The sequence below is a fragment of the Carassius gibelio genome, chromosome B3, assembly GCF_023724105.1.
Source record: "Carassius gibelio isolate Cgi1373 ecotype wild population from Czech Republic chromosome B3, carGib1.2-hapl.c, whole genome shotgun sequence".
Classification (NCBI taxonomy): domain Eukaryota; kingdom Metazoa; phylum Chordata; class Actinopteri; order Cypriniformes; family Cyprinidae; genus Carassius; species Carassius gibelio.
The window spans coordinates 39,398,497-39,470,585 of record NC_068398.1 but is presented as its reverse complement, the minus strand read 5'-3'; the positions used below and the strand labels follow the sequence as shown (position 1 = coordinate 39,470,585).

Below are 72,089 nucleotides of genomic sequence, written 5' to 3'. Positions count from 1 at the left end.
CCAACGACCAAACTGTCACGTTATGAGGACGTTCCTATAAAATACCATATTGGTCTCAGCGACGTACCACATAACGTTCCAGTGACGTAACTTTGTGATTCCCATATCCGTCGTGGCGACGTTATACTGGAACGTCACTGGAACGTGATGAGTATGTCCTGACGACCAAACTGGCACGTTATGAGGACGTGACATTACAGGATCATATTGGTAATTCATATTTTCACCTCACCATTACCTTGAAATACATAAAGAACTAATAAACTCAATCCATCTCTGGTGCAAAAAATAAACCTTATGAAATCTAATTGTAATCTAATTATAGGGGATTCATAGTTAATACATTAATTACATACATGCAATGCAAACAAATACAAAAACATTACATTCTAGTATAAAATGGACAAAAACACACTGCATTCATTCACAAATCAATATTTATTCTGCACTACTTTGTACAAATACGAAGCCAAAACATTTTGAACATCGCACCTGTTCTTTTAAACATGCAAAATGTTATGAGCACAGAAAACTAAACACATCAATTCATAGATTACACAATATAAACAATAGATCATTTTTGTCTTAAAGATGGGGAGATGGTTAATGACGTTATTAGTGAAAATTAAAAATAATTATCAGTAAACTTATTGATACAACATAATTTAGTGCAACAAAAAATACATGATAAATAGATATGAAACAATTCAGCAGATACTGCACAGAGATACTGCACAAAGTAAAACTGTGAGCGTCGTATATGAGGCTCCTGGTATAAATGTCTGGTGGTGATGTGCTTTATTTACACGACATGCAGAAAAAAATTTAGGCTAATTCATGCGCACGATTTTCTATTTCATTCCCTCGATTTGCTAAAACGTGTACACTATTTATACATCAAGAGAACGAATTAGTAAATTGTGCATACGATTTAGCAAATCAATGAAATGTAAAAGTAATCGTGCACGTTTTAGTACATAGAGGGAACGAATTAGTAAATCATGGACATGATTTCTTTCTTTTTCTTGCATGTCATGATCAGGGCTCTGTGCTCACTATCAGAGGATAAACCTAAACAATAAAGCAATTACCAAAGAACCATAATTTTTGAGCTTCTCAGAAGAAAAACATTCATAAAGCGTAAAGATATGAAAAATGAACAATATAGAGATTTCTAGCATCTCTCCTGCATTATTTGTCCCACCCGAAAAAACAAAGTTTTTTAAGAAAATGAGCATATCGACTTTCTCAGAAGAATCTGTGATCTGTGATTACTGACTGTGGAGAAGACTCTTTCAGACAGTGCTGAGGAGGCAGAGTTAGGTGCAGGACAGCTGATAGAGAAGAGGAAGAGTGAGTTTCTTACCCCAGCAGCAGAAGACAGGCTCTTCTGAGGGAAGGACAGGAGGCTTGATGCAGTGTTTTGCTGTAGAACAAGGCTTCTTCTCAGCACCTGATCTTCTTCAGAAAAGAGTTCCTCTAGTGTAGAGTCAGACACTCAGACTTCTTGCAAACTGGAATCTTTTAATAACATTTAGCATATTATTGTAGTCATGTTCATTGTTTTTATTATAACTAATGGCAAGCTTATAGAAAATTGTTAAACGTGTTCTTCCTCCTCTTCTTCATCCTGGACCTGCACTGTCAACATCCTCTGAGCTGAAAGGGAGGATCATCTTGTTAATGTTGCTCATGTATGTTCACAACCAGTCAAAAATCTGGAATCTTTTCTTTATGGTTTTCAAGAGAAGTCTCTTCTGCTCACAAAGGCTAGATTAATTTGATAAAAAAAAAAAATTAAATTGTAAAAAAAAAGAAAACAGAAAGAAAGAACAGTTTTCATACTCTTTTTTTGAATATACTTAAACATATTTATTGAAATAATTATGAGGCAAAGCTGAATTTTTCAGTAACTTTACTCCAGTCTGCAGTGTCACATGATCTTTTTCATATACTGATTTGCTGATCGGGAAACATTGCTCATTATCACAAATCAGTGCATTTACATGCACCCAATCGTATTATTCCCGCTAAGATCAAAGTGTACATCTGCTCATGACATACATGATGTAAATCACATCTGCAGTTAGCTTACTACGGTTGTTAGTTCTACTGAACTCTATTGGTAACGAAGGAACTTTGTGAACAAAGTTGGTTTTAGGGAAACGCACCCCATATTAGAAATGATGGGGAAGAAAACTTAGCATTTCTGGAAAGTTGAATTTTTTCTTCATTATTATTTTATAAAACACAAAGTTCAAAACATTGAAAAAAAGGTAATATTTTGTAAAATTACAAAAGTCTTCTCTACCACTGGTTTTCAATTTTATGCATTCTTGCTATTAGCCAACCCCCCCCCCCCCCCCAAATAAAATAAATAAATAAAATAAATAATAAATAAATATAACTGTAGTGTAGACAAAATGTTTGGGCAGCACAACTGTTTTCAACACTGATAATAATCAGAAAAATGTATTGAGCAGTAAATCATCATATTGGAATGATTTCTGAAGATCATGTGACACTGAAGACTGGAGTAATTAATGCTGAAAATATAGCTGTGCATTATAGAAATAAATTCAACTTTTAAAATATATTTAAAACTTTTGACCAGTTGTGTACATTGCCACATTTAAATGAAAACTCAACTTGTAATAATGCACACATTCTCAAAGAACTTACATTCTGGTGATTACTTCCTTCCCTCACTGCTGTCAGTTCCCTTCAGTCGTTCCCAGACCTCCTTGTTTTTAATCTTTCCCTCAAATCTACAGAAACAAACATCATTTTACAGACAATTTGGATAAGTCACGAATTGCAATAGTTATATAACTATAATCACAATGCTAAATTATATATATATATATATAATTATAAATATATTGAATCGGCACACAAGTATCGGGATAGTATTGAATTGGCAGATTAGCGTATCATCCCAGCCCTAGTTACTACAGTCAAAACAATGAAACTCTCTTCAAGAGCGCACAATAACTGATATTTAAAACTGTTAAAAGAAAAGGCTCAAAATATTGCACACATATAATACACAACAATATCTCTTCCTTTGGTGTTTTGAATATTTCTATGAGTAATGCTACACGCTGTGACTTTGTGTTGCTTCAAGTGCATCATTCTGCGCACTGGTTGTGTTTACGCGATGCACGCTGTATAGGAGCCATACCCTTTCGTATTATAATACATTAGCACAATGAAAGATTCTTGTTCTGTCCCATCTACCACATGTTGCTGCCTTCATTACTGTGCTATAAATTTAAAAGAAATGTATTTTACACACACATACATTATACACACACACACACACACACACACACACACATATATATATATATATAGACGGTTTCAACGGCAACAACATAAACAAACGTTACTGCGCATGCGCGCTTTTGTGGACCTAACCTAACCGGTAGACTTCCAAATAGAATCAATAACAACAGCCAAGTCCCTCTAGAGTAGATATTTTTTGATAACAAACAAAATATGTTTGCTGCGTGGATCAGGCGGACTTAATGAAAATGCAAATTCATTCTTTGCCAGCAGGAGATGTTTTAAAGCATAGACATAAAGCGCGAGAAATAGAGGTTTCCCCAGTAACAGCTGTAAACAAAGCAGAGCTACGCTCACACGCTGCTTTATCAGGCATATAACATGCAAGTCTTCCTTCAGAAATACAGCGATATAAAAACACCTGTGCCTCTTTTTGATATTTAAACATATAAATGTTAGGAATTATTAAACGTGCAGTACGTAACGTTACTCATGTTTATTCAACAAAGCCTTTTTGAAAATCGATCAGTTTTAAAATTGTGGCGAGTCTCCAAAAATAAATAAATGTATGGGAACACATCCCACAGCACAACCACCTGAGCCCAACTTCAGTTTACTCATCAGACTGATATACACAACACAGACTGGAAGTTAACTTAGGTCCAGGCGCATGCATTCGATGAAACTGTCTAATATATATATATATATATATATATATATATATATACATACATACATACATACATACATACATACATCAGTTTGAGACCAAAAGTTTGGACACACCTTCTCATTCAAAGAGTTTTCTTTATTTTCATGACTATGAAAATTGTAGATTCACACTGAAGGCATCAAAACTATGAATTAACACATGTGGAATTATATATGGAATTATATACATAACAAAAAAGTGTGAAACAACTGAAAATATGTCATATTCTAGGTTCTTCAAAGTAGCCACCTTTTGCTTTGATTACTGCTTTGCACACTCTTGGCATTCTCTTGATGAGCTTCAAGAGGTAGTCACCTGAAATGGTTTTCCAACAGTCTTGAAGGAGTTCCCCGAGAGATGCTTAGCACTTGTTGGACCTTTTGCCTTCTGTCCTGGTCCAGCTCACCACTAAACCATCTCGATTGGGTTCAGGTCCGGTGACTGTGGAGGCCAGGTCATCTGGCGCAGCACCCAATCACTCTCCTTCTTGCTCAAATAGCCCTTGATGCCTTCAGTGTGACTCTACAATTTTCATAATCATGAAAATAAAGAAAACTCTTTGAATGAGAAGGTGTCCAAACTTTTTGTCTTTACTGTAAAATATATATTTTACAGTTTTTTATATATATATATATATATATATATATATATATACAGTATTGTTCAAAATAATAGCAGTACAATGTGACTAACCAGAATAATCAAGGTTTTTCGTATATTTTTTTATTGCTACGTGGCATTCAATCACTGAGGTCATCAATTTTGTGAAGAAACAGGTGTGAATCAGGTGGCCCCTATTTAAGGATGAAGCCAACACTTGTTGAACATGCATTTGAAAGCTGAGGAAAATGGGTCGTTCAAGACATTGTTCAGAAGAACAGCGTACTTTGATTAAAAAGTTGATTAGAGAGGGGAAAACCTATAAAGAGGTGCAAAAAATGATAGGCTGTTCAGCTAAAATGATCTCCAATGCCTTAAAATGGAGAGCAAAACCAGAGAGACGTGGAAGAAAACGGAAGACAACCATCAAAATGGATAGAAGAATAACCAGAATGGCAAAGGCTCAGCCAATGATCACCTCCAGGATGATCAAAGACAGTCTGGAGTTACCTGTAAGTACTGTGACAGTTAGAAGACGTCTGTGTGAAGCTAATCTATTTTCAAGAATCCCCCGCAAAGTCCCTCTGTTAAAAAAAAGGCATGTGCAGAAGAGGTTACAATTTGCCAAAGAACACATCAACTGGCCTAAAGAGAAATGGAGGAACATTTTGTGGACTGATGAGAGTAAAATTGTTCTTTTTGGGTCCAAGGGCCACAGGCAGTTTGTGAGACGACCCCCAAACTCTGAATTCAAGCCACAGTACACAGTGAAGACAGTGAAGCATGGAGGTGCAAGCATCATGATATGGGCATGTTTCTCCTACTATGGTGTTGGGCCTATTTATCGCATACCAGGGATCATGGATCAGTTTGCATATGTTAAAATACTTGAAGAGGTCATGTTGCCCTATGCTGAAGAGGACATGCCCTTGAAATGGTTGTTTCAACAAGACAATGACCCAAAACACACTAGTAAACGGGCAAAGTCTTGGTTCCAAACCAACAAAATTAATGTTATGGAGTGGCCAGCCCAATCTCCAGACCTTAATCCAAATGAGAACTTGTGGGGTGATATCAAAAATGCTGTTTCTGAAGCAAAACCAAGAAATGTGAATGAATTGTGGAATGTTGTTAAAGAATCATGGAGTGGAATAACAGCTGAGAGGTGCCACAAGTTGGTTGACTCCATGCCACACAGATGTCAAGCAGTTTTAAAAAACTGTGGTCATACAACTAAATATTAGTTTAGTGATTCACAGGATTGCTAAATCCCAGAAAAAAAAAATGTTTGTACAAAATAGTTTTGAGTTTGTACAGTCAAAGGTAGACACTGCTATTTTTTTGAACACACCCCTTTCAACTAATTGCCCAATTGCACAGCCTTAAGAGCGTGCATATCATGAATGCTGGGTCTTGTTTGTTTTCTGACAATCTACTGAACCTACTGGTAACTTGTTTGCCACGTAGCAACAAAAAATATACTAAAAACCTTGATTATTCTGGTTAGTCACATTGTACTGCTATTATTTTGAACAATACTGTATATACACACACACACACACACACACACACACACTTTTGCACATCCTGTCATACCAGTGACTGGATGTTACTGCAATAGACTTTGCAGCATTAAGGTTAACAATTAATCGATTATTTGATTGTTAATTTAAACGACGATCGATCATGGAAATGATAGAAAATTGACATCCCTACACAGAAGTATAGAAAATTCTACATTGATTTAAAATTGTTTTTGCAAAAAAACGACACTGATATCGGATCAGAATTACTGTCTCTTCTCATAGTGACAGCCAATCACATTAGTTTTCTGGTATTGCATGCACTTGATTGGCTTGCGTCTGCGCTAGGGTATTTGCATAAGATGTTCTGACTGGAGGACGGCTGCATTGTCGCTTGAAAAGTCTTCAACTTCTATTTAGAATTAATTTCTAGAATTGATTTCACCATCCTTGACGTCACTTCATTTAAAAGTAAACGAGAGGCGTTGACGCCCCGTGTGATGGGGCGTTATATGTCTGGATACCGCTGCACAAATCTTTCAACAACGAGAAATGTAGTTCCTGCACGGACTTACATCCAGGACAGCAGAATGGTCAGGATGACCTGAAACACATAACCAACTGAAATCAATTTAAAAGTATTTAGTCTTGCCTGAGTGATGCTGAAACAACCAGGTTGAGTTTTTCACCCAGGAGAAACTGCTTCCTGTGGAAGTCTCCATGAAGAATGATCTCTTGATCCTGGATCCTTGCTGCCATCCACGCAGAGATGATTTGGAGGATATGTGGTTGTGTCTAAAGGGTAATGAATCAATGTTACAAGAATACTGATAGCAGCACTATTGATCCTGTAACTTATGTAAATGTTTTCAGTACCGAACAAGTCAGGAACCAAATTAGTACCAGTTCTTGAAACCCATCTCTACTTGTAATAGTTGTCTTGTTGCTGCTGCCCAGACTGTCTCTTCCCCTGATGATAAATATATGTGTTCATTTTAAAGCAATAAATAATACATTTAAATTACTAGGTGGTAACAAATATATTTCCTTATAAGGAACTCACTGAATCATGGACTCAACTGGTGGTTGTCAGGCCCTAAGAAAGTGAACAATTTGTTTACTTTTTGTGAAACGAAAGTATCAGATCAATTTGAGAATTAAACTAGCATTAAAAAGCATGCATGTGAAAAACACCATCAACACCAATAATGAACAGATGACAGAATTTACAAGCCTGCAACTTGAGGGAGAAAAGGGGAAATTATTAATCCCACATAACGCTACACTGAACATGATTTCGGCAGCCTCGGTCTAATTAACGTTAAACTTTATACAGCGGTTTATATTCAAGTTCACAGCATGGCTAGCATGAGCATCATCAAGCTCGAGCAGCAGTTATTCAAACAAACTAATTAACGTTACTACGGTTAAAAATTTAATTATTAGAAAGTTAACACTGTATAGTTTATAGTGATAAATTTCAAATAATGTAAAACAGGTAAGGTTAAATTCGATTTTAACAGTTACCGTTACCTTAGACCACCTCTGAGACTGCTTTTGAGCTAATTAAACAAACGGAGCATTTATTTATTAAATTGAAAGAGAAAACCTACAAAAATACAAAACACTACTCCTCTTTGATGGCATTTAACGTTATATCAAGTTAAAATCTATGAATAAAAGTAGATTTATAGGACTTACCTTTCCTCCGTGTCCGTCCGCTGGAAGTTGACCGTTACAAAATTACGGGCACGCGCACGTCGCGCACTTCACTCAGAAAGTGACGTGCGCTGCTAGTTTAAGGTTTAAATGTTAATTTGTTCCGTACTCTCTTTCATTAACAAACATTATCACCATTTGCTAAGTAAATTGTTTATTTTATTGTTCTTAAACTGATGGCATATATATATATATATATATATATATATATATATATAGTTATTTTAACATGCTTGATTAATTTTTTTGTATATTTCCCAAAGAATATGCTGTTCAAATGGTATCTTAATAATAATAATACATCTATTGCAATAATATTAAAAGTTATCCGAAGACCAGCTGACCACGTTGCTACAACGTCCCCAATGGGACTAACTAGCGACGTCTTTTGAGTACGTGCCCACGACGTTTCTGGGAAGTTAGCCAAGATTTTAAAAAATGGAACTTTACCACGACGTCCTCACAACGTTGCCATAAAGTAATGTCGCGCTGACCAAATGACGACTAACTGGCGACGTCCTCACAACGTTCTGTGTTTGCTGGGTTGCTGTCGGCTCGGCTGTTTAACGTTAATCGTCATTTTTTTTTTTTTTAAATGCTTCAAACATTTTTCTAAACTAACTTGATAAAGAAATGAAAAGAAACATAACACAAAACTTACCCCTTCTTTAATTGCTGCAAATAGGGCAGGCTTCCGCTGTGTAATAAAATAAATAAATAAATAAAAACACTGGTTCGTGTCGGACTCGGGCTGATAATTCTGATGAGCTGTCGGACACGGGTTGGGCTAGGTCCTGAGCGTCTCGGGCCAGGGCCGGGCTCGGGCCTAGATTTGAGGCCCGTGCAGGCAGTGTTGGGAAGTAACTAGTTACATGTAACGGCGTTACGTAATTTAATTACAAAATAAATGTAACAGTAATCAGTTACAGTTACTAAGAAAAAAGAGTAATTAAATTACAGTTACTTATGAAAATTGTAATGATTACAAAGAGGATTACATTAGAATATTTACACACATCCACATACAGCTTATTTCTTTCCCAAATTGCACTAAGACATGTGTCCCATAATCCGTAGAATTCAGTCATAAAAATGGAATTCAGCCTATAACGCGGACGAAATATGCCACATTTTGGATGAATGAATCAAAAGTAGGTCAGTACACTTGAATAAAAACGCGATATGGACTGGTGTCTGTGAATATTAAGCCGCAAAAAGACTGAATATGAATCCTGCACGTTCTGCGTTTCTGTGGAAATCAGGCGCTGACTGGACTTTGGGAGAACCGGGACTATTCCCGGTGGCCTGGCAGACGATTTGGCCCTCTACTTTGATATTGTTATTGTATAATTGCAGGCCGAATATACTAAAACGATTATTTCCGAATCCGCCATTCGATAATTAAATCTCTAATAAATCATGAATCGGTTAGTTGTGACTGGCCATGGTTGGTCTCGCGCGCTCTCTGCGCCTCCGCTGAACGGTTTGGATCAGACTCCGGAGTAATCAATGCGAGAGAGAGAGACCAGAGTGAACTGTGTAGCGCACAGCTGGAGCAGAGAAGCGACACTTCTGTTCAGGGTTTCAGGTGCAGGTCAGTTTCATCTGTAAATATGCTAATGTAGTTTTGTCTTTGTTTAATTAGTCAAGTAGCAGCAGCAGCACATTGCTCACACTCACTCAAAATACTGTATAAACGACGTCATTATTATCTATTGTAATGTTACAGTAGTAATATAGCAGACAAATCATCATATTTCCTAAGGAAAATTTATGTAGCCTATGGTATGGTACTAACCGTGGTTTAACATGGAATTTGTTGTAAAAATAAATACAAGTGGTAATTCATTTGCCAAAAAACAAAAAAAAATGCACCTACAACATGGTAAAAGTCAAATAAAAATCTTCAGTATTAAAGTCATGAGAGAGATGGATGGATAATGGAAGTGAAGGTGCAGTTCAGGAGAGAACTCTTAATTATGTTGCAAGTCCCCCAACCTAAGGATTCACATTTTTCATGTCAGGTCCATAAAAAAAAAAAAATAGGGTTGTCCATGGGTTGTGGGTGTATGAGTGTGAGATTTCCCAGCCTATTTTTTTAATTTTATTTTGAGAAACTATCATCATATCATATACAAAGAGACAGCAGTGTTTCAAAAAGACACCAATGTTTCAGGAGTTTAGTACACAAAATAGGACACATGCTTATTAGATAACCGTATTTAAGTTGATGTATATGCTTTTATTTTTTTTATTAAATATTTTTCCCCAAACCATTGTTAGATGCATTTAGATGCCTGTAGTTATGCAAAGATTTGGTTTCAAAAACAGTATCTATAAACTATTTCTTTTGATTTTAAATCTGCATTGAACTTCAGATCAATCTCATTAAAGTAAAAGGCAGTACTAAAGTCTGATTGTGTGGTGGATGTTCAAATGGGATCATCTTAATTCAAGTGATGAAGGATGGTGAAAGTCTGACAGTATTCAGCACTACTTTAAGGTTAAACCTGCATGATGTAAATGGTTGAAGATGATTAACAGTTGCAAATAAACATTCATTAGAAATTTATAAAAGTAATCAAAAAGTACTCAAAAGTAATTAGTTACATTACTTTTTTAAAGTAATTAAAAAAGTTACACTACTATTACATTTTAAACAGGGTAACTTGTAATCTGTAACCTATTACATTTCCAAAGTAACCTTCCCAACACTGCGTGCAGGGCTCTATTTACTCGTACAAATATAAAGTACTACGTTTTGTTTTTCTCACAGGACAGCAGCACTACAAAAATATGGTCTTTTACAACATGATGCATTGTTGTAGATTAAACTACCAAACAGTATATTTACTAGGCAACTTTATATTGAATAACATTGAACATATTTAGAAGTAAACTTCAACATACACAGTAGTGCAGAAGTAATATTAATGTAAAACCATCCTGACAAATTATTTTTCAGAATAAGACCGTACATACCTTTACTTTTACTCTCAATACCTTATGTATATTAGAGTATGCAAGATAATACTTTTACTTAAAGGATAGTTCAGCCAAAAATGACAATTCTGTGATCCTTTGCTCACCCTTAAATTGTTCCAGGTTTGTTATTTTCATTTTTGGGGTTTTAAACATATGGTATTTGTAGTTACTAAAATGGTTTACTTAAGTATCTCAATATTTCTTCTAATTACATTTTCGTAGCACTAAACAATTCCTCTTTTCCTTCTTCCTCTAAATCAGACTGGACCCCTGTATTGCAGGGGTCTCTGAGGAGGTGCTGGCCATTCACCAAGAGACTCACCTCCTGAAGACCCCAGAACACATGGAGGCAGCACGTGGCTCAAACTGATGTTGTTTTCCTGATGTTAATACTAAACTATGCTGTAAATGATTGTAAAAAGTACTTTCAATTATAGAGCGAATTGTTTTAATGTGTAAAAAATATATTTACAGGATGAGAAAAACAAAATGTTTTTTGAAAAAATTGACAAGCTGCATTAAACTTATTAACAACTAGTGTTGTCACGGTACCAAAATTTCAGTATTTGGTACCGATACCAGTGAAAATCCACGGTTCTAGGTGCCAATTTCGGTACCAAAGCAAAAGACAAAAATATGCTAATTAAAAAAAATATATTAAAATTACAACTTTTTAACACTAAAAATAAAACCAATGCCATTCTTTATACTTATTTACAATTGTGTTTAAAGTTTTTCTACAAGTTATATAATTATGAAAAAAGTAAACAAGTTTCACCTAAATTTTTAATTTATGAAATTTCAACATTTAATTTTTGGTAAATAAAGGGGATTTACTATTAAAATTAAAACATGGAAGAAATATTTTGTGATTTATTTCTTAAAAAAAAAATAAAGTTATGAATTTTTTCAACAGTAGTAGCAGTATCACATACATGTGACTAAATAATAGTAATATTTAGCAGCACAATGCCTTTATGTAAAAATGAACTTTTAATGAATGTATATTTGTCATTTTAACTGAACTTAAGACTGGTGGTGATGCTTAAGATATTTTTGGTCATTGAGGGTTTCTGTAAAAATAAAAAAATAGTAATAAATCATATGAATTATTATTAAAAGATAATACTGCTAATAATTCTACTAACAATATACAATGCACTATTAATTGATGAGCTGCTGGGTTCATGAATATTAATCATGTTGTATGCGTTTGGTCAAACTGATTTGCTGAAATCAAACCAGGGACGGTAATAGATAAATGCCAGCCAATGAAATTGCCATTTGTGCATTAGCTCCGCCCACTACTGGAAAAACAGCATATCTTCTTTTTGTTCGAAAAATATGAATAATTCTAAATGGACTCCATTATTTTGACAGGAGAAGACAACAAAGAATATAGTTTACATGTAGCGTGTTGATTCAGCATGGTAAGACTCTCGCTCTCTCTCTCTCTTTGCATGTGTGCGAAAGTGACGGTGAGTCATGCGCCTTCACACAGAGTTTACAGAGCGTCAAATACAGGTGCGCTGTGCGTACATTGACATGAATCGGAAAGTTCAGATCGCTTGATAGAGAGAGAACTCTGAAGCTCAGATGCTGAAATTAATGCAAGCGTCACGCGCTTCAGTCTATGTAGTAAACAAACCCGTACGTCTCTGCCATTCGATCATTCAAAGACACACAGAACATGCAGGATTCATATTTCAAACAACTTTTGCGACTTAAAAGGTTAGTTCACCCAGATAGCAATATTATGTAATTAATAACTTACCCTCATGTTGTTTCAAACCCGTAAGACCTGTACGGTATATTGTCCATGTACAGAAAGGTAAGAAAAACATTAATCAAAGCAGTCCATGTGACATCAGAGGGTCGGTTAGAATTTTTTGAAGCATCGAAAATACATTTTGGTCCAAATATAGCAAAAACGATGACTTTATTCAGCATTGTCTTCTCTTCCGTGTCTGTTGTGAGAGATAGTTCAAAACAAAGCAGCTGGATATCCGGTTCGCGAACGAATCATTCAGTTCACCAAATCGAGCTGTATCCTTTCAAATGGTTCGTATCTCTAATACGCATTAATCTACAAATGACTTAAACTTAACTTTTTTAATGTGGCTGACACTCCCTCTGAGTTAAAAAAAAACCAATATCCCGGAGTAATGCATGCACTCAAACAGTACACTGACTGAACTGCTGTGAAGAGAGAACTGAAGATGAACACCGAGCCGAGCCAGATAAGAAGAATCGAGGAGCTGATGAAAGAGCTGCAACTAACGATAATTTTTTCTGTCGACTAATCTAACGATAATTTTTTCGATTAGTCGACTAATCTAACGATTATTTGTATTACAATAAATAATCTAATGTTCTTTTTTTAATTAGCTAATGAATCCTTTGTATAACTTTACAAAAAAAATAAGTACAACTTCTAATATAATATTTCAACCTTTATTCATTTTCAACCAATGTGGTTGAAGTTTTTACAGTATAAAATAAGAAAGAGGCAAAGAAAATTATTTTTCTATGGTAAATATGAGTTTATGATTTTGTTTATAATTAAACCACAGTAGCCATAAATTTACAGTTGTCTGAGATGTCATGAAATGTTCTTTAGCATCACAAACCATAGAATGTAGTCAGGGTTCTGCTATGGTTTAGCATGGTTTCCAGAGAATTGGAGCTGATTCAGGGTAGCTGGGTGGTTTGTGACTGTCTTTTAAGGGGCCATTCACATTTCACGTCTTTTGCACGCTCAAGTTCGTTATTTCCAATGTAGGCGCGCGATAAGCGCATCTGCACCGCATCGAGTTAAAACATCTCAACTTTCCAGAATGCCGCAAGCGCAAGAATATCAGACCTGAACCAGGAAGTTGGTCACCAGATCACACGTTAACCAGTTAAACCGTAACACCGGAGAGCGCCAAGATGTTTTACTCCGAGGTGCTCGAGCATCGCAGTTGTGCTGCCGTGGTACACCATATCGGTTTTGTGAAGGGAACAAAGGGCCATTTTATTTGTACTCTGTTTAAAGTATTCCAATACTTTTGATAACAGTGGTCTCTGTTTTTGTAATAGAATGCAACTTTCTCCATTCCCAGTATGCCATTACGCGAGATGAAACAGCATAGGCGGAGTTTCACTTTTGTGAGTGGGGGGGCACCTACCAGCAGACCACGAGCTCAGATTTTTTTATGGGCTACCATATTTCATATATCATACCATCTAGATTTAAAATACGTTTACAATGAACAAGGACTGCAATACAAAGAAAAGCATTAAAAACATATCTTACCTAATGCAGAAGAAGCTGCCTATTTTTAGATGTCCACTATCTTCTCTTCTGATAAATTTGCAGTCAATTCGTTCTCTATATGCAGTAGGGAAAGATTTTAGAATCTGTCCTGAGCCATTGCAGATCCAGACCATCCAGTTTCTGATTCTTCTCATAACTGAAAAACTTCTTTTTGACGTAGCAGAGCCAACTGGCAGTGTTTATTTAGCATGTAGACTAAAGCGGGAACAGAACGAGAAGAGAGTCCACTCACGTAACTTAACCGCGATACTTTGAAGTCCGCCAAAATGAGCTTCTTTTTCAATATAGTAATAAAAAATTATTAATAATTAATCATTCTAAACTTACTCATTATATCCACAAAAATTATAAGATAGGACAAATAAAATGAGAAAATATGAATTTTGTATGTTTTTTTTTTTTTTTTTTTCAAAGCACAATACAGGCATTAATTGGCTCTGGTCTGGGGGGGCAGTGCCCCCCTTAGCCCCCCCCCCCCCAAACTCCGCCCATGAGAAACAGTGTGACGCGTCGACGCATTTCACTTACGTCGACGTATTTTTGTAGTCGAGCCGTTGCATACTGCGCATGTGTGATTCAGCGTGAACTAACACTTTAATATCTTTCTTTGCGGTGAACACAAAAGAAAAAAGATATTTTGAAGAATGTGGGTAACCAAACAGTAGCTGGTGCAGATTTGATAGTAGAAAAAATACTGTTCAACTGTCTGGTAATACAAATTATTCAAAATAACATTTATCATGAGATCGGAATATTATTATGTTTTGCGAACAAATGTGCTGTATGTGTATCATGGCTTTATTTCAGTGACTTAAAATACATTTTTCACTATCCACAAATAAACTGTTTTGTCAAAAACACAAACAAGTAGGCTACGTCCATGCAACACAGCATATTAAAGTGAAAGTGACATTCAGCAAAGTATGGTGACCCATACTCAGAATTTGTGCTCTGCATTTAACCCATTCGAAGTGCACACACACAGAGCAGTAAACACCAAGGGGCAAGGAACTCGACCGGAAGTTGAAGTCGGGTGGGGGCTGCCATCTTTTAGCAGAACTTCACTTGCGTTAGCATACCCATTGACTCCCATTCATTTTGGCGTCACTTTGACAGCGAACAACTTTACATCTGAGGCGTTTAAAGACTCTGTTTGTCCATTATTTATTTCTAAAGATACACGACAATGTATAAAGGGTTCCATTACCTTCTATGTTACATTATGGCCCCGTATAAACAGTTTTTGTAAAAAATAGGCTAACGATTGCGTCATAACCACTCGGCTCTCTGTCGCATTACCGTACAGACAGGAGGAGAAGCTCGCAGGCAATTAACTTAATATGGCGTACTGGCGTTACATTTTAAAATACTATACAAAATAATTAATCAGAATACTTACTCCTGCTCATTCACGCCAAAGAACTCCCCGCTCAAGCTCGCTGTCTCTGCAAGATTAACGATGGCAGTTTGCACGCACAGCTACTAGAACATTTGCATCTGGCAGACAGGTTGCTGACGCCGTCAAGCTTTGTTTGAGTCTGCGCGTCAGAAACGGAAGTGCTAAAAAACACTAAAACTGGGCTTCATTTGTCTCAATTGAGTTCCAATGGGGTCGCTGTGTCCATTTCTTTTACTGTCTATGGTAAACACACACACAAGAGCAATGGGCAGCCATTTATGCTCCAGCGCCCGGGGAGCAGTTGGGGGTTCGATGCCTTGATGGTCACGCGCTGTACTGGAGCGGAGGAAGTCACCATGGAAACGGGGCTCAGCTCAACCGTCAAGCAGCTGCAGACGCGGTCTCTCGTGATTGTTTTCACTAATTTCAGGTAAATTTAATATTAAATTACACAAATGTTACATAAAAGTGTCCCTGAAAGTTTCTTTCATCTATATGACACGCTTTCGTTGAAAATGTACTTTATAGAAATGGTCAGGGTCTTCAGAAAAAGTCCGTTAGCATCTCAACTGTAATGCTAACTACAAGAGGTAACTTTATGTGCATTTTTCACAATATATTTCGCCTACATCAGCATGAATCTGTAATTTTCTTATATATGTGTGTGTTTATATAATATTTTCATAATATATGTGTGTGTGTGTGTGTGTGTTTGCCTGTTAGTTATTTTGATGTCCACACTGTAAGAGTATTAATCGGTTAGTAAACCTAAAACTTTAAATTCTGTCATTATTCTTTTAAATTTTTTGTATAATCTGTAAAATTAATTTTCTTTTCTGCATTTCACCTCTGCTATAGTTTATTTATAATAAACATGGCATTGTATAATAAATATTGTTGGCTTAGACAGATTGACAGAATGACAGATTGTTTATGTTCTAGATTCTTCCATGCTGATGGCCCTGCGTTTATCCAGCTGAAGAACATTTTTAGACATTATGACACATATAACTAGTAAGTAATACCTCAAACATACACTACCATTCAAACGTTTAAGGGTAAGATTTATCATGTATTTACATTTACATTTATTCATTTAGCAGACGCTTTTATCCAAAGTGACTTACAGATGAAGACAGTGGAAGCAAACAAAAACAACAAAAAGAGCAATGAAATATAAGTGCTATAACAAGTCTTAGTTAGGTTAACACAGTACACGTAGCATGGGATTTTAAATAATATAATAAATAAAAAGAAAACAGATAGAATTAAAAAAAGAATAGAACAAGCTAGTTAGAGGTCTTTACACATACACATACACACACACACACACACACACACACACACACATATATATATATATATATATATATATATATACACACACACACACACATACACACACAATTGCATAATAAATGAAAAGAAAATATAATACAAAAAGATTAGAAAGGTAGTTAGATTTTTTTTAAGAATAGAATTAGAATAGTGAGTGTTAAAGTTAGAGGGTCAAATAAAGGTGGAAGAGAAATAGAAAATATTATTAAAAAATGTATTTAAAATACATATTTTATGCTCACCACTGCTGCATTTATCTGATTAAAATACAGTAAAATAGTAATATTTGAAATTACTAGGGGTGTCCTTGACTAAGGTTTTTCACTGTCGAATCAGAATTTTCGAATCTTGGTGATATTAGACTGATAGGCTAATCATATGTTTGGGGCAGAATACATTGAGTCAAGTCTGACATTCGACAGTTATAATTAGTAATTACTGATCTTAACACACTGGTAAAATGTGTTATGAACACCTCGCAGATATAAACGGGGTAAATAATAGTTCATCATTGATGGATCTTTTCTATTTCAGAGACTAAAAATCATTGATACACCACAAGGTAATTGTGAATAAACTTATTGCAAGAGGAATAATAAGAAAAGAAAATGCATGTGCGATTTAATATTGCTTCTTATTTTTCAGTGTTGAAAGTTCTTTCTTCTCATCTTTGTGCATTTTCAGATGTTATGCATATTTATGGATCAAATTATTTAACCTTGTTTAACTTTTTAACATTATAATATTGGTTGTCTTCTCTTTTTTCAGAGTTTAGCTCCAACCCCAGTTAAGCAGAGCTGAGCAGCTGATCAAGAATCAGCAGAAACTCTGCAGAACGGTGGTCCTCCAGCCCAGGACTGGACACCAGTGTTGTAAGTCATTCTGCCTCTTTATAGTTCATGTTCAGAACATATTGCAGGAGATCTCAACATTGTCTCTCAAGGTCCACTTACATGCAGCGTTTTGCACCAACCTAGTGCAGTGCACCTGAACACATCAATCAAGGTCTTAAGTTTTACTAACTATAAGTCACAAACAGGTGAGTGTGATCAGGTGTGGACGTAAACACTGGGTGTGTTTCAATCACTATTTTCTTTTTACGGTACACTGATAATTCGCTATAAGATTACACATAATAGATTTTAAAACACAAACCAATAATATATTTCAGCATAAAAATATCACTAAACAGGTAATGTCTAATCTAGTAAACATTTCCAATTAATTTATTAATTAAATCTTGCACATTATCATAATGTGCTATAAATAGTATTAAAAGAAAGATATACGTTTTATTGTTGTGCATTAATGTCAGTAGTGATGTTGTACAATGAGGACAGAAATAGCCACCAGTGTATAGTGAGCCACAGAGCTTACCAGTACCTACATTTGTGTACACAATATATTCACAACTTGGCAAACTGTGAAGCTGATTGAGATGTAAACTCTGCATGACAGTGGACCTTAAGCCAAGCATAGGTCTCTGCAGGAAAGTAATGGGAGTTACCAGGTCAGGGTGTTTTTAGACCATGATACCTGATTGGCTGATGTCATAGTGAAGGTAGGTTTAGGGTGGGGGTTAGGTAAGGGGGATCATTTTCATTGCATGATTTAGAAAACACCCAGCAGTTTGAATACACACACTAAGTCATAAACATCCACTTTTACTCTGCAGAGACCTAAGTCTCACCTTAAGGGCCAGAGCTGACAACCCGACATACTGATTAGTTAATAATCCCTCATGAAGAATGATTAATACACTTTAATTTGTACATTTTGGACAACCATTGTTTTTGTATTATTCATTTACATTTTAGTTTACTGTTGTCTTTCTCACTTTAGATGCTGGAGAAAAAACAGCCAGGCTAAAGCATTCAAAGTGGAAACATCTGCTGTGGCTCATTAATCCAGAATTGGGATGGAGGAAGGAGCAGAAGAACAGAGATCAGAGATCAGGCAGAGATGGTGTCCCTGTGGGAAACCATTTACCAAACGTGTCAGTTAAACCAAAGATTTTCATCACTCACCTTTATGTTGTTCCAAGCCAGACTTTTGTTCATCTTTGAAACATAAATGCAGAACTTTTTAATGAAATCTGAGAATTTTTTTTTAATATAAAATAACGCATTCACACAAGCACCATGATGCATCATTGTTGCATTGGCGTGAGAGCTGGCGCTTTTTGGTGCTTTTGTGAAAATCTTGCTTTTATATTATAAAAATATATATATTTTTTTTTATATATATCATTGGGGAATCATAATTTCTGAATAAATTATTTTTGCTGTTGTTGTTTTTTGCGTACACAAGGCATCTGTTAAAAACATATCTTCATTTGTGTTCTGCAACATGGTTTGCTGCAACATGAGGGTAAGGAAATAATGACAGAATTTACATTTTTGGTTGTTCTAATGTGGTTACAATTGGTCATAGTTTATTGTCTTGAAAAATTATATTAAAACAGAAAGATGGATTAATTTGATAAGTTTATAGTAAAGACTTTTAAATCTAAATAAATACTACTCTTTTGCAAGGTCAATTAAAAAATACTGACAAATGTAATGGTTCCCACAAAATATTGGGCTGCACAACTGTTTTAAACATTGATAATAATCAGAAATGTTTCTTGAGCAGCAAATGATTTAATCAAAGGAGGCTAAAGATGTGATCAAGAATTTACATGAAAGATGTAATGCGTCAATAAATGTGTCAATATACTGTGAATTGTCTTTATTTTCACTAATTAGGAATATGAAAAATAATTCACGGTTGTAATTAGGTCTGGAAAAGACGTCTTTTCACCTTTCACTTTTCAACCACATTTAAACGTAATTTGGACGTCTGTTTATAGACGTTTTTCGACGACCTGAAAAAGACGTCTTTTCACCTTTCAACTAAATTTTTACGTTGTTTAGACGTCTGCCAATGACGTCTTTTTAACGAGTTTTTAGATCAGTTAAGATCAGCCAGCTGTTTTTTTTTTCCCGTCGTTTTTGTTTTCCGTTCATATATGTTCAGAGTGGAAAAAGTAAGTGGATCAGTTACTAAATTTTAACGTTGTTTAGACGTCTGCCAATGACGTCTTTTCAACGAGTTTTTAGATCAGTTAAGATCAGCCAGCTGTTTTTTTTTCCCGTCGTTTTTGTTTTCCGTTCATATAACTGTCACTTCTGCTAGAGATGCTTTGACCTTTTGTGATAGGTTTTGATTGTACTTAGTTTATTAAAAATTTACTGAATTAGATTTTATTTGTTTTACTACACTGTATTACTAGTGTTTTGATTAAAACAGTGTAACTGGGGGCTCTGAAAACACTGCTTGTGAATAATTTTTTAATATTGTAAATTTTCATCTGAATACATTAAATAAGTGTTTAATGAATAGTGTTGTCCACTTTGTTTCCAACCTCACTGTTACTGAACTGTAAAGTGAAAATATTGTGTGATTTATTTTGCATTCAGATTTCAGTTAAATATATTTCACAATATCAAAGTTATTGTGAAACATTGTGGACATACCTAAACTCACTGGTTAAATCTTATGTTCCCTCCAGAAGTTTGCCCTCTGCAAGTGAACGACGCCTTGTGGTGCCATCCCAAAGAGGTTCAAAATCACTCTCACGGACCTTTTCCTGGACTGTGCCCAGCTGGTGGAATCACCTCCCAATCTCAATCCGAACTGCTGAGTCTTTACTCATTTTCAAGAAACATTTTAAGACTCATCTTTTTCACCGGAACTTAACCAACTAATGCTAGCACTTTTCCTTCTTTTCTTGTCTTTCATATTAAAAAAAAAAAACCTGTCTATGCGTTCTGTACTAGACTAACTGAGACTTGTCATGGCACTTGTATCCTGTTGTTGTTCGCTTGTACACCTGACTGCTTCTGTTCTTCTCATTTGTAAGTCGCTTTGGATAAAATCGTCTGTTAAATGATTAAATGTAAATGTTTATACAGGACGGTACAGAAAGTGCACAAGTGGGAGAGAGTGGAGGGGATGGCATCAGAAAGGACCTAGCGCTGGGACACTTTCAAGGATCACCCGAAGCACAACCACACTGTATACACTAAGGCTGCTGGTTCTAACATTTTAGAGTGCCCTGCGATAGAAATCTCATTCTGCATTCCCCACGGTAAAGAAGACACAGTCCGGGGGGGTTCCCATTAGAAATAAACTGGTTGAAGGTGCCCTGCTCGTACTGTGCAACACATTTTCACGGCACAAATGTACACAACTCTTGTAATGAGACACATTACTAAAACATGTTTGTGACAGAAACTGTAGTTTTCCACCAAAATAAAAGATCCACTGGTTTCAGTCATAAAGGTACAAGGGTTTGTCTTGTAAGTGCTGAAAAAAAATATGCATTTATGTGCCAAATTATTTTACAAAAACCTTTAAATATTATTGTATTTGGATTGTTCTACTACATGCATGTTTTTAGCATTACCTCCATGCATACTCTGCATAATAAAGTGTGGTATTATTTTCATCTGTTTTATACAGTATGTTTCCAAAATTTAACTGCTGTTTGACAATTTTGAGCATGTGGTAGTTTATTGAAGTTGTTTGTAAAGCCATTGCTGCCAGTCATTAGATTTTTAGCCTTGCATGTACCATGTTGATCTAAATGAAAACTAGGATCTAGGTGTATTTACACACGGTGCAAGGTACGACGGGGAAACAACGTCGTGTTATCAATGCTGATTAACTTTTCAAAATCAACACCTCATTCAGCTTTCATCCCAGGGCTGCAGCACGACCCTAATTCACCCATAATGCAGGTAAGACGGTGAAACAGCGTCGCGATTTCAACGGTGAATCCACGTCGTGATTTCAACGTTGATCCAATTTGCAAAATCGCAAGGTTATGCAACGTTGATTCAACGTCGGGATTTCAACAGTGAATCAGCGTTGTGATTTCAACCATACATCAACGTCACGATTTCAACGGTGAATCAACGTCGTGATTTCAACGTTGATCCAATTTGCAAAATCGAAAGGTTTTTCAACATTGATTCAACCATGGTACCTGACGTTGTTTCAACGTTGAATCAACGTTGAAATGCCGGCTGGGTTGTAACAGTTAGAATCCTGACAGCTAGCTTGACAACCACACATTCCAGAACTAATGTCGTTCTAGTAACAGAATCATGGGGATTGGTCAATTAAGCACACTCTGAACAAAATCAAAAAGAACATTGGCTAATATAATTCAAAATGTTTTAATTAACATTCAAATAACAGATAGAACCAGTTAGATTAGAACACAGTCTGGGGGTCAGAACACAGGACCCTTAGAGCCAGCTAGTGTCTGGGGGGTCAGAGCAAAGGACAATCAGACCCAGCTAGAACAGCCTGGGACTCAGAACACAGGACTAGACCCACCTGGATTAGAACATCAGCCTACTGTCATACTTTACAACTAGGCTTACGCTACATTCCAGCCCTGAAGGTTACAGGGAAAGATGAGGAGTTGCTCTCTCCGTGTGGTTCCTCCCGGCCTTTTAGGTTGAGGCAGCTTCTTCACCACATCACTTTTAGGAACATGTGCCACATCATTTTCCTTTATAGTAAATGTGGGTCTCTCCCACTCTTTTGTGTTTCCCTGGATTCTTCTGAGAAATTGTGCAAGTATTTCGTCATCCTCAACTTTCTCAACCATCCCAATGTAACGGACGCTCCTAAGTTTGGTTGCAAAGTTAACTATGACAAAGTCACCCACGGACAGATCTGTGTTTCCTGGATCACTTCTCTCATCCTCAGAGCTTTCTTCATCAGACACATTATCAATTGGGACAGGGACATCACTCTCCTCAGAGCTGCTAACTATGATTTTCTTTTTGGTTGCTTTCTTTTTCGGTTTTCTCTTTTCTATACTAATGTGCTTTTTCCCTGCCAGTTTCTTTTGTCTTTCTTTATAAGCCTGATTTTACTTTCCCTTTCTCTTTTTTCTTTATGAATCTTAGGAGGCTTGACTTGTCAATATTTCTATCCCTTGCAGCTGCTCTTATAGACTTCTTTCCTTCCTTGACCTCAGTGGCTGCACTCTCCCTCTCCTCTAGGGGTGTTTTGCCCCAGGTTGTCTTCCTGGTGTATTGCCTTGGCATGATGGCTTTTCTACAATGTTTAGAACATTAAAAATAAAACATATGTAATGTAATATTACATTCAAATATGTTTAATACTAAACTTAACATATTTCTCATGTCTCACTTTACCCCACAGCATTTGTCTCACTTTACCCCACTGCCACATTTTAGAAAAAAATGATCTCTCTTAGCAATTCAGGCTAATCTCCAGCTAGCATCATCGCATGGTTTTATATGTTGGTAGTTCATCAACATGTATGATATAAGTTTTTCTACCTGAATCAATTTGCTTTGGCACAACAGTTGATTAAGTTGACATCAAGAAAATTTACTTTTACATGCAAAAAACATATTTTTGTGAACAAAAAACATGTTTACCACAGCACCATGAGGTCCTCTCCTTCATGGCCAAGGGGAAATGGGAGAGACTTGAAAACATAATGATCACATGACCACAAATGTATTCCGTTGCCTAGATACAGGGGGTGTCTCACATTACCCAATGTCTCACATTACCCCGTTCTCCCCTATATATGTATATACAGAATCTGAATTAAAATGTGTTTGATTTAAGCCTATTTTAAAATTTGTGTCATAAAATTATATTGCGCATAACGCGATCGTTATAAAGGTGTTTAAACAACAATACACTTTCACTTGCATGTATTTGTCAATCGGAATATCAGATATTTCATTCCATAGCTAACACATTTGTGAATATGGGCCTAATCTAGGCTATCCAGGGTTGTTGTTTTTTTTTTACTTTGTGCAGCTCATTTACATGCGCGCTCTGGCACAGATCCACTTCTCGCGATGCTCAGCTGTGAAGGATTAATAAATGGGTGCGTTCGACTTGAAGCACAACCTCAGACGGTGGTATGATTCGCTCTTTTGTAGTTATGTTTTCTTTCAGGATCAAAAATACAACAAATGAAAGCGTTTATCTGTATTTCCGACTGATGAGAACTATGCATATACATTCATAAATCAGTCAATTTTGTATTTTATTATGAGATATTTTATTCTAATGTGATCAGTGACTGATGGACCAAAGACATTTGCAGTAAAAAAGTGAAATATAAATTCTCAGAAAATGCTTTAATACCAGTATAACGTCTGTTTATATAGCCTACTCCATTAATATAGGAGTCCAGACATATCAGTCCACATGCGTTTTATATTTAATATGAGGGAAATAGACATGCATGCATGCGTAAAACAAAAAATATTAAAATTTTAGGTAGCAAAATATTTTTTAGTAATTCTGTCAATTACACTAAGGTTATTTCATTTTCTGCTATATATTTGCTTCTTATTTATTAAAATATGGGCAATTGATAGATAAAACATTGATCAAAATTAAGATAAAAAACTCTTTTAAAAATAGTTTTCCATAAATAACTTCGGTATGATCTGGCAATAAAATTTGAAAAAAGTGTGTCTAATGTGATTTGCTTAATAAATACCAATTTATCAAATCCATGTTTCAGTTTAGGAAAGGAGTGCAGAGAGAGTCTCTCAAAGTAGACGAGACAAGAGACAGGCGAAGCAGGCAAGGCAGGGGAGGAAATAAATTCGACGGCCTCCGTTGAGAGCTGAAGAAGAGAAGTAAAACTGAACAGAGATGACATCACTGAATTCAATGATGAACTGCCTTTAACTGTCATTTTGCATTATTGACACACTGTTTTCCTAATGAATGTTGCTCAGTTGCTGAGCCAATGTATTTTGTTTAAAGCGCTATATAAATAAAGATGACTTGACTTTATTGTGACATAAGCAATAAAATAGTACAATGGTACAAAGTCCCATAGGCATTTAAAGATCTTACTTTTATTAAAAATAACGAATAAGATGGATATTGTAACCAAAATAAATGAAGTATTTTCTCCCTTTTCAAAACAAATACTTAATTTGTGGTTCAATGTTTTATTTATTTTAAATGAAAACAGCAACAATGACAAATTGCTTAGCGTACATTAAAGGAAGAAATTAAACAAACAAGAAAGTAACAAAAGGTGTGCTTTTGGATCAGTATCTCGCATCAATCCCTGTTATACCGCTGCGAACTCGCGCCGCCATCTTGCCTGCGAAGAGTGATGGTGTGCCCTCTAATAACATTTGAATGAAAGCAGATCCTGCTCATTAAAGAAAAGACTTAAGACCCACTGATTTTCTTTACTCTTCAAATAACTAATACAAATGCAATAAAATGTAAATAAAATAAATAAAATGTGAGACACACGCAATTGACGCTTTTCACACGCTCTCATGCCACACATCCATTCTCATGCACAGAAAAATCGAGGACAGGGAGACTGACAGAATAGACATAGCAGGCTACAGCCGCCTACAGGACACGCTACTTCTGCTACTTCCTTAGCAGCAAGGCTCGCAGTAATGGCGGCGCTGCTTTACTTCTGTGTTTCGCCGGATTTGTGTATAGCCTAAATAGAAGCTCTGCATACACTTGCACATGTTAATCGTTTATATTTTATATAAGTTCATTTTTATTTTGTGCAATAGATGTCCTGCACACACACTTGTCCCGCGCTGCTCTCTGTTGCGTTAGATCTCGCGGGAGCAAGTCTGTAATCCACTGGCACTTGACTTGACAGTGCGTGTGCTACATCCTCTTTACAATCTCTAGATTATAAACACTGCATTCTGTCAGCAATGTAACGCAGCAGTAACGTATTAGACTTAACTGTAACAGTTAACAGTTTGACTTACCTGAAGAATATAAAGCACTTTTTTATTTAATTTGTATCATTTATAAATTATAAATATCTGTTATCTATGATTTATTCACCTATAAAATCACCCCAATATTTTTTTCCCCAAATAGAGCTGTTCAAGTCATAGTGATTTTATTTTTCCCTATCGCAATATACATCGCCGATGCATTATCACAATGTGATTTTTTTCCCCAATATCGTGCTGCTCTACTAGTAAGTTTAGTCAAGCTTACAGGCTCCGTAGCTTCTACAGCATGAGCACAAACATGTAGTCCTCCATTGTTGTTGGTGTTACATCACATAGCGGTGTCTGACTATGGTTGAGACGTGGGGTAATGACATCATTGTTTCACAAAACATACAGATTGGCAGAACACAAAACCCCAAAGGTGTCATTTTCAGATTTATCCACTCTGGGACCTGGTTTTAAAAAAAATTGCGTTTTCACTGCCCTGAATGCTGGATCCGTCTGGACAAAACGCATATACCATACAAAATATTTACATATACAACTAAATGTGTCTCCGCATATATGGGGCCTTACTGTGGTTGGTTTTTGTGTATAACAGATGACTCAATGAAACGATTCCCAGGTATGTTGCGGTGATGTACTTTCTCTCCACTGTGAATCCTCTCGTGTGTTTTCAGATTTGATGAACCACTGAATTTCTTTTCACAGTGTGAACACTTGTAAGGTTTCTCTCCAGTGTGGATCCTCTCATGTGTTTTCAGATCTACTAACTGACTGAATCTCTTGTCACAGTATGAACACTTGTAAGGTTTCTCTCCAGTGTGAATCCTCTCATGTGTTTTCAGATTTGCTGATTGATTGAATCTCTTGTCACAGTGTGAACACTTGTAAGGTTGCTCTCCAGTGTGAATCCTCTCATGTGTTTTCAGATTTATTGGCTGACTGAATCTCTTGTCACAGTGTGAACACTTGTAAGGTTTCTCTCCAGTGTGAATCCTCTCATGTTTTTTCAGATGTGATAAATTATTGAATCCCTTGTCGCAGTTTGAACACTTGTAAGGTTGCTCTCCAGTGTGAATCGTCTCGTGTGTTTTCAGATTTACTGGCTGACTGAATCTCTTGTCACAGTGTGAACACTTGTAAGGTTTCTCTCCAGTGTGAATCCTCTCATGTGTTTTCAGACGTGATAAATTATTGAATCTCTTGTCACAGTGTGAACACTTGTGAGGTTTCTCTCCAGTGTGAATCCTCTCATGTGTTTTCAGATTTGATGATTGACTGAATCTCTTGTCACAGTGTGAACACTTGTAAGGTTTCTCTCCAGTGTGGAACCTCTCATGTGTTTTCAGACTTGATGACACAATGAATCTCATGTCACAGTGTGAACACTTGTAAGGTTTCTCACCAGTGTGAATCCTCTCGTGCAGTTTTAAACTGCTCACTGAACTAAAAGTTTTTTCACACCCAAAGCACACGTACTCTCTCACATCAGTATGTATTTTCTGATGTACTTTCAAACTTTGTAGATGCAAAAAACTCTTACCACACAAATGACATGAATGTGGCTTCTTCTTTGCATGAACTTTTAAGTGTTTCTTCAGAATTGAAGCCCATAAAAACATTTTACCGCATTGATCACATGCGTGCTGCTTCTCTCCAGTGTGGATGTTCTTGTGATCCTCAAGGTTTGATGATTGTGTGAAACTCTTACCACACTTGGAAAGTTTTCCGCCAGTTTTGACATGATTCTTCTCCTCAACTTCACTTGATTCTTCATTTTCCTCTTTTTCTTCAATGAATTCTGAAATAAAAGTAAAATTTATTTATTTTTGGTATAATGTTAAAATCTGAGAGAACATCTGCAAATACACAATTTACTTTTCTTTCTTTAGATTTACTGTCTTGTCTACTGTAATGTTACTATAATGTGTTTTACTAATTTAATAGGGAGACCCGTAAAACATTTTTAAGCATCATTTTTCTATTCGGTCAGTTTGACCCCAGGGTCTTTAAAGGTGCCATATGCAAAAATTGAGGTAAAATTGCCAACACGCAAGAATGAGAAGAAATAAGGGCGATGATGTCATTAAAAAAAGTCAAGTTATAGTTCTGCAGAGATATCAACCTTAATTAGCATTAGCATTACTAGCCCCGGACCAACAGGTGTCGTAATGCCAGTTTCGGCCATGGGCGGCGCTATGCGGGCAACATAACCACCAGCCAACCTGTAATACACAAATAACTCGCACGGCTTGTGGGCGTGTACTTGAAGCTGATGTCAATCATGTGGAGAGTAGAAGCCCAGTACTTCATTTCAGTTCAGGGAAGAGAGAGGAAGGATGGCTCAAGCCCTTGGCAAGAGACCACCACCCGCTACAGGGAAACAACCGCGCTCGGAATCACAAATCAAATCCGATAAGAAAAGGAGCTGAACCAGAGTAAACATCGGCACTGCTTTCAATCGCTGGAGACAACTGATGGACCTGACAGGAATGATGTTCGACTCCGAACTTGCAACATTTCTTTTGGATTGGTAAGTTAGATGCTGTTAGTATTTCGCTAGAACTTTGATTTAAATGTTTGTGTATTTTTTTGGGGGGAACTTATAACATAGAAATGTATCGAAGACTGTTCGATAAACGTGCTAATGTTAGCAATGGCTAACCGTAGCTGCGTTTGATAATTAGCTAGCTATAAGTTACCCATTTTTTTTATATCATAACTAACCTGGCTCTGTCTAGTCTGTTGGTCTCCGTGTCCTCTTTGCTTCGTGATTTTTCTGGGCGTGAGAAAATTGATGTGTGGTGTGAAAGCGTGAGAAAAGAGTCAATTGCGTGTGTCTCATGGTGAATGCTTGAGAGTTGGCAGCTCTGGTTACGTTGGTTTGCGCTAGCTTGGTCAACATCAGCTGTCTGATGTTTACCAATGATGTTGACAGAATGCTGTCTGTCAAATTAATTTAATTCAAATAATGTGTATATACAACTTAAAATGTAATATGAACAAAACGAATAGGAACATATTCACTGGTAAAGGTGAAGGGGAGTAGCTTGAAGATGTCATGTTTCAAAATCACTTGACATCACCCAACGTTCCTCTGGAGGCAAAACGTCCTCTTAGACTTCGGCTATGGCTGTAGGGTTGTTGTGAAGGTAGGGGCAAAGCATAGAGGCTCTGCCGTTTCTCGTTTGTTACTCTAGAGTAGACCAATTCACTTTATTGAGGCATACTGCTCCCATCTGGTATGGAATGTGGAGTATGACTTGATTTTTTTTGCCAGACATGACAGATGGCACCTTCCAGGAATTGAGTTCAGATCCTTGCAACATGGGGCCGTGCATTATCATGCTGCAACATGAGGTGATGGTCGTGGATGAATGGCACAACAACGGGTCCCAGAATATAGTCAAGGTATCTCGTTGCATTCAGTATTCTATCAATAAAATGCATCCGTGTTCGTTGTCCTTAACATAGGCCTGCCCATACCATAACCCCACCACCACCACTGACATCAACAAACCGCTCAACCCCACAATGTCATACACTGTCTGCCATCTGCCCTGTAAAGTGAAAACCTGGATTTATGTGTAAAGAAAACACCTCTCCAAAGTGCTAGATGCCATCGAATGTGAGCATTTGTCCACTTAAGTCAGTTTCGACGATGAACTGCAGTCAGGTTGAGACCCCGAGGACGATGAGCATGCAGATGAGCTTCCCTGAGATGGTTTCTGACAGTTTGTGCAGAAGTTATTTGGTTGTGCAACGCCATTTGTTGCAGCAGCTGTCTGGGTGGCTGGCCTCAGACGATCTTGGAGGTGAAGATTCTGGATATGGAGGTCCTGGGCTGGTGTGGTTACATGTGGTCTGCAGTTGTGAGGCCGGCTGGATGTACTGCCAAATTCTCTGAAACACCTTTGGAGACAGCTTATGGTAGAGAAATGAACATTCAATTCATGGGCAACAGCTCTGGTGGACATTCCTGCAGTCAGCATGCCAATGCATGCTCCCTTAAAACTTCCAACATCTGTGGCATTGTGCTATGTGATAAAACTGCACATTTTAGAGTGGCCTTTTATTGTGGCCAGCCTACGGTCTGTGCAGTAATCATGCTGTCTAATCAGCATCTTGATATTCAACACCTGTGAGGTGGATCGATTATCTCGGCAGAGTAGATGGGCTCACTAACACAGATTTTGAGAGATTTGTGAACAATATTTGAGAGAAATAGGAAAAAGTATTAGATCTTTGAGATCAGCTCAAGAAAAACTGGGGCATTGTATACAGTAGGTGGACAACATAAATGGGACAACAGGGCCGCGGCATTAACCCAAGTCAGTCGCGTGTTAAAATAATTCGCGAAACTACCGCCAGTTGGTGCAAAGGGATGGATTTCTAAATGGATGTAATTGTAAAATGAGATAAGAGGAGGAAGTAAAACAACAATAACATTATGACATAACATTGTAACATCTTTAAAAAAAAAAAAATTTACAGTGAGTTAATTTCAAAACGTAGGATAGACTTAGGCTACAGTCGACTCATCAAAAATTAAAAGAAGACCTTTACACAAAGGATCATATGCATGATATTGTTATTAAACAGTAATTAAATATACATATATATAGTACAGACCAAAAGTTTGGACACACCTTCTCATTCAAAGAATTTTCTTTATTTTCATGACTATGAAAATTGTAGTCACACTGAAGGCATCAAGGGCTATTTGACCAAGAAGGAGAGTGATTGGGTGCTGCGACAGATGACCTGGCCTCCACAGTCACCAGACTTGAACCCAGTCTAGATGGTTTAGTGGTGAGCTGGACCAGGACAGGAGGCAAAAGGGCCAACAAGTGCTAAGCATCTCTCGGGGAACTCCTTCAAGACTGTTGGAAGACCATTGGACTACCTCTTGAAGCTCATCAAGAGAATGCCAATAGTGTGCAAAGCAGTAATCAAAGCAAAAGGTGGCTACTTTTGAAGAACCTAGAATATGACATTTTCAGTTGTTTCACACTTTTTTGTTATGTATATAATTCCACATGTGTTAATTCATAGTTTTGATGCCTTCAGTGTGAATCTACAATTTTCATAGTCATGCCTATAATGGCCCACAACTAATTTATATATATATATATATATATATATATATATATATATATATATATATATATATATATATATATATATATATATATATATACATACACAGTACAGTACAGACCAAAAGTTTGGACACACCTTCTCATTCAAAGAGTTTTCTTTATTTTCATGACTATGAAAATTGTAGATTCACTGTCTTTGGTACTTTTAATTGTGATGATTTTGGCTCACATTGAACAAAAACCCACCAATTCAACATTCATTCATAAACAAATTTGAATACTTCATAAAAAACATTTTTAGTGACTTGTTTGCCTTCTGGAAAGTACGTTAATTTATGTACATGTACTCAATACTTGGTAGGGGCACCTTTTGCTTTAATTACTGGCTCAATTCGGCATGGCATGAAAGTGATCAGTTTGTGGCACTGCTGAGGTGGTATGGAAGCCCAGGTTTCTTTGACAGTGGCCTTCAGCTCGTCTGCATTATTTGTTCTCGTTTCTTATTTTCCTCTTGACTATACCTCACAGATTCTCAAGCACCGAAGGTGCGAGGCACCTATTGTTTCCGTTCCCATTCTTATTATTAGGGTCCAAGCACGGAAGGTACGAGACACCTATTGTTTTCTTTCCCGTTCTTCTTATAATTATTAGGGCCAAGCACCGAAGGTATTTTTTCTGAGGCTGTGGCCTTCTTGTTTTTTCAATTTGTCACTGTGCATTCAATGTTAAATAAATTAATTATACAATATGGTTACGACTGTAATTTTCTCACGAGCCGTTGTAGCTTTACGGTACTTCGTTTGTTTTGAATAGGCTGGCTGAAACGATGGGAGGCACTCGATCTCATCCCAAAACCTAATGTCACGTCGCCAGTTTGGGAACATTTTGGCTTTCAACCCAATATATAAGGAACTCCCGCACACTATCTTAACTTGCAAAATTAATTTTTAATAGCACAACGTTTCGGTCACACGACCTTGATCAGGAGTATACAAATGTTCAAATTCATCTCTTTTATAATAAACACATGACCAATTAACAGAGCTCCATCTGCAAATAATTAAGCTCATTAGGAATACATAATTAGCACCACATCATAAACAGTTACAAATTATTCTAGTTACTACAATCAAGATCCCTCTATAGGTTAACAAAATCATCCAAAAAACAACACATCGTCATCAAACAGCATCAAATTGTAATTCTAAACAGTTATAACAATCAGTCGGGATCCATAGTCAACTAAGTTCAAATTTTTTACTTTGTTTTTTATTTTATTGTATTAGAATTTAAAATGCATAATTTCAGTTAGGGTGAAGAAAAGCATTTTGCTTCTCTTCTGAGGCCTCAAGATAGCGCATGGTGCAAAATATTACTGCACGTTTATTCAAAACATTAGAATACATCGCTGTGAAAAAACAACATAATAATTGGTTCATAAAAATTATTTTAAATATTAAGTTGCTTAAAGAACTATAAAACAAAACAGCGTCATGCATGCATGCATTGTTAAATAAATAAAAAGTGCGGAAACCCAGTCACACAGAATTTTTTTTAAAATTTAAAAACATGAGATGCAGAGGGATGGGGAACAAAAACCCAACATAAAGTCTCGAGATATTTTTAGAAAATTAAATTAATACATAAATTTTACATGTCTTTCTAAACATACGGCTCTCTTGTGCGAGACACGAGTCCAAACGGTGTCCCTCTAGAAAATGTGCGAAATATGCTTTCTGTGTGAACGACTTGGTTTCGGTTTTGATGTAAACAAGATCTTCTCCATATTGATGTTCTCGCTTTTTTTTTATACATAACCTTATAATGCAATGCCACATACTTCGTCATCGCATCTCGTCCTCCACTGATAAAGATCAAGTATACTTCAGCCGTCCGCACACTGTCTGCATTATGTCCTTTTCATCATCCGCGTGTGGGCATTTTTTGAGACTGCGCAGACAGTGTGCGTACACGAGGTGAAAGATAAGACGGCAGCTATTGCGTGTCGAGCTCGTCCGCCTTTGAAAGTTTGAAAGTAAACACGGCTGTGCACGCAGCGAGATGGCATGGAACACGGACTGTGAAGTACCGGGGCTCATAAGGCAGCTTCCTTAATGCACACCTAAAATTCGAATGCAAAATTTTTGCATTCGAATATGGATTTTTATTTTAAATTCAACAAATTTTTTTTTTGACAGCCCTAGAATCGCCTATGCGATTTTTTATTGTCGTTGACATTTCTAATTGTAAACACATCTATGTTGAAGCCTGCAGTAAATGTTTTGCATTATGGCGGTCCACCCTGCTTATTGTTTTTCGAAAATGTTGCATTCCTGTTTGTCATTGTGCACGTAACTACACGCCAGTAAATAATCAGAAATATTGGTCTTTACATTCGACCTGCCTGTTGTCCGTGGATTTACCTATATTTGGTGTTATTTGCCGTATGAAACTTATTTAGACATGCAAAATCGATTTTACAATCGGTTCAATGAACACTTGTCACTCAAATCAAACAGGATTTTTTTCACAAAAGTGACAACCCAAGAAAGCAAAGTAAACTGTCTCTCATTTGTAGGTTGCACTGATACTTAGTGGTGGATGCAAGTAAAATAGTACCTCATTTTTTTTCTTCTCACCTGAAATTCATGGACAGCTTGAACGAGAAGAAACTGGAGGAAAAAGGAAAGCATGTCAGAGCTTTCCCCATGATTCAAGTGGCTGGGCTGAATAGAACGGTGATGGTCTCTCAACCATGGAGCGAGAAAGACTTGAAAGAAACACAACGAAGCATATCATCAAGCAGTGGAAAAACTGTCAACGGATCAGTCAGAGTGAACACAACCAGAATCACGCAGAGCAGAGAACAAAGACTGTCTCAGACTGATCCAGATGTTTGCTTTTACACTGGTGGAGAGGGGACATTCACTGTGCACATTTGATACACCAAACGGCGGCTGGACCAGAGAAAGCTGAGGCAGACTGACAACAGAGACTTTCACAGCAGAAGTTGGAGAAGAAAGGGGGAGTCGGGAGCAAAGTCCACCAAGACCACGCAGCACAAACAGATAAGTCTGAAACACACACATTTTCTCTAAAGCTCACTGCAAATGAAGAAAATATGCTTGCTCATATTTCCGCTCTTAGCAATGAAGAAAAATGCTTGCATTAATACATGATCGCATTGGAAGTTGGAAGGGCTGGCAACTCAGTAATTAGAATGGATTAAATAGATCCAATTCCAAAATTAAGTGGAAATTTAGTTTGGTCTACTAATGCATCTGGTTATACAGTCAGAGAAAATTTCACTGTACTACAGAGATGTGAGGATATGAATGGCATGAACTTTAAGCATTGTAAGCATCACCCGAAACGCGATTGAACTAGTTTTGAGAAGCAATTGGGCAGGTTTTGTTTTGAAAACCTGCCAACCCTGATCTGAACGCACATGCTGGAGATATACTACTAATCACATGAGTGCCCTTACAGAGGAGATGCGCATATAAATCGCCTTCGATTTTTTGCACAGCCCCATGTAATATCCGTTCTGGAAGTGGACGTAAGATGTAGGCATCGAGCACATGCCTCTGAGATATGAGAGTCTCACAAATATTGTTTACAAGAAAAAAGTTTCCATACTTTAGCAAAGGAAAACCAGTCTCTTCTTGGCTTAGATTGAAATCCTCCTAATTAGGCTAATGCTTCTTATTTGTGACCAGCGATTTGTTTTGGTGTCTCTCATCCACGCCTCATGTTCGTCACTATTCACAAGTAGTCTAGATGGAAATAGGGGTCCACGCGCACCCCCCGGCTTTTTTTATGCCACCTGATTTTTTTAAATCCTTAAAGTGTCTATTTTCACAATCTGCCAGGTGCCAAGCTGAAATAATGTACCAAAGGGTTCTTTTATTAACCCTTTGCTGCACCCGACCGGAACCCGAAAAATCTAAAAGTGAAATAGAAAGTGGCATATCATTAGAAGTAAACAACATACAGAGACAAATGAACACATTTTCCCATACAATTCTGACCCCAGGAATTTAATGGAATGGTTATTTTTGACATTTGACAACATATTGACCTTATTTCTGGACAAAAATAGCAAAAAATGGCCAAAGATGTGTAGAGGATCAACTATTTTTTCGTTTTCTCAAGCGCATAGGGTGATTTTTTTTCCACAACATATTATTTCTTTATCATTCGAGTGTCTATTTTAACATTAAATTGGGTACCAAGCTGAAATAATGTCCAAAATGCTTAATTTTTAACCCTTTGAGCCAAACCCGAAAAATCTAAATATGATTTAAAGTGGCATAACTTTTGATGTAAACAACTCGCAGAGAAAATGGACACATTTTTCAATACAATTCTGACCCCAGAAATTGTTATTTGTCATGTTTTATAACATCTTGACCATCTGTGATCAAAAAGAGCAAAAAAAGTTCATTTGACAGCGTTTTTATTATACTTAACAGCCTGACATAGGGTTTATTTGAACCTTTTACTTCACCTATCCTGAACCTGGATATATTTAAAATAGTTTTACTTTTGAAGTTAACAAAACAAAGCAAATTAGCTTAAATAAAATAAATAAATAAAAAACTACAGAAAAAATCCAAAATGGTCCAAAAAGTTGACTGAGCATAAACTGCAAGTTTTAGATTTTTGGGGCTTTGCAGTTGTTGGTCCTCTGTTCGTACCTGCAGATCACACAGCAGATCTCCCACTGCTCTCTCTTTTGGAAAAATTTCAGTAAGTATTTGAAACTATAATTAAGTTGGCTTGAGAAAGCCAACTTACTAAAATCCTATTTAAACTTATGTTGGCTTGGCACGCAATCCACACGTTAGAACACACCAAGAGCTAAATTCAGATGTTTCTGAACTTTTTAAAGTAATAACATGATATATTCGCGGCAGCCAAATGTCCGCGAGCTCGCGATGTATTTCTCTGAACACTTGAAGTCCACATGACAGCCACGTTTCTGGGCGAGATCGGACAAATAAATAGGCTACACATTTCATTCACACTGACAAGCTAAACCAACATATGTTATTATTACCGGGTCAGATCTCATTTATAAATTATGTCTCTTGCCAAAGAACAGAGAGAAAGACGAGAGAGAAATGAGCGCTTCATCAGCATTTTTTAAGAGCTTCCAAAAATAATATCACAGCAAATGCACAGATAAGAGCAATACATCAATCGAATCTGTAAAGGGTCTACTTTTTTTTGGATACAAACATAATGACAACAAAACTTTGTGCACTTATAAAATAAAGATAACAAACAAGGTGTGCTGTCTGCAGCCTTTGTCTGCGCTGATCTTCATTTACAAACACGTCATTAAAATGAACTGTAACTCCATGAATACTCAACGAAGAGACATGAGAGATATATCTATAGAAAGCTTGACATGTCTACAAATATTCTGTGATAAATTAATCCATATCAAAACAACGCGATGTCCTTTTTTCACGTCTCCCTTCATTATATCTAATGTGTATGGAAGGCCAAGAGGGTCAAATACATGTGAATTTTTTTTTTTTTTTAATATGTTTATTGTGCAAACTTCCAAACATGTTACAGACGGTAAACAGGTCAACTGTAAATAAGAAGTCTGGCATTTTTCCATTTTCTTTTCCCTGGAGGTAAATCTTTTATGTAAAAGAACATAGATGAAAAAAAAAAAAAAATAAATAAAAAATAAATAAATAAATAAATAATAATAAAAAAATAAAAAAAAATAAAGATAAAAAGCAATAATAATAAAACGCTCAAAAACAAAAACGGAAAAGGTATTCGATCAAATTTAAGAGTCTAGCGAAGTTAGGGAGTTAACATAAGAGAGAAATGGGTCCCATGTATTATGAAATCGTTTCACAGATCCTCTAACTGTATGTTTGATTTTTTCTAAATGAAGAAAAGACATTAAATCTTTTAACCAAGAGGTTGAGCCAGGGGGATTAGGACTCTTCCAATGTAGCAATATACGTCGTTTGGCTATGAGGGCAGAAAACGCAACAAGGTCAGCTTGATATTTATTAAACCTGTTCTCAGGGGACACACCAAAAATTGCAATTAGAGGGCATGGGGTTAGGGGGATGCCCAGAATAACAGAAAGGGAGTTGAAGAAAGACGACCAGAAGGAGTCGAGCTTAGGGCAGGAGAAAAACGTATGTGTATGATCTGCAGGGGAAAGGGAAATACACGTGAATTTTAACGCGTCAACAACACGTTAAATACGTGTATTTCACGCATAGACAACACATATTTAACGCGTTAAATACATGTTGTTTACTCGTGAAAAATCAACGCGCTTCTTATTTAGTCTTTTTTCTTTTCTGTTTTGTATAGCCAATAGAAATAATATATTTAAGTTTCAGTTTTATGAAATATTATTTTTTTAATAAATATTAATTACAATTTTGTGGTGATAGTATAAAGTTTATAAAAGTTACAGTATTTTGTAATGAAACAGGACTTTTTGTTTAGCTCTTGACTTGCCGAAGTATACTATATATAGTGTCCCTTCTTTAATTTTTCAGTAATGTGTGATAATTTAAATATGTTGTCAGTACTGTTAAAATAAGATCAAATTAAATGGTATTTAGGAGATTATTGTTTTTGCATGACTTATTTAGCATTCAGCTAGACAACTCTGTCGTAGCTGTTCTCATAGCCTAGGCTTTTTATTAAAAAAGAAAACAGCAAGGGACCATGGAAAAAGACTGTTGCAGGTGTGTTTTTTATGGTATTATTATTTTTATTTTTTTGCAGCAGGGCAACTCAAGAATGTTGGGCACACAAGTACTGTGGCTCTTTTGCCCCATGGCCAAGATGGCCAAGCCAACATCAAAGTTAGTTCACTAACTTTTAATTCTAGTTATTCTTATTATTTTTCTGGCCGGAAAAATTTTGGACACCTACTCCTCCTAGACCGTTCAAGCTACATACTCCAAACTCGGGTCAGACCTTCATACTGTTCTGACTCTGTGTGCTATATCTTTTCAGACTGGTTTGAGTTACGGTTTTCTTAAAATTTAATATTAAAAATCATAAAATTGCCCATAGACTTTCATTGAAATGATGTTCAGATGTTCCAAGCTCCAAATCCCATTAGACTCAATCATGCTTTGTTGCTAATCAATTTAAACTCATTCAAACTCATCTTATCTATCTATCTATCTATCTATCTATCTGACTATTTCTATCTATCTATCTATCTATCTATCTATCTATCTATCTATCTATCAGACTATTTCTATCTATCTATCTATCTGACTATTTCTATCTATCCATCCATCTATCTGACTATTTCTATCTATCCATCTATCTGACTATTTCTATCTATCTATCTATCTATCTATCTATCTATCAGACTATTTCTATGTATCTATCTATCTATCTATCTATCTGACTAGTTCTATCTATCTATCTATCTATCTATCTATCAGAATATTTCTATCTATCTATCTATCTATCTGACTATTTCTATCTATTTCTATCTATCCACCTATCCTAATAATATGCTAATCATGCTAAAATCATGCTAGCAACATGCTAGTCGCATGCTAGTCATGCTAGAAACATGCTAACAACATGCTAATCGCAACATGCTAGTCGCATGCTACAAACATGCTAGCAACATGCTAATCATGTTAAAATCATGCTAGCAACATGGTAGTCACATGCTAGTCATGGTAGAAACATGATAGCGAACATGCTAATCATGCTAGAAACATGCGTCGCGTGCTAGTCATCCTACAAACATGCTAGCGACATGCTAATAATGCAAGAAACATGCCATCGACATGCTAATCATGTTATAGACATGTTAGTGACATGCTAGCAACATGTTAATCATGCTAAAATCATGCTAGCAAAATGCTAGTCACATGCTAGTCATGCTAGAAACAAGCTAGCAACATGCTAATCATGCTAGCAACATGCTAGTGGAATGCTAATCATGCTAGAAACATGCTAGCCGAATGCTAGTCATGTTAGAAAAATGCTAGTCGCATGCTATTCATGCTAGAAACATGCTAGTCGAATGGCAGTCATGCTAGAAACATGCTAACAACATGCTATTCGCAACATGCTAGTCGCATGCTACAAACATGCTAGCAACATGCTAATCATGTTAAAATCATGCTAGCAACATGGTAGTCACATGCTAGTCATGGTAGAAACATGATAGCGAACATGCTAATCATGCTAGAAACATGCTAGTCGCGTGCTAGTCATCCTACAAACATGCTAGCAACATGCTAATCATGCAACAAACATGCCATCGACATGCTAATCATGTTATAGACATGTTAGTGACATGTTAGCAACATGTTAATAATGCTAAAATCATGCTAGCAAAATGCTAGTCACATGCTAGTCATGCTAGAAACAAGCTAGCAACATGCTAGTCATGCTAGAAACAAGCTAGCAACATGCTAATCATGCTAGCAACATGCTAGTCGAATGCTAATCATGCTAGAAACATGCTAGTTGAATGCTAGTCATGCTAGAAACATGTTAGCAACATGCTAATCATGTTAGAAAAATGCTAGTCGCATGCTATTCATGCTAGAAACATGCTAGTAGAATGCTAATCATGCTAGAAACATGCTAGTCGCATGCTAGTCATGCTAGAAACATGTTAACAACATGCTAATCATGTTAGAAACATGCTGGTCGCATGCTAATCATGTTAAAATCATGCTAGCAACATGGTAGTTACATGCTAGTCGCATGCTAGTCATCCTACAAAAATGCTAGCGACATGCTAATCTAGCAAGAAACATGCTAGCAACATGCTAATCGTGCTAAAATCATGCTAGCAACATGCTAGTCGCATGCTAATCATGCTAGAAACATGCTAGCAACATGCTAGTCGCATGCTAGTCGCATGCTAGTCATCCTACAAAAATGCTAGCGACATGCTAATCTAGCAAGAAACATGCTAGCAACATGTTAATCATGCTAAAATCATGCTAGCAAAATGCTAGTCACATGCTAGTCATGCTAGAAACAAGCTAGCAACATGCTAATCATGCTAGCAACATGCTAGTGGAATGCTAATCATGCTAGAAACATGCTAGCCGAATGCTAGTCATGTTAGAAAAATGCTAGTCGCATGCTATTCATGCTAGAAACATGATAGTCGAATGGCAGTCATGCTAGAAACATGCTAACAACATGCTATTCGCAACATGCTAGTCGCATGCTACAAACATGCTAGCAACATGCTAATCATGTTAAAATCATGCTAGCAACATGGTAGTCACATGCTAGTCATGGTAGAAACATGATAGCGAACATGCTAATCATGCTAGAAACATGCTAGTCGCGTGCTAGTCATCCTACAAACATGCTAGCAACATGCTAATCATGCAACAAACATGCCATCGACATGCTAATCATGTTATAGACATGTTAGTGACATGTTAGCAACATGTTAATAATGCTAAAATCATGCTAGCAAAATGCTAGTCACATGCTAGTCATGCTAGAAACAAGCTAGCAACATGCTAGTCATGCTAGAAACAAGCTAGCAACATGCTAATCATGCTAGCAACATGCTAGTCGAATGCTAATCATGCTAGAAACATGCTAGTTGAATGCTAGTCATGCTAGAAACATGTTAGCAACATGCTAATCATGTTAGAAAAATGCTAGTCGCATGCTATTCATGCTAGAAACATGCTAGTAGAATGCTAATCATGCTAGAAACATGCTAGTCGAATGCTAGTCATGCTAGAAACATGTTAACAACATGCTAATCATGTTAGAAACATGCTGGTCGCATGCTAATCATGTTAAAATCATGCTAGCAACATGGTAGTTACATGCTAGTCGCATGCTAGTCATCCTACAAAAATGCTAGCGACATGCTAATCTAGCAAGAAACATGCTAGCAACATGCTAATCGTGCTAAAATCATGCTAGCAACATGCTAGTCGCATGCTAATCATGCTAGAAACATGCTAGCAACATGCTAGTCGCATGCTAGTCGCATGCTAGTCATCCTACAAAAATGCTAGCGACATGCTAATCTAGCAAGAAACATACTAGCAACATGCTAATCGTGCTAAAATCATGCTAGCAACATGCTAGTCGCATGCTAATCATGCTAGAAACATGCTAGCAACATGTTAAAACATGTTAGTCGCATGCTAGTCGCATGCTAGTCATCCTACAAAAATGCTAGCGACATGCTAATCATGCAAGAAACATGCTAGCAACATGTTAAAACATGTTAGTCGCATGCTAGTCATCCTACAAAAATGCTAGCGACATGCTAATCATGCAAGAAACATGCTAATCATGCAAGAAACATGCTAGCAACATGCTAATCGTGCTAAAATCATGTTAGAAACATGCTAGTCGCATGCTAGAGACATGCTAGCGAAATGCTAATCATGCTAAAATCATGCTAGCAACATGCTAGTTGAATGCTAATCATGCTACAAACATGCTAGCAACATGCTAGTCAAGCTAACCACATGCTAATAACTTGCTTATCATACTGTAAACATGCTAGCAACATGCTAGCAACATGTTAAGCATGCTAGAAACATGCTAGAAACATGGTAGCGACATGCTAGTCATGCTAAAAACATGCTATTCGCATGCTAATCATGGTAGAAACATGGTAGTAACATGCTAGTCATGCTAAAAACATGGTAGCGACATGCTAGTCATGTTAACAACAGGCTAGTAACTTGCTAATCATGCTAGAAACATGTTAGTCGCATGCATTTTTTCGGTCAAGCTAATCTATCTATCATTCTTTCATTTGAGCTAATCTATATCATTCTAACTAATCTATCTGTCATTGTTTCTAACTAATATATATTTCGTTCTTTCAACTAATCTATCAATCTAACTTTAAACTATAAACTTCTAACTTCTTTAAACTTTCTGGTCAGGCTTTCTCAAGCCAACTTAAAGTTCGTCTCAACAAACTTTTTTTTCTAGTTATTAAGTTGGCTTGAGAAAGCCAACTTCTGAAATCCTATTTAAACTTATTATTATGTTGGCTTGGCAACAAGCCAACATACTGTTATGCTATTTAAACTTCTTTTTTTTCTTATTATTATTTTTCTGACAGAAATTCTAAACGCTACTCCTCCTAGGGCTTTAAAGCCACAAGCCCCAAACTTGGCAGACACCTGCTGGATAGAGAGGTGGTGTGTGCTATATCTTTTCAGACTGATCAGACTTCATTTTTTTTTTAATTAATTTTTAAATGTCAAAACACATTACCCATAGACTTACATTATCTGAGAAAAATTGCGCCCCTAGTTGCAATACCCGAAGGTTTACTTTCACTTTTAAATCGGTCAGAAATTCTGTAAATAATACAATTTCCTTCAAACTGACAAGCTTAACCAACATATCTGATTATTACAGGGATCAGGGCTCATTAATCATTTATTTCTGGGCAGAAGAGCAGTCAGAAAGACGAGAGAAGAATCAGCTGCTGGTCAGCTGCTGGAGGCATTGTCTCCACGGAGCTCACAACGAGCAAATTTATTCTTATTTAAGACCTTATCTTCTTACCTTTAAGACCCAATCTACTCGTTAGAACACACCAAGGGCTAAATTCAGATGTTTCTGAACTGTTTAAAGTAATAACATGATATATTCGCGGCAGCCAACTGCCCGCGAGCTCGCAATGTATTTCCCTGAACACTTGGAAGTCCACAGAGAAATTACAGCCTTTCACATTAAAACACTGCAGCGAAACGGCACAAAACAATTAGAATAATATATTACACACATGAAAATGAGTGTTTATATGTGCTTATGAGATGTTCTCTGTCAGACTGAACGTCACAGTGATTGCTCAGCGTTGCATGACATGGTAAAGCAGGGAGCTACACTGCGACAAAAATGATCGCATATGCATCACTGATTATTTTTGTACCTGCTTATGTGTTATGCTATGATTTAATATGAGCATTTATTAAAATAGAAATGTGTATTTTAAGAATACGTTTTATAACGTGCTCCGAGCATTCAACACATCAAGTTGGCTTCAACCCCACGCTGCAGGGAAAGCTGAACTGCGAGAGAGAACTGAGATGAACTAAGAGAGAAAGCCGCGTCTCGTGGACAGGGACAGCAAGACTGAACCGAGCTCTCGTTCAGGACGTTCACGTCCTCCTGCACCTGAACGAACAAATACAAATCGCAGTTTAAATAAACAGAAAAAAAGAGCGAAAAGCGAAAGAGCTCAATTCAGCAGCGCGGTGTTCTGGTGTTCAGGGAGCAAGCAGAGACGCGTCTCAAAGTCTTCTTGCTTTTGTACCGACAACAAGTACATACAAAATATGTCGAAATACCCGTGTAGGAAAGTGTGTTCGAAAGATTATGTGGTTATGTCTTAAGTAAAAGAGTTGCAAAAAAATCGGATGTGTATCATTATAATGGATGTGTTTGTCTCTTAAAGGGACCGCGCCTAATTTACTAGCTCTGCTGTCAGTGTCTTTAATGTATGAAAATGAAAGTAAATCAATCACTGCTCTTGATTGAATTACCTTGTAGTACAAGAATTTATCCAAAGTCAATCCAAAAATCTGATAGAATTGTTATACTAGTGGGTGGAGGCCAGTGAAATTGATTTAAAAAAATAATAATTAAGGACCTGCCCATGTTTTGCTTAAGTGTTTCTTTCTTTAATTGCTAATGCAACCTTTACACACCACAGACTGAACCAAATTAAGCATTGCTTGCTTATTAACTGTTCAACAGTTCAACAAGTATTGATAGTTGTGTAAATATTGTCATACTGACAGCTGTCTGAAGTTTTGGTTGACTCCATTACATATGTTTTTATCAAAGTTATCCGAAATTACCAAGATTAATTTGTTCTGAGTTATTGTCATATTTTATTACCAGTTTCTAAACTACAGCAAATAAACTGTGATTATGTGAGAAATGTTGAAGGTGTCTGAATACATTTTGGTTTGATTGTGTATTTAATTTTACAGTGAAGACTATGCAGTGCTATTTTAAATGAACAAAAACAAACTTAAAAAATGTAAACATTATTTAAGTAGCACAAATAAATAAATATAATGAACATACAGTACAAATTAAACAATTTTAATCAGGGTCCACTGTACAACCTGCACCGTGGCCCCTCTAACCCCAGCTATAAGACAGAGCAATGCACTGTGTGTACTGTAAGAAATAGAACAAGGCATGTGGTTTAAAAGATGGCAAGTAAAACAAAAAGCACATCTGTATGCAATACAGTTTCATTATTGTTCATTATTATTCAGTAATTACTATAAATAATTTGGGCGACCAAATTATGTTTTGTGCCAGTAACTGAAAAAGTTAGTAGCACAAGTGCCACTAGTGGAAAAAGTTAGTGTAGTTCCCTGTTGTAAAGTCATTTATATATATTTTTAAGAGCTTCTTAAAATAAAATATATATACTCCGAATGCACACAATCCACCCTTTAGAACACAACAAGAGCAAAATCCAGGGGTTTTTGAGCCGTGTATGTGTGCAAAATGCAATATTTGACATTGTGAAGGGAAAAAAGTCACATGACAGCCGCGTTTCGGGGCGAGATCGGACAAATAAATACACATTTCATTCACACTGACAAGCTAAACCAACATATGTTATTATTATCGGGTCAGATCTCATTAATAAATTATGCCTCACAATCCACCCATTAGAACACAACAAGAGCAGAATTCAGGTGTTTTTGAGCAGTGTATGTGTGCAAAATGAAATATCAGAGCGATACAGCTTATGAATACTGGAAGGAAAAAAGTCCATCTCTCCAGCTTCAGAGGACAGTGATTCTGGCTTTTCATCGGTAGATCGGACAAATCAAGTACACGATTATTTCAAAATTCATAATAGCTTGGCGAATATAAACGAAAACAGCCACGTGAACATAAACTGTTGAAAAATAAATCGAAAATAGGTATTGATGCTGGATTGAATATTAAAAGAGATTGCATTCACCAGGTGCTTTCAGTATGTTGTCCACACGATGGCGCCACAGGATAAATACTAAATACTTCAAGAAATATTCAGAGACAAAGCAGTTCATACAAGTGAATACATAAATATCCTATTTTCAAGTAAATTATGATTCCTTCTGTGAGTACTATTATATGCACAACGTGAAAATAGAGTCAAATTGAATGGTATTTAGGAGATTATAGTTTTAGCATTATTACTATATTGGGCCTTATTGAAGTTTATAAAAAAATATAATAAATATTTATAAATGTTTTATTTATTCACATAAATCAATCTGAAATTTTGAATGAGTTTAAATTGATTAGAAATAGTTCATAGAAGCAAAGTTTGATTGAGTCTAATGGGATTTGGAGCTTGGCTCATCTGAACATCCTGTCAATTAAAGTCTATGGGATTTTTATGATTTTTTATATTTATTTTTATGAAAACCATAAGTCCAATAAGTTAGAAAAGATATAGCACACCTCATCTGTTCAAAGACTTTAACATCATCTCCTAGATATCATTAAATTTGAAAATATTTTAATAGTATTGCCAATATTTTTATCACGTTATCACACATTACTGAAAAAGTGAAGAAGGGACACTATGATAATTATCTATTTTCATGTTGTGCATATAATAGTACTCACAAAAGGACTCATAATTTACTTGAAAAGATACATGTCCATTGTGTAACTGCATCATCTATACAAGCCATTGTGCTTGGACCCCTTATGATCTCCTTGATTTAAAATGCATTGTTTCAGTTATCTTGTGTGTCGTTGCCCACAACGTGACGGTGACAGGACTATGAAATACATACACGAGAAAAATAGGTATGACTTATTTCACATCCAGCTAGACAACCCTGTCATAGCTGTTATCATAGCCCAGGCTTTTTATTAAAAAAGGGACCATGGAAAAAGACTGTTGCAGGTGTATTTTTTTATGGCATTATTACTTGTATTTTTTTTTGCAGCGGGGCAACTCAAGAATGTTGGGCACACAAGTACTGTGGCTCTTTTGCTCCATGGCCAAGATGGCCAAGCCAACATCAAAGTTAGTTCACTAACTTTTAATTCTAGTTCAATCAATTTAATCAAAAGTAATCAATTTAAACTCATTCAAACTCTATCTATCTATCTATCTATCTATCTGACTATTTCTATCTATCTGGAATATTCAAGATGGCGCCGCCGTGTCCGGTCGCTCCGCTTAGATTATGTTTTTATTTACTTTTTTACCTACTTTTGCTTTCTCTTTTTACACACATTACCTCTGCACTGATCATATATGAAAAGGAAACACTTTTGGACATTGGACACCGCTTCACTGACCTGTTTCAGGACACTTTATCCTCCAACCCATCGTGGCCATCTGAGATTCTCCGGAACAACGAGATGAACAATGGCCACCTGAATAACCACCCGAGGCGACGGAACAAGAAACACCGCGGGAAACGTGCTGGGATTCGCAACAGACTGAGGAAAAGAGCACACAGCCCTCCTTTACCGAGCATTTTGATCGCCAATGTCCAGTCTCTGGAGAATAAGATGGACGATCTTAGAGCCAGGATAAGTTTCCAACGGGACATTAGGGACTGTAACATCCTTTGTTTGTCTGAAACGTGGCTCACGCCCTTGGTCCCGGACGCTGCTGTAACGCCGTCTGAAAACTTCTCTGTTTTACGGATGGACAGGACAGCCGAGGCCGGCAAATCCAAAGGCGGAGGAGTTTGTTTCATGATTAACAAGAAATGGTGTGACCCCAGGAATATCTCCACTCTGTCGCGCTCCTGCTCGCCTCATCTGGAACATTTATCCATTATTTGCCGCCCATTCTATCTGCCTCGGGAGTTTTCATCGATCATCATAACTGCTGTTTACATCCCTCCACAATCAGACACTGGCTTGGCTTTGTCTGAGCTTCACGACGCGTTCAGCGACAACATCAACAAACATCCTGACGCTGCTATTATCATTGCTGGGGACTTTAACAAAGCCAAATTCAGGCAAGTAATGCCTAATTTTTATCAACATGTATCCTGTCCAACCAGAGGACCGAATAGACTGGATCATTGCTACACTCAGTTTAAGAATGCCTACAAAGCACGCTCACTACCGGCTTTCGGCAAATCAGACCATGCCGCCATTTTCCTCACACCGGAATATAAACAACGGCTCGTTCAAGATCCCCCAGTGGTGGTGCAGAGGGTGGTGACGCGATGGTCCGACCAATCAGAAGCAACGTTACAGGCGGCTCTTGATGACGTAGACTGGGACATGTTTCGCGCAAGTTCATCTGACGTCAGCGAGTTCACGGATGTAGCATTAAACTTCGTAAACACGCTAGCCGAACAAGCTACAGATACAATAACTATAAGGACATTCTCAAATCAGAAACCATGGGTGGACAGATCAATCCGTGCAGCAGTAAACAAACGCACTGCTGCTTACAACGCCGGTCTTCTATCAGGAAACATGAGCGAGTACAAAGCATCGTGCTATGCTCTCCGGCGCGCAGTAAGAGCTGCCAAACACAGATACAGAGAACGCATAGAGTCCCATTTCCAGCTAAATGACTCCCGACGCATGTGGCAAGGACTAAGGACCATCTGTGATTTGGAAATAAATCCTCTGCAGAGGTGAGAGCAGATCCGTCGCTGGCTGACGAGCTAAACACTTTCTACGGCCGCTTTGAAAGCAATCTAAGCAGTGCGAGTCTGCCGATCAGCGCGTCAGGAAGCAGCAGTCAGAGCAGCGATCATCATGTAATCACCATGTCGGAGGACGAGGTTCGGAGGGCACTAAAGCGAGTGAATGTAAGGAAAGCAGCTGGACCTGATGGGATTTCTGGCCGTGTTCTGCGGTCCTGCGCTGATCAGCTCGCTGGTTTGTTTACATCCATTTTTAACGAGTCTCTTGCTACATCGGTGGTTCCTGCCTCATTCAAAAAAATCGGTCATCATCCCTGTGCCTAAAAACAATAAACCCTCTTGTCTGAATGACTATCGTCCAGTTGCCCTCACATCAATAGTCATGAAGGTCTTTGAGGGACTGGTTAAAACTGTCATCTGCTCCTCCATCCCGGATACTTTGGAACCTCTTCAGTTTGCTTATCGCCCAGACAGATCCACAGATGATGCCATCTCTCACATCCTGCACTCTTCTCTCACACACATCGACAGCAATAACAGGAACTATGTAAGGCTGCTATTTATTGACTATAGCTCAGCTTTTAATACTATAGTCCCCATAAAGCTAGCTTCCAAACTCATAGACCTCGGACTGAATTCTTCACTCTGCGACTGGATCCTTGATTTCCTCACCGGCAGACCTCAAGTGGTGAAACTAGGCCAGTACACCTCCAGCTCCATCACCCTGAACGTAGGAGCCCCACAGGGCTGTGTCCTGAGTCCCCTGCTCTACTCTCTCTACACACATGACTGCGTATCTTCGCACAGCTCCACATCCATTATCAAATTTGCTGATGACACTGTGGTTCTGGGCCTCATTCACAACAATAATGAGACTGCATACTTGGATGAGGTAGAGAAATTGACATCATGGTGCCAGGACAACTGTCTCTCTCTGAATGTGAGCAAAACTAAAGAACTGATTGTGGACTTCCGGAAGAGACAGCAGCAGCCCTATACTCCTCTTATGATCAGCGGGACCCCTGTGGAGAGGGTGAGCAGCACGTACAAGTACCTTGGTGTAAACATCTCGGAGGACCTGACTTGGACTACTCACATTCAAACACAGGTTAATAAAGCCAGACAAAGACTGTACCATCTGCGACAGCTGAGGAAATTCAGGGTCTCACCAGCAATCCTGAAAACTTTCTATTCTGGGGCTATAGAAAGTGTATTGACTCAGTGTATCTCAGTGTGGTTTGGGAACAGCTCCAGTCAAGACTGCAAAGCCCTGCAGAGAGTTGTGCGCTTAGCTGAGCGCATCTCAGGGTCTGCTCTCCGCTCTCTGCAGGACATCTACCTCAAACGCTGCAGAAGTAGAGCTGCAAAAATCATCAAAGACTCCATCCACCCCAGTAATCATATTTTCACTTTGCTGCCATCTGGTAAGCGCTTCCGTAGCCTGATGGCAAAAACTGAGAGACTCAGGAGGAGTTTCTTCCCCCAGGCCATCAGGTTCTTAAACTCTAAACCAGCTTCTTAACATCCTCATGCCTCCACTTAATGTTCACTTTATCATTTTCACTTTATTCACTACCTCACATTGACACACTGACAGTGTCAACCTGTTTTGCACATTTGCTTCTTGTACATTCTGGGTATCTTAATATTTAAGACTACAGTAAAATGCATATATGTCCATTGTACATCTGTGTACATCTAAATATTTAAGACTACAGTTTACATTCATGCACATTATTTTGCACTCTATATTTAATTCTACAATATAAATTTTTTATATTTTATTCCTATATTTTTATTGTTTACTTTTATTTCATTCTTACAAAGCTTTATTTATGTATATTTTCATCTGTGTTGTTTTCTTTAATAATTGCACTGTCCATGGAGCGGACCTGACTCACATTTCACTGCTGGTTATATATGCTATATATAATTTTGTATGTGACGAATAAAAATCTTGAATCTTGAATCTATCTATCTATTTCTATCTATCTATCTATCTGACTATTTCTATCTATCTATCTATCTATCATAGATCATAAATCATGGTTAACTATGATAAATCATGCTAGAATCAGTAAATCATACTTGAACATGGTAAATCGTGGTTTACTATAGTGAATCATGGTAAACTATGGTAAATCGTGGTAAATCATGGTAAACTATGGTAAATCATGCTAAACTATGGTAAATCATGCTAGAATCAGTAAATCATACTTGAACATGGTAAATCGTGGTATACTATAGTAAATCATGGTAAACTATGGTAAATCGTGGTAAATAATGGTAAATCATGGTAAATAATGGTAAACTATGGTAAATCATGGTAAACTATGGTAAATCATGCTAGAATCATAGTAAATCATACTTGAACATGGTAAATCATGGTATACTATAGTAAATAATGGTAAACTATGGTAAATCATGGTAAACTATGGTAAATCGTGGTAAACGATGGTAAATCATGCTAGAATCATAATAAATCATACTTGAACATGGTAAATCATGGTATACTATAGTAAATAATGGTAAATCATGGTAAATCATGCTAGAATCAGTAAATTATACTTGAACATGGCAAATTGTGGTATACTATAGTAAATCATGGTAAACTATGGTAAATCGTGGTAAATCATGGTAAACTATGATAAATCATGCTAGAATCAGTAAATCATACTTGAACATGGTAAATCATGGTATACTATAGTAAATCATAGTAAACTATGGTAAATCGTGGTAAATCATGTTAAACCATGGTAAATCATGGTAAACTATGTGAAATCATACTAGAATCAGTAAATCATACTTGAGCATGGTAAATCGTGGTATACTATAGTAAATCATGTTAAACTATGGTAAATCATGGTAAATCGTGGTAAATAATGGTAAACTATGGTAAATTGTGGTAAACTATGGTAAATCATGCTAAACTATGGTAAATTGTGCTAGAATCAGTAAATCATACTTGAACATGGTAAATCATGGTATACTATAGTAAATAATGGTAAACTATGGTAAATCATGGTAAACTATGGTAAATCATGCTAGAATCATAGTAAATCATACTTTAACATGGTAAATCATGGTGTTACATGCTCTGACTGTTCCCTCCCCTTTTGTTATGGGTTGCTGTATTCCTCCCTTTGTTAATGGTTTCTTCCTGTTTTCCCGCTCTTCGCTGTTTCTCTGTTTTTAGGTACTGTGATTGGTCGGGTAATGTGTCCATCATGATTACCCTCATCTGGTGAAACATCCAATCATTAATGGGTGCAAGATAAAAGACGCCTTGGAGAACAGAGGAGGAGGAGCTTGGAGTGTTTGTTGGCTGTACCAGTTTGTTTGAAGCTGCTGTTTAGTGGTGGTTCGTTTGTTTGTTGTGTTTGATGCAGAGAATGTATTGCCTGACATAAACTTCACCAGCCCGGAGATAAAGGAAAGGGAAGTATGTCACGTGACTTACATTGAGCAAACATGTAGAATTACTCTGTTAGACACACTAGGGAAGGAGCGTGTGCAACCTTGTGTAAGTTTTGTTTTGTTAGTTAGCGTAGCTTTAGGTATGGCATGTTAAATGCCGAAGACTTCTTTATTTTTGGGCTTTGTTTTTAGTTAGTTTAGAAGACAGAGAATTAGTTAGTGAATGTTTTGCTTTTGTTATTTTCTTTTGTTTGGCACAGCTCATTTTCTTATTCTCCAGGGCTTTTCAAATTAGTATTATTTTTCTCTTTCTTTGAATATAGCTGTAAATAAGGTTTTGGTTGGTGTGTTCTCATTTGTGTAAACTTTATTTCCTTTGGTAAATAAAGCGAACCACTTATTGTTATGTCAGTTGGCCTTGTGTCATTCTCCCCCAGTAAATAATGGTAAACTATGGTAAATCGTGGTAAATCATGGTAAACTATGGTAAATCATGCTAAACTATAGTAAATTGTGCTAGAATCAGTAAATCATACTTGAACATGGTAAATCATGGTATACTATAGTAAATAATGGTAAACTATAGTAAATCGTGGTAAATCATGGTAAACTATGGTAAATCATGGTAAACTATGGTAAATCATGTTAGAATCAGTAAATAATACTTGAATATGGTAAATCGTGGTATACTATAGTAAATCATGGTAAACTATGGTAAATCATGGTAAACTATGGTAAATCATGCTAGAATCAGTAAATCATACTTGAACATGGTAAATCATGGTATACTATAGTAAATCGTGGTAAACTATGGTAAATCATGGTAAACTATGGTAAAACATGCTAGAATCAATAAATCACACTTGAACATGGTAAATCGTGGTATACTATAGTAAATCATGGTAAACTATGGTAAATCGTGGTAAATAATGGTAAACTATGGTAAATCATGGTAAACAATGGTAAAACATGCTAGAATCAATAAATCACACTTGAACATGGTAAATCATGGTATACTATAGTAAATCATGCATGTTAGAAACATGCTAGCAACATGCTAGTCGCATGCTAGTCATGCTAGCAACAGGTTAGCAGCATGTTAATCATGCTAGAAACATGGCAGTGACATGTTAGTCATGCTATTCGAATGCTAATCATGCTAGAAACATGCTAACAACATGCTAGTCATACTACAAACATGGTATCGACATGCTAGTCATGCTAACAACATGCTAGTAACTTGCTAATCATGCTATAATCATAATCATGCTATAAACATGTTAGTCGCATGAATTCTTTCTGTCAAACTAATCTATCTGTCATTCTTTCTAACTAATATATCTTTCTTTCAACTAATCTATCAATCTAACTTTAAACTATAAACTTCTAACTTCTTTAAACTTCTTCAAACTTTCTGGTCAGGCTTTCTCAAGCCAACTTAAAGTTTGTCTCAACAAACTTTTTTTTCTAGTTAAGATATACCTTTGTAGTCATAACTTAAAGTGATTTTTCAACAGTTTTTACTATTATCACAGGCTTTCGGAAATCGAATCTGTATTCTTGACTAGCAGTGTTGGTAGCTTAGTTGGTATCTACTAGCTAAAGTTTTTTTTTTTCAGGCTCAATACTTCATACATACTTACCAAGGGGGAAATTAAACATTGTAACACAGCTGAAGTGCCTCCAAAGAGGATTCGTTCCCTAACACATATTTTACATGTCTCAAGTCTTTCTGAGTATGGTAATTTTACAACACTCAACACATGCAGGTGGGGAGGGCAAGCAAGAAGCTTTCATATCTACACAGTATATGAGATATGAGACTCTGTAAAGACGTCAGTTCACCATACCACATGAGGGATATTTGTGAACAGGTTCCATTGAAATTTGAGAACTTGTCTTTGGATACAATTGGTTATCACTAATACTGCTATAAAAGCTTTACAGGGAAAATACACTCACCTAAAGGATTATTAGGAACACGATATTAACACTGTGTTTGACCCCCTTTCGCGTTCAGAACTGCCTTAATTATACGTGCCATTGATTCAACAAGGTGCTGAAAGCATTCTTTAGAGATGTTGGCCCATATTGATAGGATAGCATCTTGCAGTTGATGGATATTTGAGGGATGAACATCCAGGGCACGAAGCTCCCGTTCCACCACATACTAAAGATTGGGTTGAGATCTGGTGACTGTGGGGGCCATTTTAGTACAGTCAACTCATTGTCATGTTCAAGAAACCAATTTGAAATGATTCGAGCTTTGTGACATGGTGCATTATCCTGCTGGAGGTAGCCATCGGAGGATGGGTGCATGGTGGTCATTAAGGGATGGACATGGTCAGAAACAATGCTCAGGTAGGTCGTGGCATTTAAACTATGCCCAATTAGCACTAAGGGACCTAAAGTGTGCCAAGAAAACATCCCCCACACTATTACACCACCACCACCAGCCTGCACAGTGGTAAGAAGGCATGATGGATCCATGTTCTCATTTTGTTTACGCCAAATTCTGACTCTACCATCTGAATGTTTCAACAGAAATCCAGACTCATCAGACCAGGCAACATTTTTCCAGTCTTCAACTGTCCAATTTTGGTGAGCTCATGTAAATTGTAGCCTCTTTTTCCTATTTGTAGTGGAGATGAGTGGTGCCTGGTGGGTTCTTCTGCTGTTGTAGCCCATCCACCTTGTGCATGTTGTGGCTTCACAAATGCTTTGCTGCATACCTCGGTTGTAACGAGTGGTTATTTCAGTCAAAGTTGCTCTTCTATCAGCTTGAATCAGTCGGCCCATTTTCCTCTGACCTCTAGTATCAACAAGGCATTTTCGCCCACAGGACTGCCACATACTGGATGTTTTTCCCTTTTCACACCATTCTTTGTAAACCCTAGAAATGATTGCCCGTGAAAATCCAAGTAACTGAGCAGATTGTCAAATACTTAGACCGGCCCGTCTGGCACCAACAACCATGCCACGCTCAAAATTGCTTAAATCACCTTTCTTTCCCATTCTGACATTCAGTTTGGAGTTCAGGAGATTGTCTTGACCAGGACCACACTCCTAAATGCATTGAAGCAACTGCCTTGTGATTGGTTGAATAGATAATTGCATTAATGAGAAATTGAACAGGTGTACCTAATAATCATTTAGGAGTATAGATTGTTTACAAGTGTCAAAGGCTTCTACATCTGGTGAATCATTATCATTGAAAAGGGACTCTCTGCGCCATGTCAAATCACGGTCAGTTCAATCTGAAGGAGCTCCAAGAAGGTGTTCCTTCTTGTTTCCCAATTAGTGTTTTCTGTGACAAAGCAAAATCCAGGTTCAAGGGCAAGACTGAAGAGCTTACAACGTTTGAGATTGGAAACACAAGGAACCAGGCTGGAAAGTTATTAAACCTAGGGCACAGGAATTAAAGATAGAGGCTCTTTATCGCAAGGTGCAGGGCAAGGACCTATTTGTAATGGAAGCTAAGTATCATCCATCAACAAACAACTTCAACACTGAGTACCAAACCCATGAGCGTGGAAGGGAGAGAGTAGAAAAGGCAGCAGACAACACTGACAGCCTGCAGGCTCAGAAGAAAGCAGCACATAACAAGTCATATTCTATTATAAAGGATTACGTTCTTAGGAATGTGATTGAATGCAAAGAGATTGTCCAGCTAAGATCCATATGCAACTTGTACATAAAGACATTGGAAAATCAAGGTTTTCCTAATCCTGAATACCGCAGTGAGAAATTGGCAAGACAGTTACAGGGAGACAAAGACATCTCTCATGAACTCACATTCTACAAGGTGCAACGATATGAGTGTTTTAAGTCGAACTTCATATACAGCTTAGCATTAATGTAGTTGAAGCAGTTGGATGTGCATACAATCTTGGAACCGCTGACCAACCTGCATAGCGCAGACCTGCATTGCCCTTGAACTTGGATTTTGCTTTGTCAAAGAAAATGCACTGATTGGGAAACAAGAAGGAACATCTTCTTGGAGCTCCTTCAGATTGAACTGACCGTGATTTGACATGGCGCAGAGAGTCCCTTTTCAATGATAATGATTCACCAGATGTAAAAGCCTTTGACACTTGTAAACAATTTATTTTCCCTGTAAAGCTTTTATAGCAATATTGGTGATAGCCAATTGTATCCAAAGACAAGTCCTCTAATTTCAATGGAATCTGTTCACAAATATCCCTCATGTGATATGGTGAACTGATGTCTTCACAGAGTCTCATATCTCATATTCCCCACCCAACTAAGCTACCAACACTGCTAGTCAAGAATACAGAGTTGATTTCCGAAAGCCTGTGATTATAGTAAAAACTGTTGAAAAATCACTTTAAGTTATGACTACAAAGGTATATCTTAATTATAGTTTCAAATACTTACTGAAATTTTTCCAAAAGAGAGAGCAGTGGGAGATGGCGATCTGCAGGTATGAACCGACGACCACCAACTGCAAAGCCCCAAAAACCTAAAACTTGCAGTTTATGCTCAGTCAACTTTTTGGACCTTTTTGGATTTTTTTTTGTTTTTGTTTTTTTATTTATTTATTTTATTTATTTATTTAAGCTAATTTGCTTTGTTTTGTTAACTTCCAAAGTAAAACTATTTTAAATATCTTCAGGTTCAGGATAGGTGAAGTAAAAGGTTCAAATAAACCCTATTTCAGGCTGTTAAGTATAATAAAAACACTGTCAAACAAACTTTTTTAGCTCTTTTTGATCACAGATGGTCAAGATGTTATAAAACATGACAAATAACAATTTCTGGGGTCAGAATTGTATTGAAAAATGTGTCCATTTTCTCTGTGAGTTGTTCACATCAAAAGTTATGCCACTTTAAATCATATTTAGATTTTTCGGGTTTGTTGCAAAGGGTTAAAAATTAAGCATTTTGGACATTATTTCAGCTTGGTACCCAATTTAATCTTAAAATAGACACTTGAATGATAAAGAAATAATATGTCATGGAAAAAAAATCACCCTATGCGCTTGAGAAAACGGAAAAATAGTTGATCCTCTACACATCTTTGGCCATTTTATGCTATTTTTGTCCAGAAATAAGGTCAATATGTTGTCAAATGTCAAAAATAACCATTCCATTAAATTCCTGGGGTCAGAATTTTATGGGAAAATGTGTTCATTTGTCTCTGTATGTTGTTTACTTCTAATGTTATGCCACTTTCTATTTCACTTTTAGATTTTTTGGGTTCCGGTTGGGTGCAGCAAAGGGTTAAAAAAGAACCCTTTGGGACATTATTTCTCTTGGCACCTGGCAGATTGTGAAAATAGACACTTTAAGGATTTAAAAAAATCAGATGGCATAAAAAAAAGCTGGGGGGTGCGCGTGGACCCCTATTTCCATCTAGACTACAAGTGCATGTGCTTTATTTTAGGGATTTACTGAATATTCGGCCACCGAAAACTTAAAGGACAAAGGACTTTTATCACAGAAACAACACGGCCGAAATGTTGTGATGACACAAACAGAAACTGCGACCTGCATGTGCACCTGCATAGTGCAGACCATGAGCTCCCCGCGACATTCACTTCACACCAGTGAGAACATTCTCTCTCTTCTTATTCCTTTATTCGCAGCACTAAAGCGTCTCCTAACAAAGAGATTGAGACGGACCACGAAGTGAAAACAAAGAAAAGTACAGTCTTATAGAGTCTGTTATAGCACATGTCTCACTGAGATCTTTTCGGATTCTCCGCACTTCATCGCGAATGTGCTTGATCCACTTTATAAAGACCATTACTTGGATGCGGAAATAAGGCAGCGCGCACGAGAAATGATCCAGGTCACGCTGGATGAGGAGAACCCACATGGAGACCACAGACAGGGTGGAGACGGAGAAGCACCAACGGCGTGATTTCACATAGAGCAGCTGTTACTACACAGAGCCGTTGTTAACTGAGAAGATGCGCCAAAAAACGCTGAAAATTAACGTGATTTTCGCATCTTCTCTATTAACAACGGCTCTGTGTAGTAACAGCTGCTCTATGTGAAATCACGCACCTGATGGAATTAACCGCTGATTAGAAAACCGGCTTTACTGACGAGATGCGCATTAACGATCGGCAGTACGTGATCGGAGCACCCCTAATATATATATATATATATATATATATATATATATATATATATACACACACACACTCTCATATATACATATACATGCATAATATCAGATTGTAGCCATATTTCTGCTTTAATGTGATAAAAATGTTTATTTATGCCCTGGCCCTATTTAAATACACTCTCTCAAATATTTCTCAAATGTCAGGCAGATGACAAGCTCAACTGCTCAACAGCTAGATGGTTATCTGTCTGAAGTCAAGATTTTTTGTTTTTTATAATTCATGTAATTGTAATTATCTTTGAAACTTTAATATTAATTTATGCAATTGCAATGACTTAATTTTACTAAAGTTAGTACACTGTCATAGCAATAAATGCAATGGCACTAATAATTGGCATAATTTCTTTCGGTGTTTCGGCCTTGGTTTTCTCTTTTTCGGTTTCGGCCAAGAATTTTCATTTCGGTGCATCCCTACTTTATTTGACTACTTCTGGACTATTGATCAAAAACTACTCCAATTCTAACGCTTGGAAGAGCCAGGATAATTATTTATATAAGTCAGATTGGATTAATCTGAAAGAAATCAGTCATATACACCTAAAGAGTTCTTGAGAGTGAGTAAAACATGGCCTAATTTTATTTTTGGGTGAACTAAACCGTTAATATCTTTCTTGCGGTGAACACAGAAGAAAAAAGATATTTTGAAGAATGTGGGTAACCAAACAGTAGCTGGTGCACATTTGATAGTAGAAAAAATACTGTTCAACTGTCTGGTAATACACATTATTCAAAATAACATTTATCATGTTTTGTGAACAAATGTTCTGTATGTGTATCATGGCCTTATTTCAGTGACTCAAAAAAATACATTTTCACTAACCATAAATAAACGTTTTTTTTTTTTTTCAAAAACACAAACATGTAGGCTACATCCATGCTGCACAGCATATTATTGTTGCACAGATTGTGCCGATTACAGTGTTATGAGACTTAAGTTATTAATATGCTTACACACACACAAACACACACGCGCGTGTCTACACAGAAATTATCCAGGGCTAAAAAAAAAAAAAAGACGCTTTTTTTAAAGCCTAATGTACCACAAAGAGTCATTAAAAGGTGAATGAAGAATTAACACCAACCTCCTTGTTCCTCGTGTTTTATTTCTGTTTCCTCTTGTTTTATTGTACTAGCTTCTGGTTCCTCGTGTTTTATTTCTGTTTCCTCGTGTTTTATTCTACAGGTTTCTGGTTCCTCGTGTTTTATTTCTGTTTCCTCGTGTTTTATTGTGCTAGCTTCTGGTTCCTCGTGTTTTATTTCTGTTTCCTTGTGTTTTATTCTCCAGGTTTCTGGTTCGTCGTGTTTTATTGTGCAGGTTTCTGGTTCCTCGTGTTTTATTTCTGTTTCCTCGTGTTTTATTGTGCAGGTTTCTGTTTCCTCGTGTTTTATTGTGCTGGTTTCTGGTTCACTCGTGTTCTCTTCTCTCTCCTCTTTCACAAACTCCATCTTCACAGCAGCAGATCTCAGTTCAGATGATAAACTCCTCCAGATATTCCTGCTCGCTTTAAAACTCAGTCACGACTGTGAGGAGAATGTTACAGGTATTTACTGAGCTGATTCAAAAACTGTATTTTGTTTTTAGAAACATAACAGTTTGTATTAAGGCAGCTCACCGACATAACAACAACAGAGACCGTGGTGAAACAGAACTTCTTCCACTGAGGTTTAATTGTGTTTGTGAAACAAACGAATGTGTTTAGCGCCTCCCGCTGGACTGGAGCGAAGCGACGAGAGGAAGAAAAACCAGAACGTGGCCAAGAAGTTTTATTTTATTATTATTATTATTATGCAATAGAAAAAAACAACAACAACAAATACAATTACAAAGATAAAGTTAGAACAATGAGGGTTACAAACAATATCCCAAAAGCAAGCTATGTTAGCTTATAAAACTTACACCATGAAAGAGTCTTACATGCAATAGAATTATTCGAGTTTCTTAAAGAGTTTACATACAGATCAAAATCTTTCCTGAAAATAAAAAAAGTAGGGACTTTTCTTTGAAAATTTACACTTATGAATGTAAAATTTAGCAAGATAAACCAATAAATTAATAATACATTTACAATGAGAAGGGTCTAAATTCAAAGAATAATAAAAAAAAAAAAAAACACAATTTTAGTGGTTAAACAAAAGTTTGAATATAAATTTTTTTTTAACAAAATTGGAAAAATCAATCCAGAAGACTTTACAGGAAGTACAGTCCCAAAACAAATGGTTGACCGTTTCTTCATACTGAAGACAAAAGGAGCAATTGGGTGAAATACTATTGTTAAATTCAGCAAGTTTATAATTTGTTGGATAACAATTATGGATACTTTTAATAGAGACTTCAACAAATTTATTAGGTAAGATGAATTTTTGCAGAAGAAGCCAAAAATCTTCCTATTTTATATCACTAAATATATTATACCAAAAACTCACACAAGCAGGTAAAGAAATCTGAGATCAATTAATAATTGAACTAATGTGTTTGTTTTACATGGTATTGAAAAGACTTTAGTCAACAAATAAGTTAGTGTCAAAAAGAGGAGAGTCTAATGAGCCTTTAGGGCCAGATTTTATTAAATGTATAATATAGTCAGGAATTGCACCAAACACAATGCCATATTCTCTTGGGGGGACTGGAAAAGATAATTCTTGCATAAATGTTCATAAGTAAACAGAACACTACGATCATCTAAAAGTATATTTTTATCAAACCAATTGTGGAAAAAAATAGATTTATTTTTATATCTAATATTTGTATTATTCAAAATAAAGTAGGTATGTGGAGAAAAATTATAATTATAAATAAGTGACCAACTTATTAAAGCCTATTTATGAAAACAAGATAAAGATAAAGGTATTTTAGAGACGTCAAAGTTGCAGCGCAATAGAAAATGTAAACCACCAGCAGAATTAAATATATGATTTGGAATAAAATTCCAACAGGATGTGGGGGTTGTTTAAAAATGTTTTTATCCACTTAAATTTAAATGAATTATTAAGAGTAGAAAAATCCACTAACTCAAACCCCCCAATAGCCTGATCAGCTAACATAACACTTTTATTAATTATTAGAGTTTTAAAATTCCAAACTAAGTCGACTATAATTTTGTCCAGCATTCTACAGATTTCCACAGAAACATCCAGTACCATTGCAGGATAGATAACCCGAGATAACCCATCTGCCTTAGAAAGTAACACTTAGAAAGTATCTGTTATTGACAGATCACGCTGTGAATTTAATTTGCAACAGATGGAGAGAATAAGAGGTTCAAAATTAAGCTTTGATCTCTTTTTATGATCTTTACATATAATTATACCTAGATATTTAACTTCAGATTTGACTGGGATGTCAAAATTTTATCATGTGTGGATTCTTTTATAGATAAATTAATCTAATATTATATTTTAGCAGCTCCCAATTAAAACCAAAATTTTCTTCGGCTTAAGCTAGAATCCTAAGTAATCCTAGATATGACAGAAGACAAATTTCCGCATCTTCTAATAAAGTAGAGTTAAGTTTAAAATATAAATTATACATTCTTGAGTAATTAGAAGGGCTATCGAAAGATAGAATGATAGATTTATGGTCAGACAAAGGAGAAGGCAAGATTTCAACTTTAATGACAAAATTGGATAAAGAGTCCGATATTAACCAAAAATCTATTCTAGATCTAAGTGAACCAGAATTGTTAGACCAAGTAAACTGTAAAGCATGTGGATGTTTTTCTCTCCAAATGTCAATTAAGCCAAACCGGGAGATCAAACCATAAAGGCCTGATGAACTATCAGACAATGTTACCCAGGACAAAAAAAGATCATTTAAAGTAACCAATAAAAAAAGAAAATGGCCTTCAGGATCAGATATTGTTTATATTATCTTACCCCTAAACTTGTGCTTCAAAGTTAAAACAGCTGCTGAGAAATTTGAACCAAATGATGAAAATAACTCATCACCCCACTGTGATTTCCAAAACTTAAAATCACAAGAATTTGCATGTGACTCTTGTATAAAACAAAAATCAGTATTAAGCGATTTCGTATATAAAAAAACAGCTTTACGTTTAACATCATTACGCAACCATCTTGCGTTAACTGAGCAAATAGAAAAATTTGGAAACATTGAACAATGATGCCAGAACTGTATAAAACAGTGAGTCAGCCCATGAAATCCTACAAATACACAAAAAACTTTTTGTAAACAAAACGAGATTGGGATCTTAAAAAAAAAAAAAAAGCTAATTACAAAATATTAATAATAAAATAAATAAAATGAAATTAAAATGACAATAATAATGAAAAATGTATACATAAAACAACAAGTAAAAATAAATAATAATAAACTATGTACCTCCAAGTACAATGTGCATTCTACTGACTTTTCAGTTGGCATTGTGTAAGTCAAAAATAGTAAGTCATATATATATATATATATATATATATATATATATATATATATATATATATATATATATATATATACACAAAAGACGAATTGAAAAAGGAGACCAAACCATTAAACTTACTCAAGTTTAAATTCCCTTGGTGACCTCCATGTCCTGTAAAACAAGTTCTTTACCATTAATGTACTTTGGACCAACAAAGTAAGCGCGGCGTCCTTGTTGCCGAGCTTTCTCAACCAGAGAAAACTGTAAACGGTGTTGTCACGGCTGAGAGTAAGGACAGGAAGCAGTTGCGAGTAATGGGTATTTATTGAGCTGAGTAAAGGTAAGCAGATGATGGTGGGTGACGCACGGACCTCAATGGCAGCACAGACAGGTGAGGAGGTGTTTGAGTGCGCTGGTGGAGGTGGTGGTGGTGAGTAATCCTTGATGATGACTGGTTAATCCAAGAGCGACTGAACTGGAACAAGACACAACGAAGTGGAAGACAGACATGAAGCACGGAGGACTTCGAACAACGATCTGACAAACAAAAGACGAAAGACAGGGCATTAAGTAGGCTGGTGGAATGAGCTGAAACAATCAACATGACGTAACATGAGACGAGCAGGAGACGGTGCATTCATGAACCGTGACAGTATCCCTCCACCTAAGGACGCCTCCTGGCGTCCCCAGACTCCCTTATCTGTCGATTGTAATCATCGATAAGAGAGTGATGCAGAATGTCTCTAGCAGGCACCCAACTTCTCACCTCCAGACTGTAACTTTCCCAGTCCACCAAGTACTGAAATCCGCGTCCCCTATGTCTAGAGTCCAGAATACGATTGACTGAATACGTAGGTTCCACATCTACGAGTCGCGGCGGGGCGGGGGGGGGGTGGGTGTAGTGGGGACCGGGGTAGGCGGATTAAGAGGAGAATGAAATACAGGCTTTATTTTAGATACATGAAAGGCGGGATGAATTCTCCTGTACGCTGATAGGCCCGTAGCTGATATTGGTATTCAGGTATTCAAGTATTGTGGGCGTACTCCACCATTGACAGTTGTTGGCTCCAGGAGGAAGGATTCTTGGAAACCAAACATCGCAACACCCTTTCCAAATCTTGGTTGGCTCTTTCGGTTTGACCATTGCTCTGGGGATGAAACCCTGACCCTGAGGACAGACTTACAGTCGCTCCCAGTAATCTACAGAACTCATGCCAAAATTTGGAAAACAAATTGGGGTCCCCTGTTGGAAACCACGTCTATCAGGAGGCCATGTAAATGAAAGACGTGATCTACGATGGTCAACGCTGTCTCCTTGGCTGAGGGTAATTTAGGCAAGGGAATAAAGTGGACCGCCTTCGAGAACCGGTCAACCACGTTCAAAACTACCGTGTTGCCCTAAAAGGTCGTAATAAAATCTGTGAATGTCGCGAGCCATAAGTGGCCACCAGAATTGTTGCTTGACTAAGAATTTAGTACGGTTAACTCCTGGATGACAAGCCACATTAGAACAATGCCCCCACTGGATGACATTGGACTGTAATCCCTCCGGCACAAATAATCTATTCGGTGGGGACCCCGGGCGGAGGCGTTACCCCTTCTAAGGCTGTGGACGGGCATTCGGAATGGTCAAAAATGCGTGACAAAGAATCGGGTTTAATATTTTTGGAACCCGGGCGGTACGAGAAAGTAAAGTCAAAACGTCCGGAAAAAAGTGCCCACCAAGTCTGCATGGAGTTCAATTTTTTGGCATTACTAATATATTCTAAATTCTTGTGGTCGGTCCATACTGTAAAATGAACCCCTGAACCTTCTAACCAGTGGCGCCATTCCTCCAATGCCATCTTGCCTGCCAACAATTCTCGGTTACCAATATCATAATTGCGTTCGGCAGGGGATAATCGATAAGATAAAAATGTGCATGGGTGCACTTTGTCATCTGAGGGAGAACGTTGAGATAACACCGCCCCTACCCCCACCTACGACCCGTTGACCTCCACCACATACTGACGTAATGGATCAGGGGTGATCAGGATAGGGTCTGAAACAAAGCAGCTTTTCAGTTTGGCAAACACAGCCTCGGCTGTGTCTGACCACCTGAACGTAGTTTTGGGGGAGGTCAAGGCGGTCCCCAGAAAACTCTGTAGGGCCTTATGGGAATCTGGACTTGGCCACTCTACCACAGCCTTAACCTTCTCGGGATCCATGCGTATTCCCTCAGTCGACACGATATACCCAAGAAACGGAACAGACTGTGCATGAAACTCACATTTCTCCGCCTTAACAAAAAGTCCATTCTATAGCAATCTCTGAAGCACTCGTCGAACGTGCTGCACGTGTTCCTGGAGAGAATAGGGAAAAATCAATGTCATCCAGGTAGACATATATGAATTGATTAATCTTATCTCGCAACACGTCATTGACGAATGCCCTGGAAGACTGCTGGGGAGTTGGAGAGCCTGAAGGTCATGACCAAGCATTCGAAGTGCCCCCTGGGGGTGTTAAAAGCGGTCTTCCATTCATACCCCTCCCTGATGAGGACCAAATGATGAGCATTACGTAAGTCCAATTTCGTGAAAATCGACGCTCCCTGCAACTTCTCGAAGGCTGAAGACATCAACGGCAAAGGGTAAGTATTCTTTACCGTGATGTTGTTCAGTCCCCGGTAATCAATATAAGGTCGCAGCGATCCGTCTTCCCAAACAAAAAAGAACCCCGCCCCCGCTGGAGAAGAGGAAGGGCGGATGAACTTCAAAGCTAGAGAATCAGAAATATATTTCTCCATAGCCTCCCTTTCTGAGACAGAAAGTGAATTTAATTTGCCTTTAGGTGGAGACTTACCTGATGTAACAACAATGAGTTTTACATAGTAATTAACTCAAATGATATATAGGGAATTTGAATAATTAATCAAGAATTTGATTAATATATATCTCAGATGACAGTTACATTTAATTTTATTGATTATGAAAAATAGCTCAATTGCCAATACCAATACTAATCACAGGGCACTGTAATTTACTCATTAATATGTCAATATTACATTCTTCATATCAATTATTGTGATATCTCTTACTGTAAATTACTGCAGATCAAACCGTGGTATGTCCTGCACACCACTGTAGACTTATCAATTTTCAATAAAGTTATCACGCCTTATAATTCAAGGAAAAGTATTCTCTGGCCATGAAAATATTATCCTATCCTTATGATAAATTTAGTTTCTAAATTTAGAGCTTGTAGCTAAAGATCAGACATTTCAGTGACTCGTAATGTGAGTGGGGTGGAGTCCAAAGTCAATCATTTTATATATGGGTTTTTAATAATTAAACTAGTAATACATCAAACTACAAATCACACAGAGTAAATATGCGTACGACAATACAAACAGTAAGCTTTATACAATACATAACGAATCCAAATAAAAGAGAGAGAAAGAGAGAGAGAGAGAGAGAGAGAAAATAGAATGGAATCACATAAGGAGCTCAGGTATGAAAATCATAGTCAGTAACTTTTAGAAGCCAACAACAAATCAGATCATAACAACACTTTAAAGCAGCATTTAAATCTCCATAGAGAAAGTGATACTTGCAAAAGGTGTCCCATGTGAGTGGCGTGAGATCGGCGTCGAGCTTGTGAACTTTGCGCGTTGAAACAGCCATGTGCCATGAAATGGAGGCCATGTGACGCGCGTGCACGCTGCGCTTGGCGTGAGCGTGGAGCACGTGGTCCTTTGTTCTGTCCTCGCGCGGTATTTGAAAGGTTCAACAAACATTGTTCCAGAATTCGTCTTCCTTGCGTGGGAGAGGCGAATAGTTTAATAAACTTAGTAAAGAAAAGAAAAGAAAACGAACAAAACGAAAGCTTCCAAAGGAGCCATTAAAATGGCTTTTTCTCTCAGCCCCTGTGCTGAGGGGGTTCGCGCTGTGAGCGCGGCCTATGGCCGCGCGGAAACAACGTTGGAGAGCAGCGTATCCGAGAACGGGGAAGAGGAAGAAGCAAAAGAAAGAGCAGGTGGACCTTGTTTGGTCAATTCTTATAGCTTGAAATAGTTCACGCCCATTTTCGAGGGAGCATCCAATGAATGTCCGCGATCTGAAGCGGAGGGAAAGTTCCTTTGTCTCGGTTGAGACAAACCCCTGATGATTTAGGGCCTGTCCGATTTCATCAGGAATATTAAAGCAAGTTCATTATTCCAGATTAAATACATTTTTCATTACTTTGCTCTAGATAAATGGGTCTGTCAAAGCATGACGATTAGAACAAGACTAGACATAATATATATATGACCAAAGATCTAATTTTTAGATCGAATTACACATTTAAAGATTTGTTTAACACATGATAACACTGCAGATGTTGGGAAACATCTAAATGTACCAAAAGGGAATACGTAATACATTTATAAAACATGAAAACAGAAAGTTAATGAATACATTCCATAGAATGCATTGTTCAAAAGAAGCCAGTGACTTGGCTTCTCTCCTGTCCTGTGTGGTCGTAAACTTTACGACCTGCAAAAGTGGGGGTTGCAGAAGCATGGCTCTCTTTGAGGAAGTTAAAGTGAGGAAAGACATTTCCTAAAGTATAAGCTTGCAACTTATACTCTTCACATAACAAGGATTAACCATTTTATGCAATCCATAAACATAATTAAAATGCATATTAATAATAAAATGAAAGTAAGGAACTTATACGAAAAGTTCCTTTGTCTCCAGTGTTGGAAGAATTTGGGTTGGGGGTTTTCGTTTCTTCTTTGAAGCTCGCATGGGCATCGTAAATAGTTTAAGTCCAGCCAGGCTGGCATTTAGTACCAACAGTCTGAATTTATAAAACAGAATTTAACCCATGAATCGCTGACCTGCATATCTGTTACATCTCCCCCTTTCGTCAGATGAAGTCCCTGTGTGGACATCATCGGACGGCAATCATCCCGGATGGGCAGATGACAGGTGAATCGTGATGGTCATGCAGCAGGTGGGTCATGATGACAGGTGGTTCCTGAAGCTGAGGATTCAGCTTGGTGAGGTTCGGTATTGTCTTTGACTTTGCGTCCCTTTTCCGGGGATTCCATCGGAGACCTCCAGCCACAGTTGTCGTGAGTTTGGCTGTAGAGGTTTGCATCTCGTTGAGTATCCTGTATAGGATGAAGGTCACGCCAAGAGTCAGGGCGGGACCAATGACAGTGGAGATGCCCCGTGCAGTGTCGGCAGCAGTCCAGGCTAGGACCGCAGATGACTGGTTCAGAACGGGCTGTCGAGGCTGTGCTTGGAGGGCTGTGTCGACAGGAGTAATGTCAATGTGTTGGGTGGTATCTTTCAGTACTTGGTCCAGCAGGTTGGCACGGGTGGCGGTGTCATGCTGGTCGTAGGTCAGTGTAGCTGAGTGCACAGGAGTGTTGACGAGCCATCTGTTACCCACAATCTCTGCTTGCGTTTCTGTGACTTGTGTACGAGGCTTGGCTTCGGCAGGGCAGCGCGTATCGCTGACCCAGGGTTGCAGCTCGCAGATTCCTTCAGAGTTGTGTCTGAGGAAGGGTTTGCTAAGGCAGAGATAATGAATGTCTTTGGTTAAAGTACACATGTGCATGTTTGGGGCCAGGTACAGCTGTGTGTTGCTGTCGTGGTAGGCCACCACATTTGGAATGTGTGTTTTGGTGTGGGTGTTGCTCTTCCACATCCTGACACTGACAATGTCTTTAGGTCTGTAGACTTGGTTTGACTCACTGATGAGTTGGTTCAGGAGCACGTTCACTTCTCTCTGTTTGGGGTTTACGTGCCGTAGGAAGGCGCTATTCAGAGAGTTGGCCAGGTGCATTCGTAGCAGGTCAGCTGGCATGGTGATGGTGTAAGACAACACAGTTAACACGAGGCTTAAGGGTATCATGTATGGTGGGGTTTTACTCGTGGTTAGGCTGTCATTGGAGGAGCTAACCTCCCACAGCATGTCTGTTGTTAACGCTGTAAGCAGCTGAGTCTGGGTAAAGTTCTTCTGGAAGACAGTAAACAGTGGTTTCAAGGAGTTTACAGTCTGGTTCGCTGCATTGACACTGGACATAACAATGTTAAACATTCTGGCGGCAGCAGCGGCTCTAAGCAAAGCTCCCGGGAACTGTTTGGAGCGGTGGTGGTGTCCACCTAACTCCATTTGTGTAACCGTCACTTTCTCATATTGGCTGAACAGGTGTTTGACATCGGCCTCAGTGTGAGTGAGGGAGTCCTCTCTCCATCGGAACCTTGTACAGCTGTATTCGGTTACAGTGCTGGGGTAGTGTGCCCTGTCATCGGTAGTCAGGAGTCTCAGCGGTTTTCTCGGTGGCAGCTGTCCTCTCTTTGGCTGACAGCACGGCAAACCACAGCAGCATCCTGGTACAGATAATAGGGAGAGAGAGAGAGAAAGGGGAGAAAGAAACAAACAAGGCCTGTCTTTGGTTGGACAGGACAGTCTCTTTGCTTCGTGGGCGGTGACTGGGTTTAGCTCGCCCTCGCCCATGTTTTGCCACATCTTGCTGCTGGCATGACACTTGCCTCAGTGTTGTGTCAGTGGCTCTGGTGCTGCGTGGTGCAGCACATGCTGCGTCATGGAAATATATTGGCAGTATCCCCCTTTTGCTCCGTGGCATTACACGCCCTGGCATTGTGATGTCAGACGGTGCACAACCCACAATATTGTTCTGTGCACGCAGCACGGTTTGTGTATCATGCAGTGGTCTGGGGCTTTGGTTGTCAGTGACTGTAGACTGGTTGCCAGGGTGGATGGAGGGGTCTGAGAGGTGGTAAAGTCATTATCAAGGTTTCAGAAGCCCGCATGTCCGCTATGTTGGTCTGTGTAGACAACGGAGCCTGCGTAAGCGATTCTGAGGTAGGCAGTTTAGCTAGTACAGTTCTTGTGCTGTGTGTAATCACTTCAACCTTGAATGTGGGTGGGTGGGTTGGGAGTGACCACAGAATGTTGTTTAGTGTGCCAGTTTTGGCAAGGGTGTCAGTGTGATCTTTAAAGTCCTCGTCTAGACTTGGTAACTTTGAGTGTCCTTTTTCCTTCTTCCAGTACACGATCACATTGTGTGTTTTTGTGATGTTATCACATTGCTGGAACAGGTGTTGGTGTTTGACATGCTTGTTTGCAAGTGTGAGTCCGAGTTCCACACATTCAGGTGAGGATTGGAAGAAACCCAGCGTGTGGTGTAAGGTTTGACCACCTTGCAGGTTGAGCCGAACAGCGACCCCTTTGGTGTAAGCTGGTACCACCGTACCCTGTTTGTTGACTAAGGTACAGAGGCTTGAACTTGGGCCTGTTGTTAGGGCGTTGTACTCATGGCTGGCTGCTGGGGTTCCCGTGACCTCTGCGACCTGACAGTCTGGCTCTAGCAACCTGTGTGGCTGGAGAGAAAGAGGTTCTCGCACTTGAGCAAAGTCTTTTAGCTGTTTGAAGTTCAGAAAAGGGTCAAAGTGTTCTAGCAGGTCTTTGTCGATGAGCAATGTATGAGTGTTCATTGGTGGGACATACATGGGATGTATTAGACTCATCGGAACGAATGTCAGGTGAATGGAAACAACCTGTTCAAACTGGATGTCATCCTGTCTGTACACCTGTACATTCAGTTCATAAGTTTGAGGTGTAAGAGTTCGATCTTGTCTCTTAGCTTCAAATTGGAGTCTTTTGAAAAGGTAAGATGAGATCACCGTCAGGTTTAATCCTGTGTCGATCAGGTCTTCCCTGTTGACTCCTTTTTGACCCACCCCCTTTTTGACAGGGCTGCCCAGGAATGTTGGCATTAGGGCAGGTGGGACGATCGGTGGGTGATGAGGACCGGTCTTGTGTAGCTTGCTGCGAAGGCAGGTAGTCAAAACAGCATTTTCTGGTACCTTGTGTTTGTGGTACCTGGCGTGAGGACCTGTGCTGTCTCGTTCAGGGTGTGCAGCTGTTGACTGTGGAGCTTGGGTGTTGCTGTCACCTTGTGCTGTGGCAGTTAGCTCTGTGATCTGTAGATGACGGGCAGTGTTCTGGGTGCTTGGCTCATCTTCCTTGTGAGTTTTCATGTGAAGAAGCACTTTCAGCACCCTCAGGATCTCTGCTGTCTCAGACGTGGCTGCACTGTGTTGCCCTCTGCTGGCTTGGAACGGTATTGACTCTCTGTAAAGATGTCTGTGACTGTGGTGTTGTAGAGCGCCATCTAGGGTTAACTCCAAGCAGTGCTCAGAGACAGAGACGTTGGGGTTTTTCACAGTCTTTTCACAAATAGTCTTTTGCTTGGTGCAAGCTTTGTGGGCTAAGTTCCGTAACTCTTGTGTAGTCCTGTTACGGGGACACGCTGGGACTCTGAGATGAAAACTCCAACTGGCATGTAGGTTTGGGAGGAACAGAGTTTTTAAGTTGAAATCCTGTTCCATACCTGGTTCGTTGCATGCTCCGAAGTAGGTGTTTCGTAGCAGACTACAGAAAGTCTGTGGGTTTTCAAATCGGCCCTGTTTGAGGTCCATAGCAATAAGGAGCCCATGGTCTGAGTTTGGATCAGAGAATTCAAGAATCAAAGTCTGTAGCAGTTGCTGGTAGTACGCTTTGACAGTCTCTGGTTGACGATCCAGAAAGCAATGCACATCACGGCTGGCCGTGATTTTTAACAGGTACAATGTGTTCACATCTGTCACGTTAGCGACAGTTTGCAAATGAAAGTCAATGGCTTGTAAAGAAGCATGAACATCATGTCCTCCTGCAGGATCTGGATTGAATGTAGAGATGCTTCTGGTTAGCTTGTGAAGTTCTCTGTGAGCAGTGCAGGGTTTGGTGACATGCGTTCTCTGGAAGGGTTCTCTTCCCTCCGTTGTTGACAGATGTTCTTGTAAGCTGGCTGGTGATTTCCTTAGAAGGGAGACTACACCCCCTTTTCCAGCTCTGGGTTCTTGGCTGAAAGGGTTGGAGTGGCGGCCCGGGAGAAATTTTGTGGTGTGCGTTTCTCCGATCCAGCCACTCTGAAATCTGTGAGATTGTCTCATTTCGGTGTGAACAGTGTCAAGTTCATCTTGGAGCTCATCTCTCTGTTGAGTAAGCTTGTTGAATTTAGCTCGGGCCGCTTGCAAGTGTGTTTTGCAGGCCCAGGTTTTATAGTCTCTTTCTTTCAATTCAGTCTCTGCTCTTTTTAGGAGAGCGTCGCCTTGCTGGAGTTTTTTGTTGAGTTCTTTTCTGGCTTCTCTCTCCAGCTGTTCTCTTTGATCTGTGTCGAGGCGAAGATCTTGCAGGGCATTGTGAAGTCTTTCAACTCCTGTCTGTAGCTCTGGATCTGTGTCGTCCTCTTTCTCGAGCTGGTTCTGGGTCTCGAGGAGAAGCTGATCAAGATGACTCTGGGTTGGGGCCTGGTCCTTCCAGGCCTCCTCCGCGATGTTGCTCCGTTCACTGAGCCGTGCCTGGGCGACGAGAATGGGAACTGGGCTTCCGAAGATCCTGGCGAGTTCTCTGTAGTAGTCGCTTTGGTTTGGATCGCGTGCCATCAGTTCATCTAGCTCGGTGTCTAGTTGCTCTGGGTGCTGCAGGTTAATGGCATCCTTGGGCAGGAAGGGGGTCGTCACTGCTTTCAACCATGTCGAGAGGTGGCCCCCGTGGACTGCTGGACTGGATGCCTGGAACATCCTGATTCTCTGTCGGTGAGAGAAGCACAGCACACACACACAAAAAGACCAATGCAAGTTCGTTCTACGTTTAACGAGCTATATTCATACGGGCTGTGCCGTTTATGAGAATTTTGGGGCTGACTGATGCAAACAGTCAGACAGTTAAGTAGCCAATTAACTTGGGTCAACGAAGGACCTGAAATGGAGATTTGACAGGCAGTAGCCTAGCGGGTCGTGTGATGACACCGGCTGCTGGTGGTCGCTCTACTATTTAACTTCGTTGGTGGCTCCCAGGTTACTGTCTCTATGTGAAATGAAAGAAACAAATCACAACAGAACAGGTGGTAGAAAAAGATCAAAGTGAAACACAACACTTGAAATGAGATGAAAACAATAGAAACACAACGTGTTAGTGAGAATAAGGAGGCCTAAGCCTACTGCTAGGTTTTAAGATAGGGCCAACAGGTGAGTGGGCTATCTGGGTAGGAAACCTAGAAATATGGTGTGGCTTAAAGAAGTAAAAGGGTCAGAACACTTAAAATATATCCGGGGGAATATCTAATATTCTGTGGCTTATAATAAGTGGATAGGTTTTATCATTTTTGTTTCACCTGGTTGAATTGAAGTCATTCAGGTGGGAACCAGTGGCTTGGTCAACCTCCCCGGTGCTCCCCAAACAACCGCAGTGTCCCCGGTCCTCCGTTACTCTGGCGTGTCGCAGGACAGCACGGCTTGTGACTTTTTAGCACAACCTTTGGAGTGCCAAAATTGCTGATGTCTCTTGAGACAAGAGGGACCGAGTTTCACTCGCAGCCAGTATCGGTAACACCGGTCGGGCAGCCTTGCTCACTGGAAACCTGAGATGACTGTCCAATCACCAAGGGAGTTCTACAATCAAATACACAAAGGATGAACAAAGGAAACTTAAAGTTAATTAAGGTTTGGTTTGTTTAACATCAGTTGAGTAACTATATATGTAGAGAGGAGAGGTAACAGCTTTACCAAATAAAACAAACAAAGGAATTATTATAATAATGGTAATTATCAAAATAACCTAAGTCAAAAGAGAGAAGAAAAATAATAAACATCAAATTAAAAG

General features: G+C 38.0%; 1 protein-coding gene and 2 long non-coding RNA genes across 7 annotated transcripts; 1 reads left to right on the top strand and 2 right to left on the bottom strand.

Moving 5' to 3' along the window:
• Positions 1-6,304: 6,304 nt before the first annotated feature.
• On the bottom strand, positions 6,305-7,929 carry LOC127953458 (uncharacterized). Of its 2 annotated transcripts, XR_008153184.1 has the most exons (4): positions 7,825-7,929; positions 7,187-7,219; positions 7,000-7,093; positions 6,305-6,918 (listed from the first exon to the last, which is right to left on the bottom strand). It is a non-coding gene; the product is annotated as an uncharacterized LOC127953458 (long non-coding RNA). The 2 variants fall into 2 exon arrangements; XR_008153183.1 differs by lacking the exon at positions 7,825-7,929 and having other exon boundaries at positions 6,784-6,918; positions 7,187-7,509.
• A 7,218-nt stretch (positions 7,930-15,147) lies between these two features.
• Positions 15,148-19,659, top strand: LOC127953507 (uncharacterized). Its single transcript, XR_008153274.1, has 6 exons — positions 15,148-15,975; positions 16,074-16,135; positions 16,488-16,559; positions 17,418-17,445; positions 17,652-17,755; positions 18,726-19,659. It is a non-coding gene; the product is annotated as an uncharacterized LOC127953507 (long non-coding RNA).
• Positions 19,660-24,888: 5,229 nt separating this feature from the next.
• LOC127953387 (zinc finger protein 501-like) lies at positions 24,889-58,679 on the bottom strand. 4 transcript variants are annotated; one of them, XM_052552622.1, is made up of 3 exons: positions 58,623-58,679; positions 58,092-58,530; positions 24,889-27,485 (listed from the first exon to the last, which is right to left on the bottom strand). In XM_052552622.1, the coding sequence occupies exons 2-3, from the start codon at positions 58,453-58,455 to the stop codon at positions 26,254-26,256; spliced, it is 1,596 nt and encodes a 531-aa protein (XP_052408582.1). In that variant the 5' UTR covers positions 58,456-58,530; positions 58,623-58,679; the 3' UTR covers positions 24,889-26,253. The 4 variants fall into 4 exon arrangements, 3 of the variants coding, with proteins under 3 accessions (XP_052408582.1, XP_052408583.1, XP_052408581.1); XM_052552623.1 differs by having other exon boundaries at positions 58,092-58,137; positions 58,321-58,666; XM_052552621.1 differs by having other exon boundaries at positions 58,092-58,666.
• Between the last annotated feature and the right edge of the window lie 13,410 nt (positions 58,680-72,089).

Coding starts and splice junctions, on each gene's coding strand:
- LOC127953387 (XM_052552622.1), bottom strand. CDS start 58,455: ATGGAGTTTGTGAAAGAGGAGAGAGAAGAGAACACGAGTGAACCAGAA. Junction 27,486..58,091: donor AAAACACGAGGAACAAGGAG/GTTGGTGTTAAT, acceptor CTTTTATTTCAG/AATTCATTGAAGAAAAAGAG.